The sequence below is a fragment of the Lacerta agilis genome, chromosome 8 (genome assembly GCF_009819535.1).
Source record: "Lacerta agilis isolate rLacAgi1 chromosome 8, rLacAgi1.pri, whole genome shotgun sequence".
Classification (NCBI taxonomy): domain Eukaryota; kingdom Metazoa; phylum Chordata; class Lepidosauria; order Squamata; family Lacertidae; genus Lacerta; species Lacerta agilis.
The window spans coordinates 76,724,467-76,794,202 of NC_046319.1; the positions used below are offsets into that span (position 1 = coordinate 76,724,467).

General features: G+C 49.7%; 3 protein-coding genes across 3 annotated transcripts in view; 2 read left to right on the plus strand and 1 right to left on the minus strand.

Annotated features, from left to right (window-relative positions):
* The first annotated feature begins 534 nt into the window (after positions 1-534).
* Positions 535-33,580, plus strand: SLC1A5 (solute carrier family 1 member 5). The gene is made up of 8 exons (XM_033158774.1): positions 535-1,070; positions 17,486-17,528; positions 20,643-20,753; positions 22,181-22,347; positions 23,645-23,878; positions 26,026-26,220; positions 31,146-31,280; positions 33,319-33,580. Exons 1-8 carry the CDS (start codon positions 535-537, stop codon positions 33,545-33,547), a joined length of 1,650 nt encoding a protein of 549 aa, XP_033014665.1. The 3' UTR covers positions 33,548-33,580.
* Positions 33,581-45,716: 12,136 nt separating this feature from the next.
* FKRP (fukutin related protein) lies at positions 45,717-47,967 on the minus strand. Its single transcript, XM_033158423.1, has one exon. The coding sequence runs from the start codon at positions 47,891-47,893 to the stop codon at positions 46,310-46,312; it is 1,584 nt and encodes a 527-aa protein (XP_033014314.1). The 5' UTR covers positions 47,894-47,967; the 3' UTR covers positions 45,717-46,309.
* Positions 47,968-51,888: 3,921 nt separating this feature from the next.
* The window catches only part of STRN4 (striatin 4), an 18,413-nt gene continuing 565 nt past the window's right edge, over positions 51,889-69,736 (plus strand). Inside the window, exons 1-17 of the mRNA XM_033158421.1 lie at positions 51,889-52,207; positions 56,835-56,938; positions 57,215-57,288; positions 58,418-58,496; positions 58,633-58,833; positions 60,301-60,460; positions 61,644-61,794; positions 62,089-62,202; positions 62,685-62,800; positions 63,046-63,221; positions 64,494-64,541; positions 64,726-64,847; positions 65,871-66,041; positions 66,499-66,639; positions 68,003-68,101; positions 68,314-68,400; positions 69,538-69,727. Of these exons, the coding sequence (XP_033014312.1) occupies positions 51,962-52,207; positions 56,835-56,938; positions 57,215-57,288; positions 58,418-58,496; positions 58,633-58,833; positions 60,301-60,460; positions 61,644-61,794; positions 62,089-62,202; positions 62,685-62,800; positions 63,046-63,221; positions 64,494-64,541; positions 64,726-64,847; positions 65,871-66,041; positions 66,499-66,639; positions 68,003-68,101; positions 68,314-68,400; positions 69,538-69,707 (2,259 nt within the window). The 5' untranslated portion in view covers positions 51,889-51,961 and the 3' untranslated portion in view covers positions 69,708-69,727. The remainder of the gene's footprint in view (positions 52,208-56,834; positions 56,939-57,214; positions 57,289-58,417; positions 58,497-58,632; positions 58,834-60,300; positions 60,461-61,643; positions 61,795-62,088; positions 62,203-62,684; positions 62,801-63,045; positions 63,222-64,493; positions 64,542-64,725; positions 64,848-65,870; positions 66,042-66,498; positions 66,640-68,002; positions 68,102-68,313; positions 68,401-69,537; positions 69,728-69,736) is intronic.

A 69,736-nucleotide genomic window follows, 5' to 3' on the forward strand; every position in this document is an offset into this window, starting at 1 on the left:
CAGCCAATCCGATGCCGAAGTCCAGGAGTAACCGCCCACGTCCCCGCCCAGGTATCATGCAGAAGGGGCGTGTCCTCCCCGAAAAGAGAAAAGCCGCATGGGCACTCCCCCCCGGCACTTCCCGCGTGGCGGAGAGCGGAGCCGGGTCTGTTCAGCGTGGGGATCAGGACGGCCACGTGGAAATCGGAGCCGGCAGTGCTTTAAAGGAACTTCCCTGGGGAGGAGACTGAAGCACCAGCAGCAGCACAAGGAATCCACCGGATCACGCTTGGCCACCTGATCTGGCCAAGGGAAACCCTCCCCCCCCCCACCTCGTTCCGCGTGGCGCTTATTCCATTGTGCACCAAATCGCATCCTGATTTTGGGAGGACTTTTTCGTTTACGCGTGGGAACTTCCCCGCTTTCATCCGAGGGCTGCAGCTTCTTTCTTAAGCAATTCCTTATTTGGTGCATTTTACCAGATCTGTCTCCAATCCACCCATTTCCTCCCCGTCCCCACTTCTTTTTTGTGTGTGTGCTTTTAATTGCTCCGCGATGGCGGCGGAGAAATTCCCCGGAGCCTCCAACGGGAGTATCGGGGCTCCGGCGCACGTCGGGGTGGAGGTCCCCGAGGGCGGCAAGAGCAAGAGCAGCATAGGCGCGTCCCGCTTGCGGGGCTGCCTGCGGGCCAACCTGCTGGTGCTGCTGACCGTGGCCGGGGTGGTGGCGGGCGTGGTGCTGGGGCTCGGGGTGCGGCAGCTGCCCGGCGGCGGGCTGAGCCGCGTGGACATCCTGCTCTTCTCCTTCCCCGGGGAGCTTCTGCTGCGCTTGCTGAAGATGATCATCTTGCCCCTGGTGGTCTGCAGCCTGGTGGCGGGCGCGGCCAGCCTGGACCCGGCTGCCTTGGGGCGCTTGGGCGGCTGGGCGATGCTCTTCTTCCTGCTCACCACCCTGCTGGCGTCGTCCATCGGCGTCGCCCTGGCCTTCATCATCAAGCCCGGAGAGGGGGCGTCGGCCCCCAAGCTCTTCGGCGACGAGGCGGCGGTGCCCGAGGCCAAGCAGGTGGTCGACTCCTTCCTCGACCTCATCAGGTGAGCGGGGAAGCTCCCATCACGGGCGGGGATTCGGGTTTCTGCAGGCGTCGCATGCTCAGAGGCACTCTTGGAGTCGTAGAGGTGGAAGGGACCCCTGCAAAACAGGAACCCTGCGCACAACCGCCCCTGGGTGGGTTCGATCCGTCAACCTTCTGGATAACTGCCAGATGTACCACAGGATGGCTTGTTGCTATTTGTTTGTTTGTTAAAGGTATAGCTTGCACTGCATTTTAATACTTTGTACAATTGCACATTTCCGAAAACCAAAACAGTAATGTAACTCTGGAAAGGAGCAATTAATTTTAAAGGGAATATTACCTATACATATATTGCCAGAAGGCAGCGATGTATAAGGATTTAAAACCCAGTGCGAGGAACGGGATAGCACTTCACCATAGGCACTCCTGTTTGTCCAGTGTTGGTGCTGTTGCTCACCCTCCAGGAGGAACGCCATCAAGGCTGAACCCTGGGGTAAAGCCACACGTGGCAGGAGCAGTTAAGTGCGTCTTAATGTGATGTGGGCGGATCCTCCTGAGAAAGCCATGCCCGATGGGTAGTGTATTCTGAAAGCGGATAGTTGTGGTTGCTTTGCAGGCTGACTGGTGTGCGAATATCAAAGGTTTTTTTTTTTTTAAAGGCCCTTTGCATGTTAATCACTAGCCATGAAATCTTGACCATATTCCTCTGTGGAGCAGCTCGTACACTTAAGCAAGACCCACCAAGCCTTACCGTGGGTAGCTGGTTATACAGTACAATTTGTAATTTGGATACGTTCAGAGCACTGTCTCTTTATTGCTTAAAATGCACCACCGCTTGCTCAGATTAAGACGGGGGGGGGGGAGAGAAAAGCGACCCCCTTGAGACTCATGTATGAGGTGTGCTGGGGGGGGGGGAGCTTCTGTGACCCTTAGATCCCTTCCTAAAGCAATAGCTGCTTCCTTTGCAGAGCAGGCGGTTAAAAAAAGGGAACTGTATTTCAACTATTCCCGTTGGCCAAAATATGCATTACATTAGTGGAAAGAGAAGGAGCATGTGTTCATGCATCTCCTCAATCTTGTTTGTGGGACATGGCCTTGGAATGCTTTAAAAAAAAACAACAACTCTTGGGTGGTGTGTCATGCGAGGACAAACGTTGCTTCTCCCTTCTCGCATTTTCTTGGATCTGTTTATTCCGCCCTCCCTGTCACGCATGCCTTTATGAGCTGGAATATAATCCGGTGTAAGAGGATCGCATTTCTCCCAACCAACGGGGAAGCCTACCCTGCCCCCTCCAGAGAACCAGAGAAAAGGGCCGAAATGTCTCAATCCGGGCTAAAATACGCCCTTCCAGAAAGGCCATTGGTCACAGGGTGTACAGTCCTCCCCCCTCCTCCACTGATGGGGGTACAGAATGTTCTAAGATGGTCATCCTGCTCTGTCGTGGCTCTTTTCCCGCTCCCTTCCTGGCAGTTTTTGAAATAATGTCATCCTTCCTGACGAAAATGGAAATTTCGGACGGGTGCTGCATTGGGAGGCCTGGAATGTGCTGGGATTAGGGTGGCGTCTGCATCTTCTTGCTGGATCCAGGGTGGTTGTGGTGGGCCGGCCAGCCTTCTCTGGGCGCTGTGAAAAACACTTGAGAGGGCCGTGGCAAAAAGTTTCCGTTGCGGAGGGGTGCGGAGACCTTGCGCCAGCTTTCTCATGCCCTCCAGATGTTTTCATCTACAACTCCCTTTGAGGCCCCAACCAGCAATGGGAGTTGTAGTCCAAAACATCTGGAGTAACATCAGCTTAACAGACGGCTGGTACACGGTTTTATTTGGTGGCAGAAAACATCTCATTATACACAATTGTCTGGCAGCCTCACTTAGAAAAAGAACTTGAAAGTACCGAATTGCCATTTCTGATTATGGCCACTTTGGTCAAAACTGGATGGTGGTCTTAGATTCGTAGTCTTCAACAGATGCAGGACTTGTATTTGTGGACCCCATTATGAATCTTTTAGCATACTGTGCTCCTGTTAGAAAGAAACTCAGATATATAAGCTACGGTAGGTGCCTTAGACCAAGGTTACAGTCACCAAAATGGAATGTCTAGCTGCCATTTTTGGGCGCCTCTCGAGTCTTGTTTTTCAAAGGAAGGCCAGGCTGCGGTTGATTCTCAAGTTAAACATCTGGCTATTTCAGTCACTTGATCCCGAGATAGTCTACGTATATATTGGCCTATTCCCGACCTCTTTTTCTTAATAGTGACTGCTCCTGCTCCTGGCACCCAGGCAACATCACTTGGTCGCAAGTAGCTGAAAGTAGGTTGCAAAATGCACCTGGTTGAAAAGTTGAAAAAATGCACCTGGTTGAAAAGTCCTACGTCTCCATCACTGCTGCTCATCTGCAGGTCAAGAGGGCTGGTGGACTGAAGAGGCCATGGCCCAGAGCATGCCAGCTTTGTACCGAGTACCTTGTGGGGTTATTCCAAAGATCCATTGACCGGTTAAATGCCTCCTAGGAGTCATAGCATGGGATGTGTGTGGCGCTGTGGGTTAAACCACAGAGCCTAGGGCTTGCTGATCAGAAGGTCGGTGGTTCGAATCCCCACGACAGGGTGAGCTCCCGTTGCTTGGTCCCAGCTCCTGCCCACCTAGCAGTTCGAAAGCACGTCAAAGTGCAAGTAGATAAATAGGTACCACTCCGGCGGGAAGGTAAACGGCTTTTCCGTGCGCTGCTCTGGTTTGCCAGAAGCAGCTTTGTCATGCTGGCCACATGACCCAGAAACTGTACGCCGGCTCCCTCGGCCAGTAACGCGAGATGAGCGCCGCAACCCCAGAGTCGGACACGACTGGTCCTAATGGTCAGGGGTCCCCTTTACCTTTACCTTTAGGAGTCATAGCAATCACCCAAAAGCCTTTCCCACTTGGGCTCACCCTGCTGAAGCAGTGCTATCTTTCAATGTGTCTCCCCTGGGGAGGCGATTCTGATCCACGTTCCCGTGGCTGCAAGTCACCTTTTATTGAAAATGCTTCTCTCCCCCCCCCCCCGTGCTGTCCAATGCTAGTTATGCTGCTGGTTGCTGTGGCAACCATGCAACGCTCATTTCCGCAGGTTTAATGATAGCTGTGCAAAGATAATACGGGACTGCAATCTAATCTATGCGTCCTCTAGACAGATTTCCTCTTGTGGGAACCTAACAGGCAGAGGGGTGAGCATCTCCTGGTATGCTTTCCTGCATTAACACTCACCTGGCAGGTAGCTGTGGCATGTCAAGGGCCGCTGCCAACTGGGCTGGCTTTCTGTTGCAGAGGGATTTAACGACAACCAAAAACTCATAGATAAGGAAATGTGCAATTGCTTGCCTGCATTCTGAAGTGCTGCAGTCTGTTGCACCACCTCGTTCTGTTCATACGTGGGCCAGGTTAGAATTGTTTCGAGGAAGCACAGATCCTCAGTGGTATAGAGCAGTCTCTTTCACAAAAGGTCCCAGGTCCAGTCTTTGTATCTGTGGTTAAAAAATAGAATCGAGCATCAGGTGATGAAGCTGTTTTCTGCCCAAGATCCTGAAGAGCTGCTGCCTGTCAGAACAGGCAATATTGGTGTGTTTGTGTCGCCATCCCAGATAGAAAATTACGAGAACCACCTTCTTTTTCTTCATCTCACCTGGATCTTGGAAGCACTGGAACACCCTGTCCATGCATAAAACAGATTTATTTATTTTTATCTTATATTCTTTATTGAAAGATAAAAGAATACATAATTACATGCGGACAGGGTAAGGTGAGACACAAAAAAGAAGAAAGGAAGAAAAGAAATACTAGAAAACAAAACAGAACAGCAACAAATGTATAAATTACAAGAAAAGGTTATTGTAGTTAGCCAGACCATAACCTAATACAGTAGTTATATAACAGATTTCTTTGGCTACTTTGAGAACTTATGTGTCAGCTGGAACTGACACCCCATGTGATGCATGCACAATAGATGGCCCAATGTTTTTTGATCATGTGGGTTCTCTTCCAGTTTTCCTCGCACTGTTGCAACCTCTGGGCACCTGCCATGGCAAAGCACTTGCCCGGGCGCTGTGCCCCTGAGACACAAAGTTCCAAGGAGCTGGGGAAAGCTGAGAAATTGCAAGAACCAGTTCCCCCACTTCCTCTGCCCAGACACATGCTTCCAGTCCTGGATCTGTTGCAATACCTTTTTTCTGCATAGCTTGGAGTTGTGGGTGCCACATAGGGATAATTTCTACCCTCTCCTAGATGGGAATCTTTAATTTCAGGACTGGCTGGGTTTTAACACCCCCCCCCCAGGCTATACAGTAGAAGCCTTTTTATACACCTGCCCATTGACAAGTTTGGTATTCTGGTAACCCTTGCCCCCTACTTTCTTCCACCTCCCCCCCCCCCAAAAAAACCCCTCTGTGCGTGTAACAACCACAAACTAGACTGTTGCAGGAGAACGTGGATTGGTTGAATTGCCTTCCAGGATAATGGGATTTCAGCTCATTTCCCACAACCGTTGGCCCTTTGGGCAGGGGCAAATGGGAGCTGGAGTCCAAGACATCTGGAATCCACAAAAGCGTTAGCAGGATGATCATTCTACAGCATTGAGCTATTGCCTCCGCAAGCAGTGTCTTAATGCCGAAGAGAGAACATTTGGAAACCCCTAATAAAATTGTACCTTGGCTACCTAGTTAACCTTGGTTGCACCTCTTCAGGGTCTCAAACACAGAAGCATTTCGCAGCTCCCACATACAATCGGTGTTAGAAATTAGGCAGACGTGTTTTGCGACTGGCGCAGGTCGCATTGCGACCACGTGGAGGTCTCTGTATGCCAGGCTGGCAACTGGGGAAAGCCAAACGTCTCTTAGAGAAGTATCTGAAACTTTACCCTTGAAGCTTGAATTTGTTTCGTTCTGGATTGTTTGACTTGACATTTCAATGCGCTGCAAGTCTCTTCGAGATCTGCTCTTTACAATATAAAGCAGCATAGAAATGGAGTTAAGAATAAGAATAAATTCCATTGTTTTTTTTTTAAAAAAAGGAGGACGCCCAGACGTTTCGTTGTGGTGACTGTAACCTAGGTTTAAGGTGCCGTTTGGCGATTGGCTTATATATATCTGAGTTTATAACACTGTGTACGATACATGTTAACTCTGCCTTTGCCAACTTGGTGCCCTCTGGGTATTACAAGTCCCATCAATTGGAACAGCACCATTTGGAGGGCACCAGGTTGAGGATGGCTGGGTGGGAGCTCAACTGCATTCTTTACTGTGTGTGCTTCTCCCCCCTCCCCAGCTAAAAAAAATTGCTCTATGTAATCCATTTCTGATGCTCTAGCAAACACAAGCCTTGTTGGGGGGGGGAGTTCCCCTGTTTTTTATCAAGCTACCTGGCATTGCACACAAGTGGGATAGCGTCCTCTCCCTGCCTAGGTGGAGTCTCTCTACCTTTGCTCACCTTTGCCGAGTCAAAGATGTGACCCATGCCCAGCTTTTCCCATTTGGACCATTTCCAGTTGAAGGAGAGACGATCTCATAAAGATGGTTGGCCTGCCTGCCTGCAAATAAGGCTATAGACTTCGCTTTGCCTTAAGACCAGAGAGGTCATGCAGTTTCAATTGTTATATTGGCCACAATATGATTGGTGTGTCCACCCTCCGAAACAGCTGATTGCATCACCCTGGTGATAAGCCCAGAAAAAGTTGTGTTCAGAATTTTGCGAAAATTCTGTATGGGGGAGCCCTGCTCCCTGTTTCTTTTTGTAATACTTTAAAAAAAAATTAATTCCCCCCCCCCAACATTTTCACAGCAAATAGTTTCGTAAATTGACTTCCCACCCCCACTTCAGCAGTGTTCTTACTCAAACCTTTTCTACGGCACTTTATCTTTATTACACAAAGTTTCTGTGTTACAGTTCTTTTGTCATTTTGCTTCCGTTGCTGCTATCTCCTACCCTGACCGCGATTTCGTTTGACTATAGTATTTTTTTTTAATAGCCCAAGAAAGGCCTCTATTTTTCTGCGAAATGTTCATCATTTTGATCTCTTAATTTCACTGTCGGCTTGGCCATTTCTGCGTAGTCCCTGCTGTTTCTGAGCTCGAACGCTGCAGCTCTTTCAAAATAATTTGCCGCCGTCAAATTTGGAAACTTGTCCTGTAAGAGCTTCAAGAAGAGGAGCCCCGATAAGTCATACCTTGGTTTTTGAACAGCTTAGTTCTCGAACGTTTTGGCTTCCAAACGCCACAAACCCAGAAGTGACTGTTCTGGTTTGCGACCTATTTTTGGAAGCTGAACGTCTGACGGGGCTTCCGAATGGCTGCAGAAGCTTCCTGCAGCGAATCAGAAGCTGCACTTTGGTTTCCAAACGTTTTGGAAGTTGAACGGACTTCCGGAACGGATTCTGTTCGACTTCCAAGGTACGACTGTAGTCTGTTGCATCAGAAGCGGCGGAGGGTTTTGTGGTGCATCAAAGCAAATTTATTATGGTACAGTCATACCTTGGGTTGCGATCGCTGCGGGTTGAGCGTTTTCAGGTTTTGGACACGCCAAACCCGTATGTACCGGAACGGGTTACTTCCAAGTTTCGGTGCATGTGCAGAAGCACTAAATTGCTCTTTGCGCATGCGCAGAGCTGCCGAATTGCATCACACGCATGCGCAGATGCGGCGGTGCAGGTTGCGAACGTGCCTCCTGCACGGATCACGTTCGCAACCCGTGCGTCCACTGTACAAGATTACCACTTAATCAGAGATGCGTGGAGTTAAATTTCTACAAATAAAGTTACTTTGGCCTTGGGTTCACTTTTGGTCTAAGCTGGTGATAAAGTAGAATAATATAATTGTCACTTGTGATTTTGATAAGCCTGAGCTCCAGGAGAGCTAAACCCCTCGCTATACGAGGCAGAGATGGGAGGGAGAGCTTTATTAATGCTGACATTGAGCTTGAGCCGGGTTAGTCCTCTGCCTCTGCCACTCTGGGGGAACAAAGAGGGTGTCTTTCAGGTTGACCTCAATCTGGGGCTCCCCATTTGTGGGTGGAGGCGTGTCGACTGATTACTGCTGCGGGTAGAAATCCAGTTTTCCGCTGTGACCTACCAGAACCTGGGGTAATGCTGAGCGACTCTGAATCGAGCCATTGTGGACGGATGGAGCAAGCTGGCAGCGGTGACGTAAAGACTCTGGCTGCAGAGAAACAGGAGCTTTCTGGGGGCAGAGAAGACTGCTCAGCGAAAGGGGTGGGTTTCGCCAGGTATTCCTGGGAGCAGGAATGCTTTGGGGAGCTGTAGGGACACGGGTGGTGCCGTGGTCTAAACCACAGAGCCTAGGGCTTGCCAATCAGAAGGTCGGCGGTTCAAATCCCCACGACGGGGTGAGCTCCCGTTGCTCGGTCCCTGCTCCTGCCAACCTAGCAGTTCGAAAGCACATCCAAGTGCAAGTAGATAAATAGGTACCGCTCCGGCGGGAAGGTAAACGGCGTTTCCGTGCGCTGCTGTGGTTCGCCAGAAGCGGCTTAGTCATGCTGGCCGCATGACCCGGAAGCTGTCTGCGGACAAACGCCGCCTCCCTCAGCCAGTAATGCGAGATGAGCGCCACAACCCCAGAGTCATCCGCGACTGGACCCAACGGTCAGGGGTACCTTTACATTTAACACAGCCTAGTGCCCTCTGGCGCAGTTGGCTGAGAACGATGGGAGTTGTACCCCAAAACATCCGCAGAGCAATAGGTTGGTAAAGACTGTACTAGAACTTTCTTTCTCCCCATGTCTCTGGAAGGGTCATGGTTGGGGTTTATTTGTTTTGGGGGGGTTTTGCATACAATAAAGATATCAGAAAATGGAATACCCACACAATGGTTTAAGAGTTGCTGAGTCACCACACAAAAGTTGCTGGGTCATGCTTAAAGGAAGCCCCTTTAAAAAGATAATTTTTTGGTTGCTGCCTAAAGGCAAGAATGCTTGGGATGAGAACTGTAGCTGCAATTTTCCTGGAAAACTATTACGTTACACCCAAATTTGGCGGACAACGCTGTGCTTTGCCCTCCAAGTCAGAACCAGGGCATTGGTTCATCTTGCTTATGCTGACTGGCAGCTTTCCCCCTCTCCATCCTTACATGGAAATAGCACAGACTGACCTTGGGACCTTTTTGCATTTAATTTCTGTGCTCTCCCGCTGAGCTCTGGGACTTCTCTTAAGAGGCATGTCCCACCGCTTCTCTTGCACAACAGCCTTGAACTTGCAACCTTCAGTGGCTCTGAGCAGCCAGCCGGCCTCCAACTGGCGAACTGTGCCTCCCGTTTTCCATTTGGGAGGCAAGCAGCAAACTCTCTTCCCGATCCAGGAAATTGGATTGAACTGGGGTGTATTTGGGGATGAAGGGAGCAGCAGGCAAGTCTGAGGCTGGGTGCTGGTGCTCAAGCCATGGTTTATCCGTTGCATTTGAATTTCACCAGACTTTTGAAAACCCCGACTTTGCTGGGTTGTGTCAGCCTCCATTGGCCAAGTCATTTTCTTTCTGAGCTTACGCACCCCTGATTCCTCTCATTCAGTAGAGCACGAGGCTGTCAGTCTCAGGGTTGTGGGTTCGAGCCCCACATTGGGCAAAAGATTCCTGCATTGCAGGGGGCTGGTCTAGATGATCGCTGTGGTCCCTTCCAACTCTGCAATTCTATGTTTATCTTGCCCATAACAGCCATAGTGGCCCATTCAGAGAAGCAGTCAGGAGATGGCCATGTGGTCATCAGAGGACAGGCTGTTCTATTTCTTAGAATTGTGAGATTCGTCTGGCCTTCTGTGAACACGGTAATAAATCTGGCGTCCTTTGCCTACGGTGTTTTGGTTTTTTTAGACAAACAGCAAATGGTTCTTGAGAATACCATGAGAATTCAAGAAAGGCAGAGTGGTCCATTTCCCTCTCTTTGTTCACAATGTGTTATCACCCCTCCTTTCTCCCCTCCTTTCTCCTCCCCCTCCCCCCAAAAATAGTTTCCCAGCCCATCGGGCTCTTTTTAAAACAGACTGGCAGAGAACGCGTTGCTGAATTTCACCAACCCTGGGAATAAACCTCTCTCTCTGTTTCTTTCCAAGCGGACAGTTCACTACCACGAGATCCTTGCGGTCTGCGATGGTTTTTACACACCCATCGGGGCGCAGAGTCAGAAGCGCCTGTAGTTCATGAGTCGCATGGAATCTTGAGTCATGAGAGCTGACATTTAAACGTCTGCCATTAGAGGGAAGGTGCTTTGAAAAGAGGTGGGGGAGAGGAACTAAGAGCTTTATGCGGGGGGGGGGGTTATTTTGCGCAGGGGCTTCCAGCAATTTGACTGCTCATAATGGAACTCGGGCACTTTCGCGGTAGGAAGGAGAGACAGTTTGCAACGATGCTTTTTGGAGTAGGTGCAGTTATTTCTGTACACCGTCTGTTTCTTTGACTCAGTTCGTTCTGAAAAGGGGTGGGACAAGGATGGTTTTGTCCTCCTAAATCTGATGCAACATGCATCGGGTGTTGAGTTTCCTTGCTGATGTCATGAGGTTGGGGGTTTTTTGTGTGTGTGTTTTTCCTTAAAAAAGGCTAAATAACAGTTCATTTAGGGTAAAAAGATGATTTATTTCTGGGCTGAGAGCAAAAGGAAAATTCCTGGGAATTTGGGGTGGGTGGAAATCCTCAAGAGCCCCAGGTGGCATTCAGCCAAGTTTTACTATGTATTGAAATAAATGGGCCTAATTTAGTCATGCTCATGAATTTAATTGCATCTATTATGAGTAAAACTTAGTTGAACACGCACCCTATTTTTTAGATCAGGGGTCCAAAATCCTGGGAGCCCCTGACTGACATACAAGTCTAAGAAGCTTACATGTGCACCACAGAATGCATTCGTACCTTGGAAATCAAACAACACCTTGCCAGTCGAATGTTTTGGCTCCCGAACGTTGCAAACCCAGAAGTGATTGTTCTGGTTTGTGAATGTTCTTTGGAACTCGAACGTCCGTCGCGGCTCCTGAAAGTTGCAAACCCAGAAGTGATTGTTCCGGTTTGTGATTGTTCCGGTTTGTGAATGTTCTTTGGAACCCGAACGTCCGTCGCGGCTTCCGATTGGCTGCAGGAAGCTGCGCCTTGGTTCCCAAACGTTTTGGAAGTCGAACGGACTTCCAGAATGGATTCCGTTCAACTTCCGAGGTATCACTGTACCCTTTGTACAGAAGAAAACCTGGTGAGGCTTAGACACTGCCCCCCCCCCCCGGAAAAATAAAAAAGGCAAAACCCTTACACTGCCCCTCCTGGTGCAAAAGGAGATAGGAACCCTCAAACATTTAGGATAAAAACCACCTCCGTTATAAGAAAATTAACGGGGGCGGGGGCGGGGAACAGAGGCCTTGACAGACATTGGGGGGATGCTATCTTGTGGGCTGCATGGACCCCAGTTTTACAGTATGGCTATGACATTTATTTGTGCATTGAAAGGGGTTGGACTAGATGATCCTTGGGACCCCTTCCAACTATGATTCTATGGAAAGCGTAATGCTGGTGGTCAACGAAAGAGGTTTAAAGACTGTCTCAAGGCAAATCTTAAAAAATGTAGTATAAACATCGACAACTGGGAAACACTGGCCTGTGAGCGCTCCAGTTGGAGAACACCCTTTACCAAAGGTGTCATGGACTTTGAAGACACTTGAACTCGGAACGCAAGTGAGAAACGTGCTAAGAGGAAGGCATGCTTGGCAAATCCACACTGTGATCAACTCCCGCCCGGGAACCAATGTCCCCACTGTGGAAGGACGTGTGGGTCCAGAGTTGGCCTCCACAGTCACTTACGGACTCATTGTTAGAATCGTGTTTATGGAAGACAATCTTACTCGGCTATGAGTGATCGCCAAAGAAGATGATTCTATGCTCTAAACCAGCGTTTCTTAAATGAGTCATGTAGTGAGGACTGCTGCTCTCTTGCTTGGTGTCTTTGGGTTCCCGAGTAAGTCATTATACGGGAGGGTGCTTGGAAGGTTTTGGAATTTAAACCTTTCTGCTGTGTTGGTCCTTTGTAGCCACAATTTAACAAAGATGTACTTGTTCTGGGCTGGGGCGGGAGGTGATTTTGGAGAGCATGTGCCAGGAGTTTCTAAGGAGACGTTGCTGGCTTTATGCAGGCATAACCACGGTCAAATGCAAACCGCTCTAAATTGTGGTTCCCCATGTCGGTTGATCACCAGCCTTCGGCCACGGTTCAGGCATACGGCTTAACCATGGTTAAAGCAAGGGGAACCATGTCTGTTTTGCTAGCGATTGAGACCTTCCAAGCCTGGATGGGCCAGCTGTAGTGCCTGAGATCCCAGAATGTGGAATGGGTGAGATTCAAGAGGATATAAATAGTACAGAAAGGGGGCAGAGTAGGTGGCGTTATTTTAAATCTGCTTTCTCCAACCTAAAACATCTGGGAGGCATGTGGAAAAGTTAATGGAGGCAATAATTTGGAAGACTTAGGCAGGAGCAAGTGCAGTCGGGGAGTCTCTGTAGGTAGAAATCCCAAGCCGCAAGAAGCTACACTACATGCTAGTTTTGTCCTCTTCCCTAAAGCTATAAGGGTGATAACTGAGAAGGAGAAAGAAGCTCAGGAGATGGCTGGATGAGGAAATGGGAGACTTCATTCCAGCACCCCACGGACAGGGTAAATAGCTGCTCAGTTATAATAACAGACAACGCTTCAGATACGATTGTGCCTTTCGGAAAGAGATAAGAGGAGAGACTCAACCCTTCATTCAATAATGAGCACTGTGTAGGGCAGGGCCGTAACCTGCCTTTCTCAAACCTGACATACCTGCAAGTAGAAAATAGCCTGGTTGGTGCAGAGCAGTCGCCTTGAGTTTCCGAAGAAAGAATTTCTCATAAATGGAGGCATGAGATAAAAGGGAGCGATGAGTCGGGAAGGTCAAATTCCTTTAGGCGGTGGCTCAGATTCACTGTAAGAGAGGTTCAGATGAAATCTCCATGTGGGTTGTATCCAGCTATGTTAGACGTACATACATATACAGTCATACCTTGTGTTACGTTCGCTTCGCGTTGCGTTTTTTTCGGGTTGCGAACGCTGGAAACCCGGAAGTGTTTACTTCTGGATTTCCCCCGGCGAGCATGTGCGAGAAGCGTTTGCGCATGCGGAGCAGCGCCGCTCGGGTTGCGGACTTTTCGGGGTGCAAACGGCACCCCGGAATGGATCAGGTCCGTAACCCAAGGTACCACTGTATGTGTTCAACATTAGCCGGGCGCCAGTCACATTTTGCCTGGTTGCAGTCAGCTGGTGTGCTGGGCACTGAGGCAGCAAAAGATACCACATTGGTTTTCTTTCTGATCTGGTATCCAGTTTCTCCCCTTTTGTGTTTCTCAGTAATATCTCCCCCACCCCACCCCCCACTAAAATAAAATTTTAAAAAGCCATCTTATCACAGGATGCCTCTGTCAAGTGCTTTGCTGGAACTGCGATATCTCACCCTGGCATCTTTCCAGCATTCAGTCAATGTAATGTTCAACGGCACAGTTCTCTACGAAATTTTTTAAGTTTAGCGTCTAGTGCTGCACCCATGGGTGCCCACCCATGTCTTCCAAGCATGAAGCAGAATGGCGCGTGTTCCGCAGAACAGTACGCAGAGTTCTGAGAAGTTCGATCGTGGTCTGATAAACCGTTTGCCTGTGGTTGAAATGCCGCAGTTCTGCTTTCATGGCAGCCATGAAGAATTGAGAAATTGTGTTTCGGACGTGAGGCCTTGGCCCACTAATGCTCTTCTCATGTGCAGTGGGGTCCGCCAGTGTGGCGCACCCAACAGAACGCCTTGGTAAATTCTCCTCCCAAAATCCACAGCAGGTGAGAGTCCATCCCGCTTTCAGTTCCCGAGGTTCAGCCTCTCCTTCTCGGGAACATCTCTCCCTGAAACATGCCCACATTTCTCTGGAGGCCAGGATTTGACATGCCCACCCGCCCATCTGTTCCAAGCTGAGGAGAGATTGCAGAGCGCTCCCCTCACTGTTTAATACGGGCGTGGGGCACACCCACATCCTTTTGCGGCCCTCTGTTCTGCATTTTCAGATGGGGCGGCCATTTTGTGACATGCAGCGGCCCCCTCCCCGAAATTGGCGGCCATTTTGCGAGTTTCTCAAAATTCCAAATGCTGCCACCGGCCCCCCAAAAATGGTTGGTGGCCCCTGGGAACGGCTGCTCCTCCCTTGTGGCAAATTTGGAAGGGTGCGGGAGTGAAAAAGTCCACTAAAAGCGGGATTGTTGGCGCTGGGAAAGAGCAGTGTGAGGGAAAGCGAAGAGATCTGGCAAAAAAGGAAATTGAGGGGGGGGGGAGAGAAAAGGAGACGCTTGAAAGAAACTGCCACAGCCATCTGACATGGCTTAACCTACGTAGTTGACTTGGGTATCCAATAAATTTGTCTGCCACAGCAGTCAGTCACTGTTTCCTAGCCTGGCCTACCTCGCACGGTTGTTGTGGGTCAGCTGATTATTTAATTTATGCTAGAATTGTTCAATTATGGGTCGTTCCTTAAATTTATGAAGTAATGGTGCACTTTTATGCTCCTCAAATCTGCCCAGCTCTCCTCACGCCCCGTAGCAAAAAGCTCTGAACCACCATTGTATCTGGCGTCCCAAAAGACAGCTAAATAGCCTTCGGGCGCCAGGTTTAACAACCCAGCTCTTTATAGAGGCTTAGGGGGCTATTTAAACTTGTTATTTCTGTCTCCTCTCCTGATCTGGATTGTTTCCTGCTTCCCTTTGCTTTCTACCGCTCCTGATTTGATTATAGGGTGCTGGTTTGATTGCTCTTCCTCTGCCGATGGGTTGGTGCTTTGGCTCCTTGTAGTGAGCCGCACCTGTTGAATTCCAGCCTGTCAGGTGGCTGTTGAAAAACGAAGGAGAAATAACAATGCATATGTGGCGCCTTGATTTTGTTTTCCTTGTGCCGGGGTGAGTGGGGTGGTGCTTGTTTTGAAATAGAATATGGGGTAAAAGGAGATGGAAGAAAATTCTCCATCATGCTGCATGTGCATAAACGCATCTGGGGTAACTTGTTATAAATAGCAGGGCGAGTTGGGAAAGCGAGGGGCTGATCTGCACGGTCGTAGCTCCCTGTGGGCTGGGGGGGGCTTCTCCTTGATCTCCCCCTTTCTGTGCTGCAAGAGGAGAAAGTAGGGCTGCCCCCCTAAGTGCTGATGGGGTCTCCCCTCTCTAAAGTGGGTCAGTATGCTGCTCTATGGAGCCAGCCACTCACTTCTGGAACTGGAGTCTTAATCTTATTTGTGCAGTTAATCTTCTGGCAGTTCCAAGCCCTGAATTGATAGCGTGGGGAGAAAATGGGCAGCCAGAGGGGCTTAGGGTGCGGGGAAATTCAGGAGCCTAGTGAGCAAAGGTGAAGACTGTGATATCCGATCTCTCCAGGAGTTACGGCAACGGAGCAGGTTATTCTCGGCCGAGGCTCAGATGACCCAGAGAGGCAGGGGGGCGGGAATGGAGGTACGCAGGCTCTGAAACGAACAGTAGCTTGTGAGCGACTCAACAATGGGGAGCCTGGAAGTCCCCTTGGGGCATGAGCTTTCTGGGTAGCCCTAGGTAGACACTGGGTACAAAATGTGGGGATAATAAGAACACTGGCACATAACAACACAGAGGGGAAAACTCTGATCCCAAACCTCTGCTGCCTTATGGGAAATCTTTGGGAAAAGTTACAGGTAGGTAGCCGTGTTGGTCTGCCATAGTAAAAAAAAACAACAAAAAACCTTCCAGTAGCACCTTAGAGACCAACTAAGTTTGTTCTTGGTATGAGCTTTCGTGTGCATGCTGTGTTTCGTGTGTATCTGAAGAAGTGTGCATGCACACGAAAGCTCATACCAAGAACAAACTTAGTTGGTCTCTAAGGTGCTACTGGAAGGAATTTTTTATTTTATTTTATTTTGTTTTGACTTTGGGAGAAGGAAAGGCTTAGGAGCAAACCCAGCACAAATCCGGAGGGGAGTCGCTAAGGCCGTTGGATGGTGGATTTGGATTTGATATCTCGCTTTATCACTACCCGAAGGAGTCTCAAAGCGGCTAATATTCTCCTTTTCCTTCCTCCCCCACAACAAACACTCTGTGAGGTGAGTGGGGCTGAGAGACTTCAAAGAAGTGTGACTAGCCCAAGGTCACCCAGCAGCTGCATGTGAAGGAGCGGGGACGCGAACCCGGTTCACCAGATTACAAGTCTACCGCTCTTAACCACTACACCACACTGGCCTTGCATTCCTCCTTCAGGCAACTCCTGCAGCCAGGCTGGGGCCAAACATCTTGTTCTACTTTGCTTTGGCCACATCAGTGGGGCCGAGAGGGGAGTCTTGTTGTCTGGGAAGCCCAAGACCTCCAGATACTCTGCTCAGGCTTGCATTCCAGGGAGGTCACTTGTATGGTGCTAACGCAGTAGTTAGACTTCACCCTCAGGGGCGTACTCCATTGTGTCTCAAGACAGATGGTTGCTACCTGGAAGGATCTGGTTAACCAGCAATGAAACAGGATACTGGAATAAAAGGAGCCGCTCTGGTTGGACCCAGTGGAGCCCGGACATTCCTATGAGAGGCAGCGTGGTGTAGTGGTTATTGTTGGGCTAGGACCTGGGAGACCAGGGTTCAAATCCCCACTCAGGCATGAAGCTCACTGGGTGACCTTGGGCCAGTCAGTGTCCCTCAGCCTCACCTACCTCACAGGGTTGTTGTATGGATTAATTGAGGAGAAGGGAGAACCATGTGCATCGTCTTGAACTCCAAAATTAATGCATTTTGGGAAGCGTTATGGAGGTAACGTCCCGGAGGGCTCTGTAGAAGGCTAGCGTTATTGTCACCCTTCATCGAGCTCGCAAGCTGCCAGAGAGGAGTTGGAATTTGCTTGCAGGCAAATCAGCCTTGCAAACGAGTCTCCAAAAACTGCAAGCCCAAACACATGCGTGAGCACACACACACAACGTTTACAAGCTTTGCCATCGATACGCAAGAGCGCGCAGCTAGTCAACACTTCCGTGTGTATGTGTGGATTTGCAGATTTGTGTGCTTTGGTCTCGATACAGATTTCGGGAGCATCCTGTTGCCCTTTTAAGTTGGGAGAAGTTATTTTTGGAAGTCTGCAACTAGTACGGGGGGGGGACGACCAACTTGTGGGACCCTCCAGATGCTTCCATCAGCCACAGTCAACATGGCCAGTTGTTAGGGAGAATGATGAGTCCAGCAACATCTGGAGTACCACAGAAGGGCCACCCTCGAACCCCTAGCTGCCAGTGTATGCAGGACACTGAAAATAGAAATTGCTGAGGGTGAAGTTTGGACTTGGGCTACAAGGGTTTGGGGAATGTGGAGAAGGTGGATTGAGTGTACCCTGTTGATTGAGAGGCTATTTCCCTCTGGAACCCTGTTTTTAATGTTTATTCTCTTTTTCCACGCAGGAACATCTTCCCCTCCAACTTGGTGTCAGCTGCATTCCGATCGGTGAGTTGCTTAACTCCTCCCAACCTTCCCCGTCCCCGCAATTCTCCCCCTCCCATTGAACCCGAGGCAGGCAGTGCTGGATTTTGCGCCAGACACTACATTCCACAAAGCAAAGCCCACTTCATTTGGCTACTTGTGATCCCAGAAGGGGCTTTCACAATTGGTTGATTGGCTTTTTTCTAACAAAGCTTGACAATTTGCATTGTGAGCACTTAAGAGGGGCCAGCTGGATGGGGGCCAGTGGCCCATCTAGGCCCGCATCCTTTTCTCACAGTAGCCAACCAGTTGCCTGGAAACAGGATTCAGGCACCAGAGCACTCTTCTGTCTGGTGGTTTCCTGAGACTGGCGTTCAGAAGCTGTGGAAGCAGAGCCTAGCCATGGCTAGTAGTAGCCCTCCATAAATTTGCCAAATACTCTTGTAAAGACATCCAGCTTGGTGGCCCTCACTCACTCCTGTAAGCAGTGAGGACCACCAACCTAGATAGCTTGATTTGTCTAATCCTCTTCTAAAGCCATATAACTTTCAGGAGTTGTGATTCTCCAGAAAAGGGAGTTGGGAGGCTAAGAAAACCGGGGAGCAGGTGCTTCTTTCCAGAGTGGAGGAAGCTAGAACAGGCAACTGCTTCGGTTACAAAACAGCCCATGCTGCTCAGTTGCCAGGATACGCAATCACTTTGGGACACAGTTGTTGGGTGAAGCGTACCTTTGCTTTGGAAACCTGAAATAATTTCCACGGAGAGAAGGGCAATGTTCTGGTCAGATCTCGAAGGAAGCCTTCCCTGCGTTCAGCATAATATGGCATTGCTACAGAGCTATAAAACTCCACAACCAAACCTTCCCCAACCTGCGGACAGACCTAGCCAGTGCGGCTGGTTGATGAAGGCGGCCCAATACTGCTTTCTGTTGCAAGCAGTCGTCCAGGAAATGGGTCAATATTTGGAAGAGGCACCTGGCTGGCTGTGGGGAACAGTATCCTTGACTAGATGGACCTTCTTATCTCATCCTGCTGGACTCTTCTTGCATTCTTACGATTTCCCTGTAAACAGCTTGCCCTGACTGCTGCTGCTGCTGCTGCTACAACTACTACTACTACTACTACTAAATAACAATAGCAATAATTTTATTATTTATACCCCACCCATCTGACTGGGTTGCCCTAGCTGCCCTGGGTGGCTTCCAACAGATATAAAAACATAGTAAAACATCAAGCATTAAAAACTTCCCTGTGCAGGGCTGCCTTCAGAAATCTTCTAAAAGTTGTGTAGTTCTTTATCTCCTTGATGTGCACAGGGAGGGTGCCCCTACCGAGAAGGCCCTCTGCCTGGTTCCCTGTAACCTCATTTCTCGCAGGGAGGGAACCGCCAGAAGGCCCTCAGAGGTGGACCTCAGTGTCTGGGGCTGGGCAGAACGATGGGGGTGGAGACACTCCTTCAGGTATACTGGGCCGAGGCCGTTTGGGGCTTTAAAGGTCAGCACCAACACTTTGAATTGTGTTCGGAAACTTATTGGGAGCCAATGTAGATCCTTTAGGACTTGCATTGAATGGTTCCAGCAGCTGCTCCCGGTCACTAGTCTGGCAGCCGCGTTCCAGATTAGTTGTAGTTTCTGGGTCACCTTCAAAGGTAGCCCCACGTAGAGTGCAAGGCAGTAGTCTTAAGCAGGAGCTAACCAGCGCATGGACCACTCTGGCGTGACAGTCTGCAGGCAGGAGGGCATTGATTTTCAAATTTGGGTTCGCAATGAGTGCCTAACTCCCGAGACTGCAAATGCGTTTTGAGCAGGGAACATGAACGGAGAGAGAGAACGTCAGGCGTGAGTCTGGAAAGACTCCGGTTCAGATCGCCTCCAGCCACAAATCTCACTGGGTGACCTTGGGCTAGTCGCCACCTCCTGGCTTAGTCTTCCTCCCAGTGATGCTTTCAACAACACCAGTAGAGCCCCACAGCTGCATCAGTCTAAAATCCCATCTCTGGTCCAACCCCCTGTTCTCACAGTGGCCAAGGAGATGCCTCTGGGAAGCCTGCAAGCAGGTTATGTATTTCCAGCTGCATTGGAGAATTGGTATGTCTGGCAGGAGGTCTCTGGGGTCTCTCCCAGACTTGTAAATCAAGATGCTTCTGGCTCCTGCTTTGAAGACAGTGACCGAGAAGTTACAAATTTCCCTATCTGCAGCAAGCAGTTGCTTGCTACAGACTCTCTCATGCTACTGTCTTAGCAGTGTGCTAATTAAACATCTTCCTTTCCACCAGAGGCTTAAAAAAAAGAGAGAGGCCTTTTGTGTGTGGTTACAAAACTATACCCTACATTAATGTTCCCCTGATTTTTATTGACTGTTCTTTGTGATGCATTAATCCTCTTTAGGACGCAGGCAGGGTATGGGCAACGAAGCCAGCTTGGCTTAATTTTTAATAGCCTTGTTAAAGGAACAAAGGTGAATTCCCAGGTCGGATTTCAGGGGACAGATCCAGGCAGCACATGGGGAAGGACGGCTTCTGCCTGCATCTCCCACCCATTCAGCTTGGAACTGTTGGCACATCCCTGTAAGGTCTGCTTACCCACGGCTGAATGTCTAGTGGATGAATAATCTGAATTCTTAACAGATAAATCGATCGGTTAATCTTCCCACTTGTCAAAAAAAACCAACAACTCCATACTGGTGTCTTTTTGAGATAATTGACCAGTTGTTCATCTCCTTTATCCAAGTGGCGTTGGTAGGGTTCAATGAGATGCCCCCTTTAAGAAATCATTTTCAAACTTCCTAGTAGAGTAACACCCCAGAACCGATGTCTCCAAAGGGTGCCCTTAATATCTCGGCTCCACTGAGCAATTAATCAACACCCACGGTTGATTGATTTACAGAGCAAAGCTTGCCACCGAACCGCCATCTTGTCATTTGGGTTGGATTGCAGTGGGATATATTGATAATCTGTTCTTCCCCAGCCGCAGGGGAGCGACCAGGGTTTGCACCTTCTGAAAGGGGAGGTGGATGAACTAACAGCCTGCAGTTTTCCTGTCTGTGTTGGAAGCATCCACAGAACGCCATGCCAAGTACGAAGTGAATTTCTTTTCAGCCACAGCTGACGTTGTCTTCCCCTCTTTGTGTTTCTCCCCAGTATGCAACCAGTTATAAACTGGTGATAGAGAAGAAGAACGGGACAGGAGTCGGCGAGAACATCACGTTGGGTGAAAACGTAACAGTTGGTGAAACCATCGTGGAGATGAAGGTAAGAAGAATGGGATGCACTTGGAGCATAGATATTTGGATGTGTTGCCTCGGAAGAGAAACCTGAAGCATGTTGGGCTCATTTTCAAGCACAATCCTTGGCAAACAACAACTCCCAGAATCCTTTGGGGGGGGAACCATGACAGTTTAAAGTGGTATCATAGCACATTAAAAGTATGGCATGAATGGGGCCCCACTTGTTCCTATTTACCCATCGCTCACGAAAGTTAGCGATGAACGCTGGCTTGCTTTCATTTTCACCGTGCCTTTAGCAGGTGACACCCCTGCCTGTCTGAACTGCGCAGGAATTTCCCACACAGGCCGTTTTATGGGTCTCCTGTTTGCTATTGGCCATGGGAGAAGCCACAAAGGCCTGTCCCCTCATTGCCACTGCGTCTCTCTGCTGCCACTGTGCCTCTTCCGGCTTGGTGACCATGTGCTGCCGGGTTCTCCGAGGAGTTTGAAGCTGGGAGAAGTATTTCCTTTCTGAAAAGCACTTGCTGGGCCTTGTTTTCCTGTGGCCCAGGGAGTTGTCGTGGAAGGATACAGAAGAGGCACTCCCTGTGGGTGAGGTGGCAGCTGGTGCTGTTATGCCTCAATCGGTGGTGCCACAGATGGAGAAAAGGGTGCCAGGAGCAGCTGGGGGGGGGGTAACGGTTGCTGCTCACCCCCAGTTTTTGCTGACTTGGTGTCAGAGACTGGACTGAGGAGGAAGAGAAGAGGGAGACAGTATAGATTTAGAACAGTGGTTTGCAGAAGGTCACAGTTCAGAGGCTGCAGAGGGGAGAAGCTGAGAAATATTGGCAGAGGAGCAAGAGGAAGAAGAAGCACCAGGGGAGAGACAGCTGACAGACTCAGTGTCTTTGGAAAGCATTCCTGACCGCCCCCCCCCCGCCGGTCCCGGCGGGCATTGAGAGTAGGAGAACAGAAAGCACAGATTAGCCGACGTAGGAATGACGTGTACTAGGAGAGACAGAGGGGGTGGGACTTTACTCAGAGCAATGCCATTGTCCATGAGGCAACATCTCTACGTCTCTCTCTGTGAATATTGAATAAAATGCTTTGGTAAGAATGTCTTGTTTTCCCATTTCTGGCAGCCGGCCATGAGGGAGGGGGATCGGATTCCTTGAAAACTGACACTTGGTGGTGGTGGTGGTAAAAGGTGGAATAAGCAGATGAGGCAAGGAGGGGCAGGAGCTCCATGCTGCCCTGGTCTTCTTGGAAGTACGGTGATGTGCTGCTGCAAACCTTCCCCCCAACTGCTGCATCCTGGGGACAAAGGGCAAATTATTCGCTTGCTGTCATCTCAAGGATATGGCTTTTGTGTGTAGACGTCTGCCTAGAGGGCAGGGAAACCCTCCAACCGCTTTTCAAATCCCTGGCTGTTTTTGTGATGGAAGCCTTTCCTCCCTCTTGCCGTCCCCTTAGATCCCCACAGGCACAGAGGTGGAAGGGATGAACATCCTGGGCCTGGTGGTCTTCGCCATCGTCTTTGGGATTGCTCTGCGGAAGCTCGGGCCCGAAGGCGAGAACCTGATCCAGTTCTTCAACTCCTTCAATGAAGCCACAATGGTGCTCGTCTCCTGGATCATGTGGTAAGGAGGCTGGCTGGTCCACATCTCCCCAGGAGTCTCATAGGGGAATGGCGCAGGTGGAGATAAAATGTTGACACAGAAGAGTTGGCTGCAAGGCCTCTGGGCTGGGTTTTGTGCATCCTTGTGAATTTCTCTGCCAAACTGACATAGCAAAAGCTGATTACTGATATACGACTGGTGCAATCGCATCTTACGCGGAAGTTTGTTTCTAAGGGTTCCACGTATACATGAAAATCACATATACCGAAAGCCTTGGAGCAGGGGTCCCCAAACTAAGGCCCGGGGGCTGGATGCGGCCCAGTCGCCTTCTAAATCCGGCCCGCGGACAATCCGGGAATCAGTGTGTTTTACATGAGTAGAATGTGTGCTTTTATTTAAGATGCATCTCTGGGTTATTTGTGGGGCATAGGAATTCTTCATAATTTTTTTCAAAATATAGTCCAGCTCCCCACAAGGTCTGAGGGACAATGGACCGGCCCCCTGCTGAAAAAGTTTGCTGACCCCTGCCTTGGAGCCACCCCATAGCTAGCGGGCGGGGGGAAAGAAACCCCAGTATCCCCAGAGTTTGCACGTCAAGCAGGGTTTGCCCTCCAGTGTTAAAGTGTTAAAAAACTCTTTTTACACTTGGAAACCCCAAGCAGACCCGGCACAAAAAGAACTTTCAAGCTCTTTGCTTTGCTTGAATTTAACTTGGAAATTTCGAACAACTTGCCTTCAATTGCATATGGTTGAAATCTCGTGTGTTAAATGCTTGTGAGATGCAATCGTACTGTACAGCCGTATCTTGGAAGTCGAACAGAATCTGTTCCGGAAGTCCATTCAACTTCCAAAACTTTTAAAAACCAAAGTGCCGCTTCCGATTGGCTGCAGGAAGCTCCTGCAGCCAATCAGAAGCTGCCAAAGCCCCGTCAGACGTTCAGCTTCCAAAAATAGTTCGCAAACTGGAACAGTCACTTCCAGGTTTGCGACATTCGGGAGCCAAAACGTTTGGGAACTAAGCAGTTCGAAAGGCAAGGTACAACTGTATTTATGCTATCGCAGACTAAGGAAATTGGAAAGAGACATCAATTATTCTGAATATGCTAGTGGCAGTGGAGGGGTAGGTGTTGAAGCCCTACCTCATGACCCCTAGAACTTCTCCAGCTTCTGAAATCTTACCAGGTGTTGCTCGTGGCCATAAATGCCACTTGGCAAGTGTTGTGGCTGAGTGGAGATTTTCTCTCCCGCCTGCTGTTCTTCGTCAGAGGTCTTGGCGGTGCTTTTTGCTGATCCCCCTCCCCTCTCACTCTCCTTCCAGGTATGCCCCCCTGGGTATCATGTTCCTGGTAGCTGGCAAGATTGTGGAAATGGAGGACGTGGTTGTCCTGTTCACCAGCCTGGGCAAGTACATCTGCTGCTGCCTGGTGGGCCATGCCATCCACGGTCTCATCGTCCTGCCGGTCATCTACTTCATCTTCACCCGCAAGAATCCTTACCGGTTCCTTTGGGGCATCTTCACTGCCCTGGCCACCGCCTTCGGCACTTCCTCCAGGTATTTATGAGCTTCTTGCGGCCCCAGAAAGCCAGGAGAATGGGGTGGGGGTTTAAAAGGACACCTGTTGCATAGCTGGGGGGGGGGAGAGATTTGCTTGGAGTGAATGGTACTCTAATGCCAGGCAGGGAGATCTGCAAATCTATGCTTCATTCCCACCTTAATCGGCATTGCTGCCTTCATGTATTTTAATCTCTGTTGGAAGCCGCCCAGAGTGGCTGGGGAAACCCAGCCAGATGGGCGGGGTACAAATAATAAATTATTATCATTATCACAGATCCCCTCTCCTGTTCCCTCTTTTATTAGCCTTGCCTTTGCAAAAGCTATTCCAGAAGGATGTGGCAATTTTGAGTACTCATCCCACCGCATCTTTGATCCTGCTTGCTCCCATGTTTTCCCTGCCTCTTACACCTACAGTAAGGTTACCAGATGTCCACGTTTCCCAGGGGCAGTCCCTGGATTTACAAATCAGTCCCCTAACAAAATCCATCCCCTTCAGCTGAAGTTGAAAAGTGTCCCCGGATTCATTGAAAAAAAAATCTGGTAACCTTAACCTACAGTACATAGTCCTATTGGTCCAGAGACCTGTGTAAAGCATCCCTGTAACCTCTCTTGACCCTCCAAACTCCATGCCATCTCCTACTTTGGTGTTTAATGTTTTACTGTGTTTTGATATACTGCTGCAAGTGACTGGGGCAACCCAGTCAGATGGGTGGGGTACAAATATTATTACTGCCACCAATCTTTTTGGTTCCTGTTTTACAGTCCGTTTAAATGCCCTTAACATTGCCTATGAGTCCATTCCTCACTTTGCTTCCCTGCCTTTGTGCTTCCCACATTCTACTTCTGCCACACATGCCCTTCATATCCCTAGTGCAGGCATTCCCAAACTTGGCCCTCCAGTTGTTTTGGGACTACAACTCCCATCATTCCTAGCTAAGAGGACCAGTGGTCAGGGATGATGGGAATTGTAGTTCCAAAACAGCTGGAGGGCCGAGTTTGGAGATGCCTGCCCTAATCCCTCTGTACGATTGTTCTCCAAGCCAAATCTGACCTTTCACTTCCTCCCTGAAGCTGCACTGCGTACTGACGTTCTGTTTCTGATGGTCTCCCTTGGCCGTGTGTGAACACTCCATGGGGCTCACAACAGCAGCAGCAGCCAATGAGCGGAGGGGAGTGTGCGCGAGAAAGTGAATGAATGAAAGAGAACATTGTACTTTTCTTCCACAGACCAGCATTTACTTTAGAAAAAGGGATTTAAAGTATTTGGCAGATGATTTTGTCACATACCGCCCCCCACCCATGTAGTGGGTAGTGACGCCCGCCCTGTGGAACGCCCTCCCGTCTGATGTCAGTGAAATACACAACTATCTGACTTTTTAGAAGACACCTGAAGGCAGCTCTGTTTAGGGAAGTTTTTACTGTTTGATGTTTTATCGCCTCTTATTATTATTATTATTATTATTACAGTCATACCTCATGTTGTGAACGCTGTGGGTTACGTTTTTTCAGGTTGCACTCGCGCCGAACCCGGAAGTACCGGAACGGGTTACTTTGGGGTTTCGCCGCTCACACATGTGCAGAAGCGGCACTGTGGGTTGCAAATGTGCCTCCCGCACGAATCATGTTCGCAACCCGAGCATCCACTGTATTATTATTACTATTAATTCTGTAGGGAGCCACCCAGAGTGGCTGAGGAAACCCAGCCAGATGGGCGGGAAACAAACAAACAAACAAACAAACAAACATGTTTACTTACTAAATTACCTACTTACTTTTCCGTTCCCTTGCAAAATGGATCCTCGAGGGGCTACCAGCCCCCCAAAAATGACAATTACTAAAACAATGTCAGGAAACTGTTTCAGCAATTAAAAAGAAAAAAAAAGCAAAGGCATATAAAGTCTATGTGAACCCTCCCCGGAAAGCTCATGGGCACAGAATTAATGTGGGTGGGCGAGGAGGCAGCCAGGCAGCTTGGGTGCCACCACTGAGAAGGTTCACTTTTGCATGTAGACGGAGGCAGCCCTTAAGGGGTCCTGCACCGTGATTTATTCCATGTTGGAACCGGTGGGAGTTGTGCTGCGCCTGTGGGCTCTTTCGGGAGTACTCTCTGCCCACGTTCTCAACCCGCCTCTTCCTCCTCGCAGCTCTGCCACCCTGCCCCTGATGATGAAGTGTGTCGAGGAGAAGAACGGCGTCTCGAAGCACATCAGCCGCTTCATCCTGCCCATCGGGGCCACGGTCAACATGGACGGGGCTGCCCTCTTCCAGTGCGTGGCTGCCGTCTTCATCGCCCAGCTCAACAACATGCCTCTCAACTTCATCCAAGTCATCACCATCCTGTGAGTATTCCAACCGGTCTCCCTTCGGACTCAGAAAGGGTGGTTCTTAGAAGCCCACCCATCTTGCACAAGCTGTGCCCTCCCCTTTCCCCAAACAGACAAAGCCCACCACCCATAGACTGTGGCTCACCTTGCCCAAGCTGCTGGCAGGCTCCCTTCGCTGTGTGTGCTTTGCGTTCTTCCAAGACTTTTCTGCAAAACCAGCCCACCTGATCTGCACCAGATGGGCCTTCCATTCCTTTGGGCATTGGGTGGGGAAGAGAGACTAGACAAGCCACAAGCAAACAGCAAGCACATTTCCAAGCATGACAAGGAGTGGATGGAAGCAGCAGCAGCAGCAGCAGCAGCAGCAATAAGTCCTTGAGCGTGAGCATCAGGGCAAATATCCCTCTACATATTCAGCACGGTTTAATATTGTGGACTTTTGAAAGGTGGAGGGCGGGTGGTAGTCCCTGCCACATCCTGGGAATTAAGGGGAAGCAAGAGGGCAGGTTGAAGAAAACAAAGAGGAGATTCCCTTTCCAAAATCGTGGTTCCTGCACAAATTTCTTGCAGTGATTTCCTGTCCTGGAACTGCAGGAAGTGAGCTTTGGGAGCGAGGAAAGGGGGGTTGTCCAGCCCGTTCAGATAACCAGCTCCCAAAATTTCAACTTCCTGCTGGTGAAGCAGATGGTGACAATCCACAGAGGATCTAAGGCCCCTCTGCCCTTTCCTTCCCGGTAGAACGAGAGTGTGAGTCTGCCAGAGGGCACATGCTCTTGATGCTATAGTGCAGGGGTCGGCAACCTAAGGCCCATGGGCCACAAGTGGCCCACAGGGGTCGTTTAACTGGCCCACAAGCCGCGCCTGAACCAAGCCGCCTGCTCGGCGAGTCCCCACGTGCTGCGCTAAACCGGCACAGCGTGGTGCGGGGACTCGCTTCCGCGGCGCCGGAAATCGCGTCGACGGAAATGCCAGAAACCGTGGGCGCACACGTGATCCAGCCCACGGAGGGATCTCTGCTGGAGTGAACCGGCCCAGGCGAGCTAAACCTTGCTGACCCCTGCTTTAGTGGGATATAAACTCTGCTGTGGTAAAAGGGATCGTGAGGCCGCTGCAGAAACAAAGGGGGGATTTATGCTGGAAGGTTGCCTTGGGCCACATAGAATGGATGGACCCATGGGTTGGGGGAGATGAAACCTTTAAAAAGATTGTGGCAGGAACAACCAGAGTTTGGTGTGCACCGAAGTGGCCGGCTGGGCAGACCAGTGTAGCTGAGCATTTGACAAGCACTTGACTTGACAAGCTGCCTCTGTAAAGCTCCCTGGGTTGATCTTAAGGACTAGGAACCGGGACGAAAGCTGAGGCCATTCTGCATAGTGGGTGATCCTGTTCAGGACTTGATGTAGCAAACACAGAAACTCTTTCTAGTCTCTAGGGCAGGGGTAGGCAACCTAAGGCCCAATCGCCTTCTCAATCCAGCCCATGGACAGTCTGGGAATCAGCGTGTTTTTACATGAGTAGAATGTGTGCTTTTATTTAAAATGCATCTCTGGGTTATTTGTGGGGCATAGGAATTCGTTCATCCCCCCCCCCCCCCAAATATAGTCTGGCCCACCACATGGTCTGAGGGACGGTGGACCGGCCCACGGCTGGAAAAGGTTGCTGGCCCCTGCTCTAGGGTTTTATTTGCCATGCCGAACACAGACACCTACCGCTGCCCCAAGCACTTCTAATCTTTAAGCCTTCTGCTCTGTTTCTTTCTTACAAATTCCTACCATGTCAATACCCAACTGGACTAAATTGTCGAGCACCAGCACAAATGCTCCTCTACATCAATACGGTTTAATAATGCAGAATTTTGAGAGGTGAATAGCTGGTGGTTTGTGGAGCTGTACATCTCTAGCTCCACCCCCAAATATCTCTCACACACTCTATGCACTGCTTGATAATAATAATAATTAATAATAATAAAATAAAAATAATAAAACCACTCTCAACTCAGTTTACAAAAGATTAAACAGCAAAACCTAGAAAAAATGTACAACCCTACTTTAAAACTTAGAAATATATCTCCATATTCATTCAGGTAGCATCTGGAGGAAGGGCCCAGCAGCTAGCGTAGAGTCCTGATCCATTGCCACTTTCGTCAGTGACGAAGTTGTCCGTGACAAAGTTCTAGTCCTCATGACTAGAAGAGATGCACTCAGCAAGGCTGCTTGAGCTTGGATTTGCCACTCAAGCCCTTCTCCTGCTGTGCTTCCCACCATCTCCCTCCCCCCCCCATCAAAATGCCAACTCTTCTTTAAAAACTCCTCTATCTAGGTTGGAATAAAACAGGGGGTCAGCAGTTAGATTGACCAAGGAATGGCTAGAGACTTTTCTTGGCACAAGATTTTGCTTTTTTTAACAGAAGTGTCGAGGGCAGAAAACGTTTGCAGATTGTTTTTTGGGGTCCATTTTTTTTAAAAAAGCAACTGCAAGTAAAATATTGTTTTCTCCAGTTCAGGAGATGGACCTGTCCCTCCTGGCCTCGAGGTGCTTAATCATCAACTGTTTCTGAGGCCCCTTGTTGCGGCACAGCGCAGTAACAAAACTGCAGGCTTAGGCAGAACTTGTGACCAGAAGGGGTCCGGGGGGAGGCTCTTCTCAAGCGACCTCTGCTCTGCTGGAGGCAGGATCTCAGCTGGGGCTGTTTTTGCTCCTGGCTGGTCATCCGTCCATGTTTGTTCCTCTGTCTTGGGTTAAAAGTGCAGGCCCCCTGCCCCCCCCCCCAGATCCAGGTCTGCATTCTGCAAACCAAGTTCCAGTCCAGTTTGTGCGTCTCGGTCAACAGCATCACGTGCCGCGGATGTGGCAAGCTGCTTTTGGACCCTGAGGGGATTCTCAAGAACACTTCTGTCACTGAGTGCCAGCCACGAGGAACACAAGCAATTCCTTGGGGATGCCATGTGTTGTTGTTGTTGTTTTTTAGGGGGTGCTGAGGAAGCAGAGGGAGAGCTGTGCCCCCCCCCATCACCCTCCGTTGCATTGCAAAGGATCCCACGGCAAATGAACCTCTCAGTATCTCTCCCCTTTGTCACGCCGCATGGGAGACGACTTAAGAAGACTGCTGTCTGAAAGGGGTGGGGTGGGGGAACACACAAAACCTAACAGATTAAAAAAAAAAATAGTGTGTTGTTTACCCTAAAGTAGTTCTTTGGAGTCTAGACCAGTGTTTCCCCAAAACTGTCCCAAGTTTGGGAAACACTGGCCTCGATGGTTTGATTTTCTTTTTCATTCATTCTTTATACATCGCCATAAATGCAAGGCGGGGGGGGGGGGCAAGACTTTAAATTTGTCATTTGATGCGGGGAGATAACTGCAGTGGAATTCCCTCCCTTAAGAGGCCAGACTAGCCCCATCATCAATGGTCTTAAGGCAGGCAGTGAAAACTGAAATTTCATCTGTGTTGCAGACGACTTTAGGGGTCTTTGTTAGGATGGAAAAGTGATCTCAGAAACAGATGACAAATTGGTGATGAGGAGGCCTCTGGGTCTCCTTTATTCTGCTCTGTGGACTTAGGTTTGGCTATTGCAGAGCAGCCTTCACCAACCTGGTGCCCTCCAGATGTTTGGGACTACAGCTCCCATCAGCCCCAGCCAGCAAGGCCATGCTCCCATCCACCTCTGCGTCATACAGCTGTGCTGGAGGGGGCTAATGGCAGTCGTAGTCCAGAACATCTGGAGAGCCCTGAATTGGTGAAGGTGGCTGTTGAGCATGGGGTGAGAGCGCACCACTGCTACCCAGCTGGCTTGGGTAGGAAGACCTGTAAGAGGCGCCACAGAGGAGATCACCTTGATGCAGCATCAGGGAGGAGCTGAACTCAGCCTTGGCCAGGCTTGTGGCTTTATGGGGAGACAGTGACACTGGTGTTCTCATGCTTAGGGTGAAAAGACAGACTCTTTAATCCAGGGTGTGGTGCCTGATTCATTCTTGACCCTGCCTAGTGGTGTGTGTTTGTATTCCCCAATTGCCAGTTAATCTGGTTAATACCTGAAGGAGCGTCTCCATCCCCATTGTCAAGCCCTGACACTGAGGTCCAGCTCCAAGAGCCTTCTGGTGGTTCCCTCACTGCGAGAAGTAAGGTTACAGGGAACCAGGCCGAGGGCCTTCTCGGTGGTGACACCCACCCTGTGGAACACCCTCCTTTCAGATGTCAAGGAAATAAGCTGCCTTTTAGAAGACACCTGAAATAAAATATCTGACTTTTAGAAGACACCTGAAGGCAGCCCTGTTTAGGGAAGTTTTTAATGTTTGATGCTTTATTCTGTTTTTAGTGTTCCGTTGGGAGCTGCCCAGATGGGCGGGATATAAATTATTATTATTTTATATTATTATTAGGCATGATTCTCCAGAATGCCAAGAAACGATAAATTGTGAGTGTTAGGGTGGCAGAGAGAGGAACTAGGGTGCACAAACAGGTCATAGTTTGAATAAGGAACCTAGAAGGAGGGAGATGAGGAAATCTTTGGCCAAGGGTTCAAAAACCCAGGTACCCAGCTGCTACTGGTCACTAAAATTGGGAGTAATGATTGAGTTTCCAGAAGGTGGCTGATCTCTCCCTACCCATCACTGACTGGATTTATGCTGGTCTGTCTAGGATCTGGTTGCTGCCCTGTCCTGTTCTCAACCAGTAGCCACTTCATGGAGGAAGGCCTTCCCAATTAGACCTCTCTTGGCTAAGCTCTGCGTGGAAGGAAGGAGAGTGATCTTGGGGCTCTGCTCTCCTTCCAAACTGGCTGCCACAAAATCTGGCTGGCACCTTTGGCTTTGCAAAATCGAAAGTTACACTCCCCTTTCCCTGCTGCTTTGGGTTCCCCCTGCACTCTCCAGATAAAGACCAAATCCTGCACTTGAGCATCAAGAAGGACATGCCTCTTAACCCGCCCACTTCCACCCCACAGAATTACTGCGACGGCGTCCAGTGTCGGAGCTGCTGGGATTCCTGCGGGCGGCGTCCTCACCCTCGCCATCATCTTGGAAGCTGTTGGGCTGCCTACCAACGACATCTCCCTCATTCTGGCAGTGGACTGGCTTGTGTAAGTACCGCAGGGGTAAAGTTTGAGGGGAGAGGCTAGCGATCCGCAGCGACCAGCGATTTCCCTGACCGATGTTCATAGCGTCGCAGGGTTGGCAGGCTGGCTAGTCCCAACTTCCCCGTCAAAAGGCAGGATAGTTTTCCCTCCCGCCTTGCTAGTTCCCCTTCAGATTCTCTTCCTCCTCTGTTGGCCCCATTCCGCAAGCAGAGAGGAGGGACTTTTGCAGAAAGTGGCTCAAGGAAGAGGCCCCAGGTTCACATAGGAAAGTAGGAGCCATTGCAGAGAGTCGCTGCCTTGAAAGGGGGTGGTAGGTAACCAGTTGAATCTTCTGCAAATAATCCCCCAAGGACAATTTTTTGGGGTGGGGCATTTGACTGGACAAAGCTGCCATGGACCAAGGCCACATTTGCACCATGCACTGTTAAAAGATACCATATAATTACCATTCTGCATTTATAAGAATTCAATCTTTTAGCGTGGCAACACCTAAACTTGAACTCGCTGCCTGTTGACACCAGGCGTGCTCCCACCCTGTTCTCTTTTTGTCACCTTCTGAATTTTGTTTTATTGATCAGAGAAGGCTACCCAGATGCATAGAATGTTGGTGTGTGTTTTGATCTGTTTTTAGTTTCTTGCTGATTTTAATTTTTAAATAGTTTTTTTTAGCTGATTTTGCCATTAATTTTACTGTTTCCTTCTTCTTGTAAACCACTTTGAAGTTTAATTTTTTTTTTTACAAACAAGCTGTGTATAGGTTTCATGAAATAATAAAAATCAATACATTTAAAGAGTTATGATTCCGCTTTAAACAACGGCTTTGCCTAGAAAATCCTGGCAGCCGTAGTTTATTCAGGGTGCAGAGAGTTGTTAGGAGACACCCCTATTCCCCTTCACAGCTACAATTCCCAGAGTTGCCTGTAAAGAAGGATTGATCATTAAACTACTCTGGGAATTGTAGTTCTGGGAGGGGAACTGAGTCTCCTGACAACGCTCTACACTCTGTACCAGGGGTTGGCAAGGTTTACCTCGCCTGGGCTGGTTCACTCCAGCGGAGATCCGTCCGTGGGTCGGATCATGTGTGCACCCGCCCACAATTTTCTGCGTCTGGGCATGTGCAAATGTGATTTCCAGTGCCACAGAAGCGAGTCCCCGCGCTGTGCCGGTTTAGCGCAGCACGCTGGGACTTGCCGAGCGGGCGGCTTGGTTCAGGGGTGGCTCGTGGACCGGTTAAACAACCCCCGTGGGCCGCTTGTGGTCCATGAGCCTTAGGTTGCCGACCCCTGCTCTGTACAGACCAAAGCTCCCAGAATTCTTCAGGGGAAGCCATGCCTGTTTAAAGTGGTATCAGTGTGCTTTCAATGGCTGGTGCAGATGTGCTCTGTCCAGCCCTATAGTCGGAGTGGAAGTAGCAGCTCTCCAAAGATTCAAGTAGGGGTCTTCTCCAGCTTCGCTGCCTGATGAGGTCCTTTCAAGCACAGATGCAGTGTTGAATGTGGAACTTTCTGACTCTGAGCCATTTTTCTTGCATGTTTTTTTTTTTAACCCAGTCATGCTGAGGAGGAATCAAAGAGGCCTCTCCTTCAGTATGTCCGCGGGATGCCCGATTCTTTTTTCTGAGCGGTGTGTTTTGTTCGTGGCGGCCAGGGGGTGTATTTGTCCAACTGACTTGTCCAGTATGGCTGGCTGGGCCAGGTCTGCTGAGGTTCCCTGGGGGGCATCGGAGGAAAGGTTAAAAGCAGCTGAGAATTTAGTTTTTCCTCCTGTCGCTTGTGGGAATTTGCACACGGCGCAAGAATACAGGAAGGGCCCGGCTGGATCTGGCCCAAAGGTCTTGCCTGGTTCAGCAGCCACATGCCTCTGCGTGTTCTTAAGCGGGGCACAAAGGTCTCAGCCTTTCCTTGCTGTTTGTCTGGTTCTCAGAGATAGACTGCTCCTGAACATGGAGGCTCTGTGTCCAGTGAACGTTGCTAACAACCCTTATTGTTTAACCCCGAGCACCTCAGGCAGGCTCAGTCATTGCCTCTTCCTTTTGCACCAGGGATCGCACCTGCACTGTCCTCAACGTGGAAGGCGACGCTTTTGGCGCTGGGCTCCTGCAGGTGTACACCGAAAGGACGGAAGGCAAGGCAGAGGCGGAGGAGCTGATGGAGATCAAGACGGACGCCGGCAAGGGGTTGGGGGCGGAAGAAGGCTCCCCACTGATCAAGAGGGACGGGCCTGCCCCCTTGGAGGGCATCAGCTCCTGCGAAAAAGAATCCGTGATGTAAAGCAACCTACAAAGAGGCTAGACTTCATTTTTTTTTTTTTTAAGTTAGGGTTCCATTTTCAAGGACAGCTCCTGAATCTGCTCCCCCTTTGAAAGACTTCTGTTTCCCATGAGAAGCAGGGGCACGCGGTTTGGTGATGGGGAACTCCTTCGATTTTCACCGAGCACACTCCTTTCCACCTTTTTTAAATGACTGATTTTTTTCACACAGTGCTTTTAAAATTTCAAACAGGACTTTCCCACCCCCCTGCAAAATGTCAACTGCTGGGGGCTTGATGCTGCCTGGAAATAGCTCTGCTTGGCTGCAAACCTCTCCCTCTTAAGGAGATGAGGGTTGGGGTGCCGTTGCTCAGGACAAAGGGCACTCTGGATATACTCAGAGGCACAATACTTTGCACGTTCCAGGCTGAACCCTTAAGTTTTTAAATCTGCCACGTGGAAACTGGTAGCGGTGACTTTGGAGGTCTCTTAATATCACTCTTTTCCTTCTTCCAGATCTCTAGCTACCTTTGCTGCTTTTTATTTTATTTTGTGTTTTGGACCAAGCAAGGGGGGGTGGGTGTTGTCCTTCTCGTGTCTAGTATCTTTGACTCCCTCCCATTGCCGTCACCCCCCTTTTTTTAGTTACAGTTCATTGCAGGAAGAGGAAGCAGACTGCTTTATTTCCGGACAGATTTATTCTCCCCTGGCCACCCCACAATTCAATAACTTGAGCAGTGCACTGCTTGAACCTATAAATACCTATCGTCAAACAGGAATGGGGAGAGAGAGAATTTCTTCCTGCCTTTTGCAATTTCTTTGCTGCCTTTCCGCCTTGCAACTTCTCTTGGAATCCTCATGCCAAGGCTGTGCGATGTGCAATTGAACGTTGAGAGTCCCGTTGGGTCGCTGGGATTTCTGTCATTCCCTGCAAAGCCAGCTTTCCTTGAACCGCTTAAAACCTCGGTATTTTCCTCCCTTCTCCCTTACTGGGTCATCATGTGCAAGAACTAGACAGTGCTCTCTTGGAAGTGGCAGCTCCTGGTTCCAGCAGCTGCGGTGTAATTTAATTTATTTCTGGAACTTAAAAGGATCCGAATGGTTTTCTCTCTCTCTCCACACTGGAATTAAAGGGGCAGGGTGGCGTTAGCAGGTCAAAGAGAGTGAGGGAGACTGGAGTAGCTTCAGTTAACCTCTGAGGCTCAGTTTCCCATCACTTTTATTCTAATCTTGTGCTGAGCAGCCGCTGATGAGCAAGTGGGTAGGCTTTGCAGAAGGAGCTGGTGAGTGGTGGCCCCCCCGGACCAAATTTTCAGCACTGCCTGGCTTGTCCAAAGCCCAGCAGACGCTGAAGCAGACATAAGCAGTGAGGAAGAAAGGGAGGAAGTACCACCAACGATGGGACAGAGTAGGAAAAGTGGTGGGGGAATCTCTTTGGATAGGTGTGCATGCGGGTGGTGAACCTCCAAGGCCTTTCTGCCTTCCTTGCAGTGGCTGACAAAGGCCATGGAGAACTGCAGGGCCTTAACTTAAAGCAAATATTTGCTTATGCACACACAGGGTCACTTGGAAACCGTGGCTGGGCCTGCAGCCTTGTCCTTTGTCCTTGTCCTTGATTCCTTGACCAATGGAATCTTTTGTACCTTTTCAAGTGTCTCTGCAATCTTGAGGACTGGGAACTTGGCTGAGAATCGTCTGCTTCTCCCATAGGCATTGGATTCTACCCAGGCATATCTACTTCCATACCTTGTAGCTTCCGGAGCCTGTAGATCGGAATCCAGATGCCGGTGCTCTGTCCTGCCACAATCCCCTGTGCAGATCCAGAATGCATACTATAATAGTAATCATTTATTATTTATTCCCCAACCACTCTGGATGGCTCCCAACCAGAATATTAAAAACCACGATAAAAGATTAAAAACTTCCCTAAACAGGGCTGCTTTCAGATGTCTTCTAAAAGCCAGATAGTTGTTTATTTCCTTGACATCTGATGGGAGGGCGTTCCACAGGGCGGGTGCCACTACCTTTTGCTGATGCAATTGTGTGTTTGGCCGCAGGCGCTCATGACCTGGTGAATAGCTGCCTGAAGCATATCAGTGGAGATGTTTTGCAGTCTTAAAAAAAAATGATTTAAAAAATCAGTAGAATGTCAGAGGTTTTAAATCCGACTTCAAGGTTTTGAGCTGTAGATCTTCTTGATTAGTCGGATTCAATCTCTCCATGCAGGACTCCTTAGTAGGCTTTGTGTGTCAGAATTCAGAGGTTGGCTTCAAGTGGGGTCTAGGCCCAGGGGTAGGCAACCTAAGGCCCGTGGGCTGGATCCAGCCCAATCGCCTTCTCAATCCAGCCCATGGACATTCCCGGTATCAGCGTGTTTTTACATGAATAGAATGTGTCCTTTTATTTAAAATGCATCTCTGGGAGAGCCACCTGTTGGCAGAATTGATCAATCTGTTGTGATCTTTGGATGAAGAGCAGTATAGAAATTTAAATAATAATAATCTCCGACGGGTTAATGCTCCTCCATCTAGCAACTTTCTCCTTTAGCTGTTCTTGTGGTTGTGCAAAGGAGACTTAAGGAAGTGGTCAGCAGGGCTGTGTGCACCCTGCAGAGAAACGCAATTCTGCACAGCGGAAAAGCTGGATTGGTAGACAATGTGTGAATTAAATACATTTAATTCACACATTGTCTACCAATGTGTTTTGTGAACATCATAATATTGCAAGGGCGACACGAGTAGGTATTTTCACCTCTGACTGCTGAAAGTTGTAGAAATACCTATATAAGCAATAAGAGTTAGGAACTTCCTTTCCCCCCCAAAATCAAAGCTGTTCTTTTGTGACTGGTTCACCACCTGCATGCAATAGCACATAATGTCCAAATTTGTGCAAAGTTCTCCTGGTGAGAATTCTGGAGTTCTCCCTTCGTTCCAACAGAGCTCCCCACCTGTTTGGGCAGGAATGGTGTTTTAAGTGTTCTCTGAGTGGGCGGAGATCGCTGGCATTTAAACAGGACCTCTCTAGATGCACCTCCGCACTTTGGAATGGGTTTGTGCCAAGGCTTCCCCTGCCAAAGCAACTTTTTATGATAATGCCTGTTGAGATCAGACCTCCAGATGATGTTCGGAAACATCTGCCGCCGTCTCTTTTGGGGGCACTGGCTGTGCTACATCAAAGCCCGGAGCCTGCAAGTTTCAGGGTTTGATCTTTTGGTTCTAGCAAGTCCAGGTGTGACTTAACGGAGAGAGAGAGAAAAGCGTGGGACTCTGGGATGGGGGAAAGAAGCAGAGGCTTCTGGCAGGGCTGCGTGTTGTGCAGTTTGCGACACAGTGCATAGAGCTTTCAAGGTTCTATCCCTCATTGCTGCAACAATACAATTCAAAGTGGAGAAGTGGTTACGGTTCGCAGTGGGGACCCGGGGTCTTCCTCCTTTCCGTGGCTAGCAAAGCCAAAATGAAATTGTGCACAGACTGCGGAATAAATTGTACAAAACATGAAACGACGCCAGTTTTATCCATGTGCCTGATTTATATACAGGATGTGGTCTTCCTTGGTACATAATTTTTTGCTTTTAGCGCAGAACACATGCATTCCCTGGCGTTGGGTGATCATAGGAGGCGGGCTCCTGTACCCCAGACACCCCTCATTCCACATTGGGTAAACCTTCAAACGCCAGTGACTGGTATCCAGCTGGCACTTCAAAATAAACATGGGTTTTGTTTTAGTGCCAAATATGCCACCCTCTGTATTCTGACAGGAGGTGGCAGTTCCTAATACAAGCTGTGTTGAGAGCCAGTGCAGCTGGATTGTTCCAAGTGGGAAGCTGCAGGTGCAAACTGATACTCTTTTCATGCCGGTTTAGTTAAGTCACTGCCTCTTGTTCCTTAAAAGTACCCTCCGTTGCTGAACACCATTCAGAATTGCCCTCAACCCACAAACAGGGAAATTGTGGACCACCATTGGGGCTCTCTAAGCTCCCACCATTTGCAAAGGGGTTTGGGTGCATGTGACAGCTGACACTTTGGTGATCCTGAGCCACAAAATTTGGGAAGGCAACCTACGGGGTTATCTGGTCTTGCTGCTTGCCCAGAGAGAGGATCTTCTACTTGCTGCTAAGTCTTCTCAGCTGCTCAATGAAAACAGGAGATGGGCATGGCCTCCCCCCGTCTTTCCTTCTGCTTATGCTGCTATTGCAGTTCTCCCGCCCTCAGTTCCGATCCTGTACGGAAGAGAGCCTAGCCTGGAGGCTGCCTATACCAAGTGTTATTGGGTGGTACACTTGCTTTAGCTTCTGTTTCACAGTCAACAGGGATGCAGAATGGCACAATCTCTCTATGTCGGGGGGTATTTGATGCCTGGGTTAAGAGCTGGCTTTCCTAGGAAGCCAGCTATGATAACTTTCTTCCCAATATCGGAACAGGTGAGCAGGGTGGGCTGTTGTGCCAATTGGCATTTTTCTCCTATTTTGAACCTGCTGGGCTTTGGCGGGGGCAGAGGGGTGGCGATGGGCTTGCGTTTTTTTCAAACCAGGCCCTGCTCTTCTGTCCTTAGCGGCAGCCTGATCTGCTGGGATGCTTTTAAAGCTGCGCCTGCAGATCAAGCTGCTCTTAAAAAAGATGCAGGCAGGGCCTGTCGTGTTTCTGGTGAGCTAGCGACCCCCCCAAAGTGGTGGCGAGACTTGATTTTTTTGGGGGGGGGTGGGGAAAATAAATCAGGTTGGTTGTTATTTGCACACAATCTCCTTCCTACATTGGGGTGGGGGGTTTGGAAATGTGCAGTTGCCACATCGCACAAGATAATAAAAACAGATTTGGAAGTGATGCGTGTCAGTTTGTTTTCTTCATTCATGATAAAATCGGTTTTGTGGCACTTCCCCTGCAGAAGGTGATTGCGTCATCACTTTTTACGCTTGAGGCTCCCAATGTAATGCGTGGAGCAGCAGTTGCCAACAGGTTGCCCGCAGCTTCCCAGGTCTCCACAGGCTCCCATCTCTGCTGATGAAATTAAGGTTTCAAAGCAGCATTGTCTGTAGTCAGTAGAATCTTCTGCAGTGTGTAAGAATGGTGTCCACATTTTTTCTGTCCATTAATCCAAAAGCATTGGCAACCCCTGCCAGTGATACTAACCACTGCAAGCAACGGCTTAAAACGTAAAGGGACCCCTGACCGTTATGTCCAGTCATGGACGACTCTGGGGTTGCGGTGCTCATCTCACTTTACTGGCCAAGGGAGCCGGCGTACAGCTTCCGGGTCATGTGGCCAGCATGACAAAGCCGCTTCTGGAGAACCAGAGCAGCGCACGGAAATGCCGTTTACCTTCCTGCCGGAGCGGTACCTATTTATCTACTTGCACTTTGATGTGCTTTCGAACCACTAGGTGGGCAGGAGCATGGACCAAGCAATGGGAGCTCACCCCGTTGCAGAGATTCGAACCACTGACCTTCTGATTGGCAAGCCCTAGGCTCTGTGGTTTAGACCACAGCGCCACCCGCGGCTTATAAATTACTAAAAAAAAATATGTTTTATTATTACAGGAACTTCCATGGTAAATAACAGACACTGGGAAATTTATAAGCTATTGGCTGCACGGGTTCTCTTCCTTATTTTATTTTATTTTATTTTATTTTATTTATGCAAACTCATATGTGCAGTTCCAGACTTCAGTGGGAGTGATGCTGAGCAGCTTTCCTGCCTTACCCACGCTTTGGGGGAGGGGAGAAGGAAACACGGGAACCTGCCTTACACCCGGTCTGTTTGTTCATCTAACTCAGTATAGTACTTTAATGGGCAGTGGGATGCGGGTGGCGCTGTGGTCTAAACCACTGAGCCTCTTGGGCTTGCCGATCAGAAGGTCGGCAGTTCAAATCCCCGCGACAGGATGAGCTCTGTTACTCTGTCCCAGCTCCTGCCAACCTAGCAGTTCGAAAGCACGTCAAAGTGCAAGTAGATAAATAGGTACCACTCCGGCGGGAAGGTAAACGGCGTTTCCATGCGCTCTGGTTTCCGTCGGTGTGTTCCATTGTGCCAGAAGCGGTTTAGTCCTGCGATCGGGTCCTACTTGTGGGTTTCCCACAGACAAGTGGTTGGCCGTGGTGAGCCCAGGATGCTGGAATAGGTGGGCCATTTGCCTAATTTGGCAGGGTCTCATCGTGTGCTTCCCTTCCCTTGTTGCGTCAGAACCCAGACTTGGGCACCTGTCTCTCCTGTATCCTCATTCCAAATACTGAAGAGGAACATCATGCAAGCCACATCATGTACTCTTGACTGTAGCTACATTTCCAGCCCGTGGCAGGTTGTTCTCTTTGTGGAAGCTGGAACCGCAGTCGACTGCTCGAAAACCAAGGGGGGTGCCTGCTCTCTCTGCGGGCTGCGTTAGGCTCAAGGCAAGCTTGGGTATACTGCAAATCCTGGCTTGCCCCGGCAATTCTTGAGAAGCTGCTCGTGCCCGGGCTGAATAGCTGCGTGGGTGCAGCTCCTGGGTGCTCGCCAGCCTCCGAACAAAGAAACGCAGGGCTTGAGGTGCAAGGAAAAACAGACCTTAAGGGAACGCGGTCTTCTGTCCTTTGTTGACTTGCTGTAGCTTGCTTCCCACTCTGCCCTTTTGGTACCTGGCAAGGGAGAAGCACCTGGCACATACATGACACACCCAAACGGCTCGGTGTGTAACAAGGGGAAGCTGTGTGTGCAAAGGGAGAGAGAGGCTTGGCTGGGGAGGCACAGGCCGGACACTGCTTGGCTGGGGGGCCGGGCCCTGCAGTTTTTATTTCCCAAGGGCCTAATTAAAGCCTTTCTGATAAGAGGGCCTCTGTGCCAGACCTTGGGAATGCTAGGAAGCTGCCTTATATTGTCAGACCGTTGGGTCTATTTAGCTTAGCATTGTCTTCACTGACTGGCAGCAGCTCTCCAGGCAGCCATCTCCCAACCTTATCTGGGCATACAGGGTTGAACCTGCATGCAAAACAGTTGCTCTTCCCTTGTCCACAGCCAGACATCAAGAGTGCTGGGCTAGGAGGCATAATGGTTTGACACGATACACTCCCATTTTCGAGACTGGCTGTAGTCAGGGATGGTGAGAGCTGGAGTCCAATGGCATTGGGCGGGCCATGCTATAAGCTACCCTGAGCATCGTACAAAACAAAACAAACATTCTGGCAATGCATTTATTGTGCCTTTGGCAATTGCGTGACAGTCGCACAGAAACGGGGCTTAGCTGTTGATATACTCGGAACAAAAGCTCACGTGGATAGTTTTACATAAACATAAAACTGATGCAAAATCTGCCGCCAGAGAACAATCACATAGGGTTTTGCCTCATTTAAGTGTGGCCCAATCTTTATGCATGTTTGCTCAGAATTACCGGTATATCCCGCCCCCTGACAGCAAGAGGACTTATTCACAAGCTAAATTAATCCCCAAAACGGCGCTGTGTGGCTTTCCAAACAACATTCAGGAATTTAGTGCCTTTCCTAGCCGTGACTCACTGCATTTCTGCCTCGTGTACAGCTGTGATGGGCATAAGGAATTCTACTGATCGAGCTGAAACTCGACCCCTCTCATTTTAGAAATCTGGAGTCATGCTGGATGAGGCCAGTGGCCTATGTAGGCCAGTATCCTTGTTCTCACAGTAGCCAACCAGATGTCTGTGGGAAGCCTGCAAGCAGGACTTTGATACAACAGCACTTCCCCCTCCTGCAGTTTCCAGCTAATGCAGAGCATAACCATTGTGACTAGTAGCCACTGATAACAAAATATCCTCCATGAATTTCTCTAATCCTCCTCTAAAGCCATCCAGTTTGGCAGCCATCACTACCTCTTAACTAGGCATGGACAGACTTTCTTTTGTCTGTCCTTAATCTTAGGCCCATCCAGTGACACTGGATCAGCTGCCAAGCTGGAAGAGAGTGGAGGTTTGTAGCTTCCATGTTTTTTTGGGACACTGTCTTATAAGGAAGTTTGAGGACAGTTTGAAGGAGGCTGCTGCTGCCCTCTTCTGGCAAAAAACTTCATACAACCTAGCAAAGAGCTTAGCAACAGGCGAGGTAGAGACGTTCTAGAACAGGCTTCCTCAACCTTGGCCCTCCAGATGTTTTGAGACTACAATTCCCATCATCCCTGACCACTGGTCCTGCTAGCTAGGGATCATGGGAGGTGTAGGCCAAAAACATCTGGAGGGCCGAGGTTGAGGAAGCCTGTTCTAGATCTACCCCCTAATGTTAACTCTGACCTGTGACGTTTAGCTAAGGATTAGATCCCAGATCGCATTTGTAGAAATCTCTTGCATGCACCAAGTCCTTGGCTGGAAAGGAACAGCAGCCCTCTCTGCCCATTTTCACTTCCAGCTCAGGGAAAGCCCACTTCCTTTCCAGGCCCATCTGTTTCCTGCAATGGCAATGATGCTTCCTTTCTCGCCAGCTTGTTTCTTTCCTTACTGCTGCCTTCCATCTTCTCTGTACACAATTATTGTGATAAATACAAGCCACAGGGATGATACATTTGCTGAAAGGTAACCTGCGTCTGTATTAAAAGCCAGACAGGAGCCAGGATTTTTTTTAAAAAACAAACCTCTAGGTTGATTGGGAGAGGGTAAACTTCAGAGGGTCCATGGGGTCACAAAGAGTCGGACGCTACTGAGCGACTGAACAACAACAAACTTCAGAGGTTGCAGTAATTGGGAGGGCAGATTATCAGCTGAAATCTCAGGTCCTGGAAAACAGACACCCGCTTTTGTATTTCCTGCGTCTGTGATGTGAAGGGGGTGGGGGAATCCCCTATGTTGTCTATAGGGGGCATTTAATTTCAAAATATCTCTTCCGCTTTCTAAAGAACACTAGGCGAGCATCATTAACATGAATAAAGCAAAGGTCCACAAGGCTTTAGAGCCTCTTGACGCCAGAATTACTGACACCAAAATGTGTGCAAAAAAGGACATTTGAAAGTGCAGGATTGTCAATACCATAAACTGGGTCTATAATACTAGTTACAGGTAGGTAGCCGTGTTGGTCTGCTGTAGTTGAAACAAACAAACAAACAACCAAGATTCCTTCCAGTAGCACCTTAGAGACCAACTAAGTTTGTTATTGGTATGAGCTTTCGTGTGCATGGTATCTTAAGACGTGTGCGTGCACACGAAAGCTCATACCAAGAATAAACTTAGTTGGTGCTACTGGAAGGAATTTTTTTTATTTTGTTGGGTCTATAATAATTTCACTGTCATGGCCCTTCATCCAAGATATCCTGGGAAATCTAGTTTGGGGCAGGTAATAATTCTACATTAAGAGTTCTCTGTTCCCCTTCTGAATTCAAGTTACATGAAAGGAGATTTCAACTAAGCATCTGGAAGAACTTTCTGACAGAGCTGTTCGACAGTGCAACAGACTCCCACACGAAGTGATGGACTCTCCTTCCTTGGAGGTTTTTAAGCAGAGATTGGTTGGGCGGATAGATGCCTGTCACTGTGATTCCTGCAATGCAGGGGGTTGGCCTAGATGATTCTTGGGGTCCCTTCCCGCTCTACAATTCTGTGGTTCTACCCTTTCAACCCCAATCCTCAGTGTTGTTTAGGGAAAAGGTGGAAGAAAAACAGGACATAAAGAGGGGCAGAGGCATTAAAAAATTTAAATCTGGGTGCTGTGGGTTCGGGTTGAAAGTGAGTTTGAAAATCTGAAGACTGGCTCTTTCATCTTCTGGGCAGTCAGGACATAGGCTCTGCTTTCATGCTGAAGGTCTGCAATTAGCTACAAAGCCTCTCCTCAAGTGACCCTGGAGCTTGAAGGCTGCCAAGCTGTGCATGTGAACTTGTAATTGTGCTTGTGACGATGCATTCACGGCTATAAGGAAACTGCTTGCAGGGAGGTGAAACAAGGCGACCACGTCTGCGCGACAGCTTTCGGTAGCTACACTAGCACACAGCCGGAGAGGGACAAAGAAACGGGCACCTTTGCACCCGTACTGAGACACCTGCCACAGAAGCGCCCACGATTGCTATGACATAGTTGTGGAAGAGTGGGCTGGGGTCACGTGGGCAAGTGGGGCAGAGAGTCCAGAATGCATACCTGACCACCTTCAAAACCGCTAGCCACCCTCCCCAGGCAGTTCAAGTGGGCTGGAACAAAAGCAAAAACACAATGGGACTCTTTATGTTATTCCTCCTTCCTTTAGAGTTTTCCTACATTTCTGGTACCGTATTTTCTTTGGCTTAATCCAACAACCCCTGAGGAGGGTTAATTTATTTTACTTTTTACAACGCTGTTCAATATAAGAAGCAAACCAACAGAAGCATTGCCAAGTTAAATGCTTGTGGCACAAGGTTTGTTTTCTTTTTCTTTCTTTTTAAAAATTTAATAACACGGCAATCATAAAATGCATCCCCGAGGTGAAATTTATACAACACCCTGCTCCCCCCGCCCCGTCAACAACTTTCAGCAAGGGGAAGTGAGGTGTCTGCACAAACGACTGCAGAATGAGTCTTCTTCCAATGGGAGTGGGTGGGTTGTAACTGCCACCACCCACCCTGTCAGGCAAGAGTATACAGGCAACCTCCCCCCCCCCCCATTTATGCATGCTCAATATGTGTGTGATCACATATATGCGCTGAACGCAGAGTTGACCTGAAAGCACCACAAAAAACATTGTGGAAAGGGGCAAGAAGAAAGGGGTACTCTCAGGCTTTTTCCATGTGTTTCAAATATACGTGATTTCACTTATTGAATGCTCGATGCCTCGGAACGTAACCCCCACGTAAATGGAGAGTTGCCTTTATGTCTTTGCAACGGCCCCTTGTCTCCAGAATATCTGGCCACCATTGGAGGCCTGGCAAACCCCATCACCAGAGGCCCTTTAGAAAGCTCTGAAGATGTACCTAGGAACATAACGAAGGTGCCTTATCCGACGATTGGTCCATGTAGCTCAGCCTTGTCTACACTGACTGGCAGCAGCAAGTCTTCTGGGTTTCAGGCAGGGGTCTGAATCCCCTTGGGGATTGAACCTGGGACCTTCTGAACACAAAGCAAGTGCTCTCCCACTAGGCCATGGCCCATCCCCATTTCCTTAGCCTTCTCGAGGGGTGCTTGGTGGACTGAAGCCTTTAGCCATATCTTGTCATCAGATTTTAACACTTGGAGGCTGATATTGTATAGTTCATTGCTGGTTTTATTTATTAAGTATGTTTTCCTATGTTCTGTTTTATAAGCTGCTCTGAGGTGGCTTATAAAGGTTGTTTAAACGTATGTTAGATAAAATCCAATTAATCCATCCAATAAATATGTTTGCAGCAGCAGAACCAAACAGTGATAAAAGAGGGATAGCCCCGCACCCTCAGTTCTGAATTCTACAAGGCAAGATCCTCGCATCTATGCTGCATTTGCACCAATGACATCTCTGCAGGAAGGCTGCCAGAGCATGGCTGCAACCCTCAGCTTACCTCCTTTGGAGTATGTCCTGCCGACTTCACTTGAGCATTCAAAACAGTGTGATCTAGTCCCCCACATCCTGCCTGAAATAATAGTCTACTGGTCCCCCTCAAAACCTGACCCACTCGTGCTACAGCCAGCCTAGCTTCAGTTAGGAGCAGCAGCTGCAGTGAGACAGGCGCTTCCTGCATTCCAATCTACCAGTAAATGGGCGGAATATGAGGACTTAGAATTTGCAATTCATGACCCTATGAATGCTTTCTGTCTGATTTCAAAGGGTGTATCACACCAGCAGTGCTAATTCTTTCCCCTTTCTGAAGCCCTGGCCATTTATTTTCTGCCTGCTTTCTGCCTGCTTCCCAGAGGGATCTTGATGGCCTTGTCCACTGTGCTACAAATAGGATGCAGGGCTCTTCATATACTCATAGGAGCTGCCTGTCTGATTCTCAGCATCTGACTTTCTCCTGTAGAACTGGCCTCTAATGCTTTCCTTATTTGGCTGTCAGTATGATCTCCTTATCAAATTCTCCCAGGGCAGTTTTGAGGAAGCGGGGCGCTGAATCCTAAGCAGTCTCATTTTTAAGTCACAAAATAACTGACCACACAAGACTCGCTGATTTTTTTTGAAGAAGAAGAAGTGTGCATGCACACGAAAGCTCATACCAGGAACAAACTCAGTTGGTCTCTAAGGTGCTACTGGAAAGAATTTTCGATTTTGTTTTGATTTTTTTTGCAACAACAGTCTAACACAGCTATCTCTCTGGAAAAGGACTGCTTTGTGAAATCCACAGCAGCTGCTTGCTCTGTTGTGTGACTCTTGCTGAAACAACCAGCTGCCGACAGCGGGGGGAGGGGGGATTTTTCCTCCTGGGGTGACGTAACGGACCCTTGTATTTTGAAAGGCAACGCTGCAACTCACTGCAACCATGGTCCTCCCTGGCCTTTCCGTTTTCAGAGGTTTCTGTTTGCTATGGATCAGCAAAATGAAACCTTCAAGCACCAAGGCAGTCTACTTCTGAGTAGTACCTGCTGCTGGGAACCAACAACAGCAAAGAGCCATTACCTTCATGCCCTGACTGTGACCTTCCCAGATGCACCTGTCTCACTGCCATCGGAAACAGAATGCTGGACTAGATGGGCCTTTGATCTGATCCAGAAAGGCAGAATGTACATTCAGTGTTGCTACTTTGAAACAATTCACTGTTGCAAACATCTCCTCCAGTATGGACAAGACACCAAGGTACCTGTAACGGGCAGGTAAATCACCTGACTGCATAATCAATTGCATGACATTAAGTGTTCAAGGAAGGAAAGCTCTTGGCTCCGAGATACTCAAGAACCTCTCCTTTTAAGGCTTGGGCCTTCACGAGGGCTCCTTCAGTTTCCCTTCTCCATGCTCCTCACAGCTGGGTTTGGATATTCTGGATTTTCAATCACCCCTTCTCCAAACTTCAGCTCCAGGAAGCTCCAGTAATCATTGGGCGCCATAGCCAGGAAGCCGGCAAACGGGATGGGGACCAAAGGCTTCAGGAAGTGCTCTGGGAACTCGATGTCCTGCCGGTGGTCCATCCATGTGTCCTTGGTCATCACGCCGTTCTTGGGATAGAAGGGCCACAGGTCGACGTGCAAGTGGTTGCGCTCACTATACTGCACTCGGTAGAAGTCCCCCTCGATAGCTTTCTCCCAGACAAAGCCCTTCTCGTCCACGATGGAGCCGGAATCTGCACTCCGGAGCAGCTCGCAGTTGGGGATGTCTTCCAGGTAGATGCCGAGATCCACGTCGTAATCCCACGGGATGATGTCTTGGTGGCGGGCGGCTCCGAGGAGCGTCCCCCCTTCCAGCCAGTAGCGCACTCCAGACGCCTCCAGGATGCTGATGACGTACTTGGCTGTCTCCCTCAGGGCTCGGAGGCAGCAAGGCGGCGTCCACCGGTTCTGGTAGAGGTATTCCGGCGTGTCATCGTGGATGGTGCCGAAGCACCGGGGCGTCTCCTTGCCGCAGCCAAACCACTGCTCCTTGCCGTCCTCCAGGACGACCCGCTTGATGCCAAAGTCGCGGAAGAGCTGCAGGCGGTTGGCTTTGGCGAGGTTGTCGGCCTTCCACTGGTTGTGGGAGGAGGTGAGCAGAGGCTGGTGGAGCGCCGAGAAGGAAACGTCAAGGAGGCGGACGGCCCATCCCCACAGGGATGCCTGGATGAAGAGGGAAGTCAGCATGGGCTTGGCCAGGGGCATGGAGAGGTTGAAGAGGTCCCTGGTGCGCAGGAGGATGACGGCCTCGCCTTTCAAGGCCGCACACACCTTGGAGGAAGGCGGAGCTGCCGTGTAGTCAGCCGTCCATTCTTTAAGGTTCACCTTGAGGTTCAGGCACTGGAGGGGAGCTAGCGACTGCACTGGAGCCGCCACCATCTCCACCTGAGCTTGGCTGGCCTTGAACTCCTCCAGCATTTGCTCCAGCTGGGATGCGGAATCCACCCTCACCCCATCCGGCACCAGCGCCACGTATTCCGTCTTCACGTAGGTCTCGGGCCTGGAGACGTGGGCAGGCTGGTCAGGGGACGGCTTGAGAACGACGACCTGGATGTTGGGAGTGCCAGGGAGAACCATAGGAGGATAAGGCAATCGGTCTGCCGCCACCACAATGGGCAGCTCAGGTTTGTGCTTCACGAAGAGACGCACCACGTCGGGGACGTAGTTTTCAAAGTCTTCAAACTCCCTGATGAGGACGGTCACGCCTGACCTCAGCAGGCCACGGGGCTGGTGGGCACTGGGATGCGGGTGGTCCCTGTGCCGGTGCAAGACGCGCTGCTGCAGCCTCGAGATGTAGAAAAGGATCAGTAAGTTTATGGTGATGGCAACAGCAAGCACGCCCTGGCAGAAAGTGATGCGCATCTTGCGAGCCCAGGGCGAGTTTGAAGAGCTCTTGTCTCTGGCCCACGGAGAGTCTCGCAGTTCCAGATTCATCCATCCAAATTTAGTTCACCTGGAAACCAGAGAGAAGAAATAGTCAAAAGATCGTACGTTTAGGAAATACTATTTTACCATCTGCTATAGATCACTCCAAACTTCTGAGACCAAAAGCATCCTTTTTACCTAAAATTATTTCCTTTTAGAGCGTCTTGCTGTCTTCCCACAGAGAAACCCACCTCTTTGTTTCTGCAAGAGTCGTGGCACTGGGGCGTACGTCAAGATGGAGATACATTTAGGGCAAGCTGTTCTGAGAGCAGGTCATTCTGCTGTTCCTCCTTACAAGGCATGTCCAATGATCCAATTGCACCTGGTGCATAGTTGAAACGGAACTATTCTGCACCGTAGAACAACGAATGTTTGGTAGGAGGCAAGCTCAGAACAAAAATTCATGCAGAGAAGCAACGGGCAGGCAACTCTGTGGGTACACAGCTGCCTTTCATCACTGAATTAGTTTAGCACTTGTGACACACACACACACACACACTGTTGTGCCCCAGAACGCAGCACCCTAGGCAATCCAGACTGTAGCGTGCCAGCAGCACAAAGAGCAAGTGTTCTTGAATGAAGGCTGGGGAACCTGCGGAGCCATTACATCCAGAAAAACATAAGAACAACAAAGGAGCCTGCTGAATCAGGCCATCATAGTTCAACATCCTGTTCTCACACAGGCCAGCCAGATGCCTGCAGGAAGCACATAAGCAGGACCCAAAAATAAAAGCACTCTCCCCTCCTGCTCTTTCCAGAAGCATACTGCCTCCAACAGCAGAACATAGCCATTCATAGGAGACAACTTCTAGCCCCGCAATAAAGTGGGTGGGTGCCATGTCTTGTGATCAATTATACGGAGTGGGGCCATGAACTGCTATTAAAAATATGGAGGGACCATCACTCATGCTCTGGAAGTCCCAGATTCAAACCCTAGCAAGTCCAGTGGAGCTGGAAAATGACTTTGCCTGAGACTTTGGATTGTTTCTGCTGGCCAGAGCATGCAGTGCTTATCTAGACTCTGGCTTCATATATGGATTCAAGTGAGCTGGCATGAGATGGAACACATTCAGATCTCACGATGAGGGCAGGTGAATTCCACAGCCAGTCTTTGCAAATGAATTGCAAGCAGCCCTTCCAATAGAACTGAAAAATGCCAGGAGGAGTAGAATTCACAAGCCGGGTAAATGGCAAGGTGTGTTGGGAACAGCGCCGCCTGGAGAACGGTAGCGCCGCAAGAAAATGCCAACATGCTTTCAGGCGTGTGCAAGCATCAAGGCTCGTGCTGGGCATTAACCACCAGCAGCAGGGAAGCCAACAAAAGAGTAGCGCTAATGAGTGCAACCCCTCAACATATGTCTTTTTTATTTATTTTTAAACCCACTAATCTTCCTGGCGTGGCAGATGGGCCAGGAGAACAGGAGGGGGCTGCCTTATTTAATCTTATTTAGATCAAGCTTGCTCATTTCCCTGGAGGGATCAAGGCTTCTGTTTGTAAAGGGACAATCATTGCTCTGTAACCCTCCTTCCTCTGTAGACAACTGAAGGGGGGGGGGCTGGAAAAAGAAAGCTTCGTTTGGGGGAAGGCCACTTACTCAGGAGGAAAAACACAAACAAAAAAGATCAGGTCTCTTTTCTGTAATAACAGAGTTAACACTCATCACCATCTTGCTATGCTGTGCAGACGGAAGGTTGATTCTCAATGAATGGGGTGCAGGGAACAAATTTGGTCACTGGTCCAATACTAACCCCAAGCATATACCCCTTCACTTTCTCCCGCATTTGTAAATAATTGCCATTTTATTTTATGTCCTCCAAGGAAATCAAGGGGCAGCAAACATGGTTCTTCCCATCCCCATTTTATCAAGCTCAGGTAGCGCAACGGGTCAGTGCACCTGGCTGTTAAACAGAAGGTTGGTGGTTCAATACCACACAGGGATGGCTGCGGACAGGACTCCTGCATTGCAGGGGATTGGACTCGATGACCCTCGAGGTACCTTCCTGCTCTATAATTCTATGATTCTACATTTTAATCCAACACGCTAACCACTACATGAAAAGTATTTTCATGTAGGGATACTATTCATGTGTACTGGAAGAGCGTAGTAATGATTTTTAAAGACACACACCTATGAAATTCAGATCAGGCTGCACCCTTAGCAAATTGTGGGGTCTCCAGAATAATAGGACACCCCCCCCCCCCGCAGGAGTGGTTCCTTGAGCTTCGTTTGAGCTAAGCCTTGAGCCCAGCTCCTGTTTTCTATGCAAAGACAGGCAGAGGAAGCAGGAAGATAATGTCTCTGAGTATGTGCAGAGTGTCATCACACCCTACTCCCCCAGGCATCGGGGAGTCGTTCAGGCACACTTGAGCCTTCACATCTATCATTTTGAAAGCAAACATGGAAAGCATGGAGGGCTATTGGCATTTTAAAGATCATTTGGCGGTAGCCTTTTTGACAAACCATTCTTTAAGAAGGAAACGGGGCTTGCAGCAATCATTAATTCATGTAGAATTGTAGAGTTGCAAGGGAACCCAAGGGTCATCTAGCCCAACCCCCTGCAAGGCAGGAATCTCAACGAAAGCACCACTTCTGAAGGACGGCTGTTGTTAACATTATGGTGGTGTTGGTGGCGAGTCTAATCGTTGTCACAACGCAATGGAGACCAGAGAGGAAGGGGCAGGAATATGCAATGAATTCAGCCTGAGGCAGCAGGAGACCCTTGGGGCATGTCCCTGCCCTCTTCTAGTCTGTAAAGCGCTGTGCACATGGATGTTGCTTTAAAAGATAATAACAAATGGCAATGATGATAACATTTAATACAGTGGCAACAGCAGAAATAACCACAGGCCCTTCTGAGAGGACACCTTGGCTGAACTTGCACGCCTTCCTCACTCCCCTAACTCCCTTGGCAACCCCCTGCTTATTTATTATATTACTTATTTATTGCAACTGCACCCCAGCTTTCCTCCAAGGTGCTCAAGGTGCCACTCAGAGTCCTCCTCCTCCCCGTTTCATCCTCACAAGAACCCTGCGAGGTAGGCTGAGAGGGGCACCCACTGAATCGCCAGTCCTCTCCCAGTGAACCCTGGTCTCCCAAGCGACAGTCCGGGTCCTCTAACCACTACACCACACCGTCCCTCTTCTACTTTCCCCTTCACACACACACCCCAAATAGACTTCTGCATGCCTCCAACGCAATCTCACTCATAACTGTCACGTCCTTTTAAATTTAATTTCACTTAATGGGGCGGTGGGGGGAGTGTATGTTGCCACCCTGTCTATCCTCCCGAGGAGGAGGAGGCGGAGGGATGACGGCAGCAGCCGGTTGCCAAGGTGCTGGCGGTGGGCGCCCTGCTCTGGGGCGGCTTTTCCCGAAGGCCCCGAGGTAGCAGGCCGCGTTGCCATGGTGACTTCGCCCGCTCTCTTTCGAACGGGCAGGCGGTTAGATTCGGGGCCCTGCGCGCGGACGTTGCATGACGGTGGGGAGCAGCCTGCGCGCGCAGGGAAGGATAGAGCGGCGCGCGCTCCCACCCTACTCCGGTTACCACGGCAACCATCCCCTCCCAAAATTCTGCGAGAGGAGCAGGAACAGGAGGCGGCGGAGATCAGAGAGAGAGAGTATGCGGCCCACCCCTGCAGTCACCATGGAAACGCCTCCCCTCCCCTCTCTTTCTCCCTCCGGCTTCACACTCTTTTGCGGCGCAGTAGTAGCGAGCGCCTCCAGAGCTGACCTAGGCCGCATTTCCTGGCCGGCTCCCTATTTGGCAGGAAGTGGCCCCCGCTCCTCCCTCCCGCACGTCCTCTCTGTCCCCCGCTCTCGCTGTCCTCCTCCGCCTCCTCCCCTCGCAGACCGGGACCCGCTTCCCGCCGCCCGCCCTCCCCCCTCCCTCCCCCCGCGCGCGGCGGGCTCACTATGTGGCAGCAGCAGCAACAGCCGCCGCCGCCACCACCTCCGCCGCCGCCGCTCCTATCGCCGCCGCCCTCCTCCTCCTCGTCGTCGTTGTCGTCGTCGTGCTCCTCCTCCTCCTCCTCCCCGTCGCCGCCGCCTCCTCAGCCGCAGCCGGCCGGATCCCCGATGGAGGCCGAGCGGGTGGCGGCGCGGGCCCAGCAGCTGCACCAGCAGGCGCTGGCCGCGGCGGGAGACCAGCCACCTCAGCCGCCCCCTCCTCCGCCGCCTCAGCAAGGCACGGCGGCGGCCTCTCAGGGTGGCCCCGGCCGCGGCGAGCTGAGCCTGCCGGGCATCCTGCACTTCATCCAGCACGAGTGGGCGCGCTTCGAGGCCGAGAAGAGCCGCTGGGAGGCCGAGAGGGCCGAGCTGCAGGTGAGAGGGGCGAGCGGTTACCGGGAGAGCCGCGGGGTCGCCTCTTCTTCTTTCCTCCTCCTCCTCCTCCCGCTGCTGCTGCTCCTGCCACTGCCGTCGCCATCTTGGTGGGAAATGGTGGCCGATGGGACTGGTGAGGGTGGGGGGGGGCAGGGTCGGCGCCCCCCCCCAACCTCCGGGGGCCACGGCTGCGGCCACGAAACGGGGGACTCCCTGCCAGAGGAAGGCACTCTTAACCCCCCATTGCATATCCCTGCGAGGGGGCCTGGCACCACCGCCCCCAGCCACCCCCATGCCCTGCAACATTTCTCCCGTTGAAAATAGGGACGTCCTATCCCATCAACATCATATTTATATATGATAAAAATATAAATATGCGACCCGCTTGCCCCAACATATATAAAAACATTGAACATTTTAAAACTTCCCTGTGCAGAGCTGCCTTCAGATGTCTTCTAAAGGTTGCCTAGTTACTTATCTCCTTGGCTCTGGGGTCACATAACTCCATACCCTCCAACATTTCTCCCATGGAAAGAGATGAAAAAAATGGGACATTAAGGGATCAAATTCCAGGCTTGTCCCTGGAAATAGGGACACTTGGAAGGTCTGCACCCCTCGGGAAGGCTGTGGGGATTATTCCCGGAGAAAGTGGGTCTGGGGATAAACCCCAAAGAGTGTTTTGGGCTCCTTTCATGTAGCAGCTAATATTATGGTTTGGCGGGGAGGGGGAGAGATACTTCCCCTCCTTCCAGAAGGTGTTCGTTGTGAGCCTTTCCATCTAATCTCACTCTGGACACCTGCTCAAGTACTACTCGGTGGGGAAGGCGGCTGCTTCCACTTCAAGGCCCAGGATGCCAAGACGGAAGATGTGCTTAAATCAATGGGAAAGAGAGACTGTAATTCCAGAAGGATTCTTGTCGTCTGTTGCCCAGACAATACTGAGCTAGATGGTCTGTGTCTGCTTCCTGTGTTCCCTGTGCTCCTGAGGCCTTCCTTTCCATTCGTCAGTCCAACAGGAATATCCCTATGCAAATAGGATGCTTCTCCTACCGTACTCTGTTAACAAGGGAAATTTGAGGACGCTGGATTCCGCATCTCTCCCCCAATTTTGCCACCCTTCTAGAGATGCCGTATGTTGCGATGGTGGGCTGATTCCCACAGAAGAGGGCTTAGGAGCTGCTAGTTGTGGATTTTTTTGCATGTAGGAAGTGGACTTATACCAGGCCAGACCATTGGTCCACCCAGCTCAGGCAGTGGTTCTGCAGGGTTTCCAGCAGGGGTCTCTTCCTGCCCTACCTGGGGACACCAGGCATTGAACTTTCCATATGCAAAGCAGGTTCTCCCCTTCTGAACTGTGGACTTAAACACACATCCTACTAGGTGAGGGCAGCAATGCTGTCTCAACCACCATCAGTGATGCATAGTCAGTGGGGAAGATACTCATAGAGAGGGTGAACCTCTGGGGATGGAGTCAGCGAACCCTCAAACCCAAAGCAATTTATGATTATGGTCTAGAATTCTGTTTGTCTCAAGAGCAGTAGCATCCCCCACTGATTTCAGTGAAATTTGCTTCATTGTTTAGGGTTTAGAGAGCACTAATCACTTCAGGTCAGTATTATCTGGCTGCCAGAGATTTAGCACAGGAAATGGGGAAAGGGAGATGGATGGCAAATCTCAGTCCAAATAACCCCTTTAGTGAAATGGGTGAAATCGATGAGATCAGGGATGCGCATTATGCTAAAGTTGTATTGGGTGTTGAGTAGGTTTGAGGCTGGATGTAGTAAAGGGGGTGGATAGTTGGTCCCTTCCCCTTGTAGGGATGTGGAAAGAAATGAGTGACCTGGGCAGTATTTCTGCATTACCTCAGAAAGGCAAGAGGTTGAAAGTTTTAAGTACCGGTAACTGATGCATTGCCAACTGTGAGTGGAAGCCTGAGAAAGGATTTCATCTCTACCTTCCGTGGTGACAGAGTGGGGGGTGAGTGGGTGGATATTGCTGCCACCTGTTCCATAGCAAATGGGGGAGAGGGGGTGTATGGGAAGAGGAAGGAGGAAGCTGACACCTATGGCTCCCAGGTGGTTGGGATGCAGCTGTCCCTACTGCCATAGTAACTGGCACAAAGGGAGATGGAACAAGATATTTGTATGTTAGCATGGATGCAAAGGCGGTAGAGAGAGCAGGGGGCTGAACAGAGGTTGTGTTGAGAGATGGACAGTGTGCCCTTATTTATTTATTTATTTATTGCATTTACATCCTGCCTTCTTGCCCAACGAGCTCAGGGTGCTGTATATGGTTCTCTTTCCCTCATTTAATCCACACAACTGTCCTGCAGGATAGGTTAGGTTGAGAGGTAGTGACTGGCTCCAAGGCCAACCAGTGAGCCAAGTGGGGATTTGAACCTTGGTCTCCTAGGTCCTAGTCTGACCCTCTTAACAACTGCACCACACTGGCTTTCTTTTGAAAGGGCTGTAGCCAGAAGTTACTGCTCATAGTATAAGTGCCCATCCTTCTTTTCCCCCTCTGGTGAACCATTGTTTGTTTTGTGCTGAAAACCTGTTTGGCCAGAGGTAGCATGCAGCACCAGAAATCACAGTGCACGTCCCATGGGAAGCTCTGCCTCTCACAAATCATGCCCGGTTTCCTTAAAAACCGAATGGTTATCTGCCAGCAGAATGATAAGGGAGTGTAAATCGGAAGCAGTTGTTCACTCTTAAAAACTGGCACTTGGGGTCATCTAATAGAACCAATCGGCAGTATGTTGAAACTCTGCAAAATGAAATTACATTCAGCTGACTGGCTAGGAGCCAGGATCCAAGTGCACATACCCCCTTGGCTATGATGCTCAGCCTAACCTACTTCACAGGATTGGTGTGAGGATAAAACTAGGAGGGAAGAACCACACATGCTACCTTGAGCTCCTTGGAGGAAAGGCAGAATAGAGATGTAGTCTTAATAGGCAGCTTTAAAGATAGATTAGGCATGTTCACAGAGAGATTTAGATGGCTGGCCTTAATTAGCTTAAAATGGTATTCAGAGACAGTAAACAGCTGATTTGTAAATGCTGGAAACAAAGGCAAGAGCCACCCACTGTTGCTCGTTTGTGAGCTAGGGTGCACGCAGTTGATCCTGTCAAGGACAAATTTCAGATAATCTGTTCAACAAGAACTGATTCCGTGTGGTTGGGAATTGTGTTAAGGGAAGCTGTTTAAAGTCAGTATGTGACTTTCCTACCAGTGGGGACATTTGACAGTCTTAATATCGCACCTGAGAAATGGAGACTGAGGATGAGAAACAGACCTTAAGTGAATCGAAGTGGTTTTGCTTCCCATGATGAACATGGTCTCCTCCTGTCTTGCTGCTACTTCTCATCAAACAGGTTTTGCAAGTTTTTGGAACAATACGAAAACTTGCAAAATCTGTTTACCTGCAGGGAAAGTGGGATGAGTTGTGTGCACTGTGGGCAGCAACCAAACCCACTTGGAAGTCCTAGTGCTGGGAAAGCAGCAGAGAAATGGAAATAACTAAAGAGAATCTCCCTTTCAAACCATCTTCAATTCTGGAAAAGAGCATATTGCTTGTCTCCTGTTTGAGTTGTTCTTATTACCGTAGTGGAAACTAGTTGCCCAGTCCAAGGGATACGTACAGAAGCAAACTCCTGGGAAGTTCAGCTGCATATTTAATTACATACTTAGTGCAGTCCAGCTTTTTCAAAAGCGCTCTGTAAACATGAACTTGTTAAACCTGTGAGGTTGTGGCTGGATTTTCCTGTGGTGCTGTCAATCCATAACAGGGAACCAGAGCTACTGATGGAGGCAAGTCAATGAGCCTTTGACATGGCTTCGTATCAGTGAAATGGCCCAATTTGCAACCCCTTACAATTTCCCTGCCCTCTCATGACAGATGCCACTGCTGTTCAACTAAGACAGAATTTCGAACCTGCTTATCGTACTGGGAGTGTGTCCCCTGCAGTTTACAAACCATGTCGCTTTTGCAGCCACATGCAGCTTATCGCATCAACGTTGTTAAGTTGTTATAGCAGTTAAACAGGGCAGCAAGGGCAGGAATTCTGCATATTATTTTGAATTCATGGCCTGCTGAGAGAAAACACGGAATAGGACAGAGTCACCTAGTTCCCAATCTTTTCCACTTGGTCACTATGGGGATGAAGGGAGGATTGGGATTTGGTTCAATAAGGGAGCTGTCATATAAAATCCTGCCCTCCTTCGCACTATCAACACACAGCCCTTGTCCCTAGAGGGTTTTCCTCCCCTTTCTTTTGCCTTCTTATCTGTTTTGTTTCTCAAACCTCCCTGCAGCATGCAGTCCCTCCTGTTCCTGGGCCCTATGTAACCAGATGCCTTTTCCTGCTCCCTTCAAGCTGCTGCAATGACATTTATTAATCCTGTGACCTCAGAGCAGTTAAACCAATGAGACAAGGGAACTCAGCATCAGGGGAAGACTTATTTACATACATCAAGTTGTGTGCGCGTGTACTTCTGTTAAAAACTTCTGTTTTTGAGATGGGTTTTAGCTTATACTGCCCTCATAATCCTCGGTTGGTTAGGAACAGGGTTGTTGTGTGTTGTCAGAATTCAGTGCCTCTGACTTCCGGTTCTTAACCCTCCAGGCGCAAGTGGCCTTTCTTCAGGGGGAAAGGAAGGGCCAAGAGAACCTCAAGACAGATCTTGTACGGAGGATAAAGATGCTGGAATACGCTTTGAAGCAGGAGAGGTGAGCCATGCCAAACACCAGCATGCCCCCCTTGTGGTGGCAGAGTGGACACCTCTGGGTTGCTGCCGCTGCTGGGCTGTCATTTTGGGAGAGGGTGGAGTTTTCCTCATGGTGCAGTGGGGAGACTCAGTCTGGATTCTTCTTTCCGTTCGAAGCGCCATCCTGGTATCCTTGTGTGACAGTCGTATTCTGCACCCATCACCCGCTGTAAGGAAAATGACACGTGCCCATTTGCTCCTGGTGTTTTGCTCCTAAGGTTTCTTCTGCTTCTTCCAGGTCAAAGTACCACAAGCTGAAATTTGGCACTGAACTGAACCAGGGGGAAAAGAAACCAGATATGTCAGAACCAGGTATTGTGCTCCCCGCCCCACCCTCGGGTGTCAGGGCTTCTGCTCACTTGCACCTGTGATGTTCCTTTATCCTTTGCTGAGCCACCTGCCAGGGCCTAAACAGGTGCTTCCACCGTTGTTCCCCTGGAATGGCAATGACATCCTCTCACAATGAGAGACATCCAGGAACCTGCTCCTACAGCCGTCTTCTGATGCGCCCACTGCTCTTTTAGGTTTAGGCGTCTGGTGAATGAGAGCAGGGCATTCCTACTTAAGTAGTATCTTGCACAGGCTCCCCTCACCTTCCAGACATTCCAGGCTATGTCCCAGTGAAATCTTATTCTTCCAAACCTTTCAAATGGATACTCTTCTGTGGCTGCTTCTCTTGTAACCTTTTTTAAAAATTTTTTTTGCAATTGGAGCTTTTGGAGTTTGGATTTCTTCCATTGTTTGTTTGCTGTCTGCAAGTTGGCACAGGTGCCAAAACAAATGGAAGGGCAGCCTACAAGTATTTAAATAAATGTTGATGCCGATGCTTCGTTAGCAATTGAAGGAGGAAAAGGGCAGGAGGGTAGATTCAGGGAAGAGGCTCTAGCGCTTGGCTTTGCATACTGAGGTTCACTCCCTGGCTTGTCCTCTCAGACTCTGTGCTTCGTGTGCACAGGTAAAGCTATCAATAAATAGTTTAATTAAAGCATTTTTAAACCCTCTCTCTAGCCAAAGATATCCCTACAGTGGCCTTCAGATCAGTTAAGAATACAAGACAGTCCCCTGCCTTCAGGCTTTCAGCTGAAAAGACACTGCACAAAATGGCAAAGGGATCGGGAGGAGGAAAATAGTTATTGCTTAAAAGGCATAGCAGGTCTGGGAGAGAAAAACCTTCCTGAGGCCCTGGAGCTGTCCTCCTGGCAGTCAGAGCAGACAGAGCTGGCCTGAATGGGCCAAAAGATCAGAGAACCTGGAAGAGGAGGGGAAATTTCCTCTCCTTGACCACTGGAAGACTTTCCTAGTCCCGCTCTAGGCCTTCCGTATGGTTTGAGTTTTGCTGGGTTTTTAAATACCAAATTCTGGCCTTGCCATTTGCAAGGTTGAGAACATGCTAGTTTCCTTGTCAGCTGCTGATGGAAACCTTCTCTCCTTTTGCCCCTAGTCTCCAACGGGCCAGCGGAACCTATCACGTTGGAGGGCAACCAGTTCATGTGGAAGGAAGGGCGCCAACTCCTCCGCCAGTGAGTAGGGAGACTCCTAGGGGGTGAGCGAAGAGGCCCTGCCCTGTTGGCGGCCTCCCTCTAAGGCAGGCTTGTCCCAGGGCCTGCCAAGTTGCTCAGCCCTATACTGAAGGCCCCTTTTGATCGGCCTCCCCAGGTACCTGGAGGAAGTGGGCTACACGGACACCATCCTAGACATGCGATCCAAGCGAGTCCGCTCCCTGCTCGGCCGCTGCTCTATGGAACTGAACGGTGCTGCCGAGCCCAGCGGCCTGGGGAGTGGGCCTGCGCCGGGACCTGCTGGGCTGAATGGGGGCGAGTCCCTTCTCGTCAAGCAGATAGAGGAGCAGATCAAAAGGTATGTTATCAGTCACTTTGGCCATGGGCCAGCAAGGAAGAGAAGCTTCTCCATGCGCCTTGCCCCCCCCCCCCGCACAGCAGAGGGCCACCTTGACGCACTGTCAACCCTCTGGGAGCCACACGCCTAGAGTACGCATGGCCTATTGTAACTTTTTTTACTTTTTAAATACAGTTTTTAGTCGGGGAGAGTTTTCACAAAAAAACCTTCTGGCACCGTAGACTCAGCAGAGGATCTGTGGTCAGTGATTAATTTTTTAAAGCGACACATTTTTCAGGACCACAGAAAACCTTTTGGCATCGCAGCAGAGGAAATATGAGAGCAGTAAAAAAAAGAGAGAGAGAGAGCCAATGTTTACATTTTTCAAAAGAAGCAGCATGTTGCGGGGGGGGGGGGGGACTTCAAAAACGTCAGGGGTGTGTGGATTCAGCATTTGAATGAGCCACCCCTGCTGCACTGGGTGTGATTGTTCCATCTGGTGCCCACTCTTACTCCTCTCCTTGGCAAATGTCCTGAAGGAACAAACTGTGGTCCAAGCTCTGGAAGGGCAGGTGTAGTCCTGCTGCAGGCCTTACTAGTGTCTTCTATATTGTATTGCCGATTGCCAGTGCAAGGTAGACAGAACATTCACAATAGAGTTGCAAGGAGGGGGAGGCGCCCATATCTACATTCATTGAGGGTCTTGGCCAGTGTTCTTTTTGTATTTTTTTAACCAGACGTTCAGACTGTGCGTTACTCTGATATTTTCCTACTTCCATGGTCTGTGGCTAGCAGTAGGGAATGAAACACCCATGGGATGTACAGAGGAGACCTTTCGAAGAGCAGGTGCCTTAAGGCCAGGGGATGAGACTGGGCTGGCAGTGGTCCCTGTACAGGACAAAGGGTGTAGTGCTGGTGCCTGTGGAAGGGACTTTTCAGTGGTGGCCCCACATATGTATACTTTTAAGGAAGCGGGTGTAGATCCACCCTTTTTGCCAGGCTTTTGGATGAGGGAAATTTGACAGACTGCATTTATTAACAGTTTGATGCGGCTGTTTCAATCCTGAGTTATGTTTTTGTTTTTGTTTATGTTGTTGTTGTTGTTGCAGCATGGTAGTTGCGTTGTTCAATAAGCCGTAAACCTCCCCGTGGCCTCTTGCAAAAGGTGGGAAATGAAAAAAATAAAATAAAAATCCTGGTCAGGGAAGGTTGTGCACAGTCTTGCACCGTGGAGGTCCATAAAGTCATAAGTGACTGTGCTGATGGCTGTCAGTTGATCCAGGAATGGATCTACACAAATCAGATTAGAGGAGGGAGTGTGGAATCCCTCAGTGAATATATTTCCAGCCTGTTTTGGAGCTGAGTTCATATTCCCCATGCAACAATTTCCTGCTTCTTTTCTCCTGATAATGAGCATGCTTCTATTTTCACGTGAGGCAACCCTAGATCCCAGTGTCTGTTGTTCTTCCTTACCCTTCTTACTTGCAGGAATGCTGGGAAGGAGGCAAAGGACAGGACCGGCGGCTCCGTGATGGAGAAGATTCCCTTCTTGCAGGGCTGCGAGGAAGAAGACGACAGTGATGAGGAGAAAGACTTGGAAAGCCTGCCCCTGGAGACGCAGCGGCAACACAAGAAGCAGCGAGTAAAGGTATCCTCCCCTCCATGAATCCAGCAAAGAGATGGAGGACTTAGTTTAGCATCATGTAGGCAAGGGGGCTGAGCTTAGGTTTCTTGAAGGGAATTGGTTTTTTTAGCAATATAGAACAGAGGTCAGGGAGTTAGAATCATAGAATTAATTGCAGAGTTGGAAGGGTCCCCGAGGATCATCTAGCCCAACCCCCTGCAATGCAGGAATATGCAGCTGTCCCAAACGGGGATCGAACCTGCAACTTTGGTGTTATCAGCACCATGCTCTAACCAACAGAGCTATCTGCAGCTGCAAATATTTTATTTATTTATTAAACTTCTTAGCTTAGTTCTCCAAGTGACTTTCAGCAATTTATATATCACACATGTATGTGGTGTGTGTGTGTGTGTGTGTGTGTGTGTGTGTGTACATACATATGCACCCACACACCCACAGAGTATAAGGAAAGGGGGTGTCATACAAGGCAGCATTCTATTGTTTAATATAACATTCATGGAAACAAACATTAACTATGCTCAAATAATAAACAAAGAATACTCACCCACTAATATCCCCCTTATAACCCACCCCACCCCACCCCACAAGTCTAGTAGCAGGCCAGCTGTTCCAAATCAGCATACTCCTCCAGGGATGGTCCGTCATCTTCTCTCCCTCTGTGGGAAGCAGGAGCAAGGCAAAACAGGCGTTTGGACTGTGGCTTCTATCCCCGGCTCTGCCAGGGCAGCGAAATCTCATCCATTAGTCCATTGGCTTTCCCCCTTTAGGCTTGTCGCTCCCATTCACAGTTGAGGCTGTTGCTTCGACATTTTGCCACATTTTAAATACTCTTTTTTATTGTATTCAAGTTGAAAAAGCAAAGCGTAAATCTTCTCCTGCCAGTCTTTGCCCAGTGACATGCTCACAAAGGACTTGTAAGTCCACAGTGGTCTCGGAAATCTCTTTGTTAGGAACGGTGGGCCTAGGGGTTGGGCCTTCTCATTCTGTGCTTTCCCCCTAGCTACTGTTCTGAGGACACAAAGGGGCACGGATACCTCCGAAACCCACCTGCAGTAGGCCATAAACTGGCCCAGTCATGCTCCTTAGTTTCAGGCGGGGAGGTTCTCTTGTCGGGCTGGTGCTTGCCCATGCAGATGTGGCCACAATGCACACCCAAGCTCTGACTTGCCCTTGTCCCTCTTGGCAGCTCACCAACAAGCCCCTGATGCCAGAAGTGGAGGATGAAGACGACGACGAGGACTCCGAGGATGCACTGAGCGAGTTCGACTTCCTCGGCTCAGGGGAGAACGGCGAGGGGTCCGGGGACATGCGGCGAGCTGGAGATGGCAATGAACTTGGTAGTTACAGAGCTGCATCTCGGTCTCCTCCGCATCTGAAATGCCCCCTCGGCTACATGGGGGTTTCCTGATTAGCTCCTCCTGATTGTGTCTCAGTCAGCTATCGGGGTGGAGATGTGGGGGAAACACCGGGGCACTTTTACCGCAATTGACCCAGGTTCAGCAGCTGGGTCATCTCGGCTGCTGTGCGTTGGAGTTCCCTTCCTTGGCACCACGAAGTGCTTGCCAGTTTGCAATGGCCAGAGGCTGGCTTGACCTTCCCCTCTCCAACTCTCCCCCCCCCCTCTTCTGCAGAAAGCCGCCGAGTGAAGCTGCAGGGCATGCTAGCCGACCTCCAAGATGTGGATGGGCTTCCCCCAAAGCCTTCCATGCCGGCAGCCATCTCCAGTCAACCCAGATCTCACGAAGGTGCAAAGGCTTGGTTTCTCCTTTATGCCCCGCCCCCTTTCCTTTTGGCTTTGTTTTTTGATTTTATTAGATTCGTCCAACATTATAACAACACCATGTAGGTCAAGAATGAAATGCCCCAACCCTAACCCTGAAGCTGGTCCTCGGTCAGTGCATGCAAGATAACAACCAAATAAGTTATTATCCCAGGCTGCTATTTGTATAGAAAGCAATGAACATTTTAAGTTATCCAGTTTTCTACTTTCAGTTTTAGCCTTGTGGGTAATGAAGCCATGCCATTCGGTCGCAAAGGCTTCTGTTTCAAGCCTTGAGCCAATTTTATTTTATTTTAATTTTCCTACAAGCGCTGTTTGCCTTACTTCCCTGTTTCCTTTTGTATGGTCACATCCAAAATAACCCACTGCCCCACCCCGTTTCCTTTGTCCTCCTGTAGCTGGCATGTTGCCACACTTGTAAGCTTTCCTCTCCCCTCCCCGGAACAGGTTCCCTGGGCTTCTCCTCGGATGTTTTTATAATGGACACCATTGGCGGAGGAGAGGTCAGCCTGGGAGACCTTGCAGACCTGACCGTCACCAACGACAATGAGCTAAGCTGCGATGTGAGTTGCGATGCGCGTTCCGACTCTCGTTGGTTTCCATTCCCGCCCCCTGCTGCCTCCTCAAGCCCTCTTCTGCTCCTCCAGCTGCTGCCATGGGGGCAGCCTGAGCTGGGAAGTAATCTTCCATGGGTGGGAGGCGGTGAGGAAGCAGCTCTGTAGCAGCAGGGGAGGTTTGGGATGGGGAGGGGCACCTGGCTAAGCAGCCACTCTATTCTTTCTCCTCCTCTCCTCCTCCCCTGCCTCAGCTCTCGGACAGCAAAGATGCCTTTAAGAAGACGTGGAACCCCAAGTTCACCCTACGGAGTCACTACGATGGCATCCGGGCCTTGGTCTTCCATCACGCCGAGTCCGCGCTGGTCACCGCCTCGGAGGATGGCACGCTGAAGCTGTGGAACCTCCAGAAGACGGTGGCCGCCAAAAAGTGAGTGCAGAGAGGATCTGCTGTCTTCCGAGATGGAGCTAGCATAAAAATGGCTCCCTCTCCGGAGAAGGGCAAGGTGGCTCAAGCATGCCTCCGATTGCCAGTTACCGAGGAGCAGTGACAGGGAAGGGTCCTTGCCCTTGCGGACTTCCTGTAGTCATCTGGTTGGTGACTGTGGGAAATGCGATGCTGGAGGAGGTCGCTCTGTGATCCGACCCAGCAGGAAGAAACTGCTTTAGGCATTTCTGCGTTTTTCGTCTCCGCCAGCCATGGTTCCCAGTCAAGGAATGGTGTAGGCCCCAGTTCCCAGAGTTTTTTTGGGGATGGGGGAGAGATGGGATCCCCCAAGCGGTTTAAACTTGTAGCATTCCTGTGGGAGAGGTGCCCCCAGGAGATGATTCGTGCATTGCAGGAGGTTGGACTGGGTCCCTTCCAACTCTCTCCGAATCTGTTACCATTATTATTAATAACATTTGTATACTGCCCTTTCTCCATAGATCTCAGGGCAGCTCACAACGTAAAAATACAAAACACATAATAAAAACAAGAACGAAAAGAAAGCAAAAAAACCCTAGTGATAGATTCTGTGAATCTGTATGAGGAAAGCATACAAAAATAACCAGCCACAGGAGATGAAAAGAGCTGCAACGCAATGAGAATTGGAGCCCCCAGCCTTCCCTTGGCTTCAGTTCAACCCCCGAAAGCCGAAGTCAGTAGCGCTTCCCCAAATCTTTGAAAAGAAACCCCCAGAGCTCTCCCTCTCCCATTCCCTTTGGTTCTGCATCCTTGTCTATGGGACTGTGTGCATTTGCTGTTTTTGCAAAATATGACGCTGCCTTGTAGCAAGTCGGAGCGCTGGTCCATCTCACTTCCTAGTGACTGGCAGCACTTCCCTGGGAAGAGAATCTTGCTCAGCTCTGCTACGCGAGGCCCTTTGATTGGAGCTGTCAGGGCCTCCTGCATCATACCTTGCAGGTATCTTCCCCTCCGCTCCCCAAAGCCAGAGGTTTTGAAATAGCTACACTAGGGTCCCCACCCCACGCACAGAGCTTAGGGTAGTGAACGTGACACTCTCCTGTTTTTCTCACTACAGTGGCATTAAGGTGTGTGTGTGTGGGGGGGAAACCACAGCCCTCCATAAGCTGGTAATCTGAAAGGAATGCTACTGAGAGTTGCACATAAGCGCAGCCTGCAAGTGAGAAAAGCAAAGACGACATGTAGATGTATAGGCCACCCATCTGACTCTTCTGTCATCCCTCTTTGCTGTTACAGGAATGCAGCGCTCGACGTGGAGCCAGTCTATGCATTCAGGGCACACAGGTGTGTATAGGAGTTGAGCAGGTGCAAGGGGGAAGGCATTGATCCCTAGCTAACCTGTGAGCTGCCCTAAAGCAGAAATGCCTGTTGGATTCCCCCCGATGGGTGTAAGGGGAGCATTAGTGGGTACAGCCCCACCCTCGTTCCTTCCACTCCTTCTCATGCACCTGTTGCTGTTCCCTGCTAGGGGCCCGGTGCTTTCTGTTGCCATGGGCTGCAACAGCGAATATTGCTACAGTGGAGGCGCAGACTCGAGGATCCGTTGCTGGAGGATCCCGGAACTCAGCATGGACCCCTACGATGGCTATGGTAGGGACAGGCAGGGGGATGCCCCAACTCTGCCGCATCTTGTCTCCTTGCTTGCATTCTTTGATCTGGGGATGACTGCTGTTTTCAGCACAGTATCATTATATGGACAGGATTTGGGGATGCCTCGCCCCACCCTGCAAGTTTAGAATTGGGGACCAGGTTGGTTGGGGTGGCAGTATTGTTGACAGCCGGTTTTCGCAAGGCTGGAGCCTCCACAAACTATTTGCTGCCAGGTTGCGATGGTAACTGCCCGCATGTTTTTTGCGTGTTGGAGGGCAGAGCGTTTGTGGGGTCTGGCCTTCTCGTGTGCATGGACCAGGAAGCAAAGCTCATGCTCTTCTCTATCCCTTGCCCTCCATTTGGCCAGAGGGCTAAAGCCAATGCGCCTATTGTGGTGACGCTTCCCCAGTTGTGGAGCTCCATCCCAGCGCAGGGATGCTCACCTGGTGCCTGCTCTGGCACGGGCCTTTACATTTTCCAGGCTCTCTCTCTTTTATTTATGTTACTTGGATGTTTGCTGCATGAGTGTCGGTTTCCATTTGCAGTTCTGCTAGCCTCCCCTAGAAATACACGTGTCGAAGAGGGAAATATTAAATGCATGAAATAAATAACTTCATTTGGGCCTCTGCTCCGAAGTATATGTGATGATCTAGGCCAGGGGTGGCTAACTCCCAAGAGACTGCGATCTACTCACAGAGTTAAAAACTGGCAGTGATCTACCCCCTTTTGTGGGGTTCAGGTCAAGGTTGTTGAGCTTTTCTTAGGGAGGAGGAAACCCCAGTTTTTTAAGGGTTCCAGTCAAAATTCTTGAGCTTTTTTTAGGGGAACCAAACTTGTTGAGCTTCTTTGGGGGGAGCCAGTGATCTACCTGTGATCTACCACAGACGTCCAGTAGTGATCTACTGGTAGATCACAATCTACCTGTAGGATGTGTCTGATCTAGGCCATCTGTCACTGCTGTGCGAAGCTTGAAAGGGAGGCAGGCAGCGCTAGGTTTTGCTTTTGTTCTTGTTCCTGGCCCAGACCCAAGTGTGCTCGGCAACGTCTTGGATGGCCACACAGACGCCGTTTGGGGCCTGGCCTTCAGCCCCTCGAAGAACCGTCTGGCTTCGTGTTCTGCAGACGGCACAGTGAGGATATGGGACCCCAGCTGCAGCAACTCCCCCTGCCTCAGCACCTACACTGCAGATAGTGGTGAGCCTCTGCCTCTTTTTCACTGTGCTGGGCCCTTGGATCCTGCCAATGGGCTTCTCATTCATTCATGGTGTGAACTTGCTCTGCCTTTCCCTCTCTAGCTCAGACCCCACATCTTGGGGCGCTCAATCTCTTGATAGCAGCTAGAAGTTAATAACATCTGGAGCATTGCTCTATCAGAACACTTCACATACCCTCAGCAAATAATCCAGGGCATCTCCAAGGGGGGGGGGGGGGCTTCTTAAGAGGGATAAAGGTGCAGTGGCTCAGAGAAGTGTCAAAACAAAGGTTAGAGATGTATAAATCTCAAGGTTAGGTGGAGTCTCGTCAGCTCTGTGTAGTATGGCTTGGGCAGAGCAACTTCCAGTTCTCTCCAAATCCTTCTGACTGCTGCGGTCACCCTTGGACCATAGCAAGAACCCAGTGCCCACATGCTTGTCTCCATCATCTTCCGCAGAGAACGGAATCCCTACCTCCATCACCTTCTCCGGTACCGACCCTGCACACGTTGTGGCAGCCTTCCAGACAGGATGCGCGGTTCTCTATGATGTGGAAGCCAACTGCTCTGTCCTGACCCTGGAATCCAGGCCAGCCAGCGGTGAGTTTGGGCTGAGAGTGGGGTGGGGCTAACGAAACATGTGTAAACATAACAAAAGCAAAGAATGAAATACGTTGAACCATAAAGCATCACAACATGAAAGGACAAAATTACAAGAACAACAGCAACCAACAACAAGAAGGCATTCATAGCTCCAAAGGGATAATAAAGCATTGGTTCATACAAAGATTCCCTTTATAAATAAAAAGGATATAGAAAAATAAAAGTCTTCTCCATCTGTGAGTTTTTGCCATTATTGAGAATAAAGGTTCCGTTTAGTCTTAAATGAGCCAGACACCTGCATATATCGGTGGCATTTCTGTTCTCTTGCACCAAGTGGGACATTTGCCCAAGCGGTAGTGTCATTTTAGCAAGTTAGATTAGGTTGCTTAGGACCTGGGGTTATGATGATAAACCAGCAACAGCGTTTACAGGTCCCTTGTTTAGAGACTCCCCAAGAGTGGGTTTGTTTCTTGCTGGGGTGTAGTTTTGTGTGTGACCATTGGAATACTGTGTACACAATTTCAAGGTAACATTACAGTTTATTTCCACTTTATCTCGAACCCACAACCCTGAGATTAAGAAGCTCACGCTCTACAGCTACGACAGCTCTTGCTGGGGTGTAGTTGTGGACAGGACAGAGCCGGGGTAGGCCTGGGGATCTCCTAAGGAATCTAGAAGAGGAGAGAGAGGGAAAACCAAAGTGCCTCGACAAAATTTAGAGAAGATAAAATTTTGGAATTGGAACTGTGCTATCAGGGGCTTGGGGTCCAAGAAAAGAAGGTGCTGGGAGTGAAATGCTGTGATTTTTATTTCCACTGACAAGTGAAATACATTAAGCGATTGTAGCATTAACTAAGTGAATGAGTTTAGGTTGGTTAAGTTTACAAATGAGCTGAAGCAAAAAAGTTTTTTAGGTGTAATTGTGTGCACAATCTTAGGAGCAGAAGGGGGAATGCCTCTGTTAACGTTGTACTTATATTTTTTTAAATTTAGAAATCTGTCCAGTTAATTCCGGGCGCATTTTTATGTCAAGCCAAAATAAACAAATCATTCATATAATGCAGCTTTGTGCTGGCTTAGGCTGATTGGAATTGTATTCCGAAAACCTCTGGAAGGCCCCAGGTGTGGGAAGGGCTGGTATAGTGTTCAGTCTGTTTAAAAACTTTGCAGAAACAAGTAACATAGGGCAGCTGGCCCTCACGTTCTCTTTCAGGGTCTCCCGAGTGCAAATTCAGCAGAAGTCTGAGGCTGCCTCCTTGGAGAAGTTCCTCCTTTTCCACATCTCTGCTCTTCTTATCCAAGCAAAGGTGTGCTTGTCCGAGGACTGTTCTTAACCTCTCCTCTCTTCCTCTCTGAACAGGATCCAGTCAGATCAACCAAGTTGTGAGCCACCCAACCCAGCCGATCACTATCACAGCCCATGACGACCGAGGGATCCGCTTCCTGGACAATCGCACAGGTAAGGCTGTTGTTTGGGGCCCAGAATGGATGGGTTGGCAGAAACCTGTAACCTCCGCCTCCTTTGCAAAGAATGGAAGAGCACTTGCTTCTCAAACACAGTTTTAAGTTGGCAGGTTCCCTCTGAACACGATTTTCCAAGTACCCCAGGAACGGGAGTTGCGTACATGTCTACATTTTGTAACTCAGAGGGAAAATGTTCTCTCTGTGCAGGGAAAGCTGTGCACTCCATGGTGGCACACCTGGACGCTGTTACCTGTCTTGCTGTGGATCCCAACGGAGTTTTCCTTATATCAGGAAGTAAGTGCCACCTCCTCCATCTCCATATACTGGGAGCTTTCTCTGACATTGAATGAATCTCATAACCTTACTTAGGCAAAGCTTTTATGTCCACAGTAGAGCCCCAGTCTGCAAGGTTGGTTCTCTCCCGCCCCCCCCCCCCCGCCCCCAGTGGCAGAGCAGAATGTCAGGCTCCTCCCATGAATGTACTCAGCTTTATTCTAGAAAGTCTTGACCTTGGCATCAGGAACTGGCAGCTGCTGGGTTTTAATCCATCCTTTGTGAAGGGCATGAGTTTGCCTTCCAATCTCACCCCTTAAAGGTGCAAATTCAGGTCTATAAATGTCACGGAGCCAGCCAGCCAGTAAATCACGCTGTTTTCAATGATGGGATTAACATTTTATCAGCAAAACATGACCTTCACAGATTGGACAGACTTTCAGGCCTCATGAGCACAGCAGTTCGTGCCTTGTGGGTCTTACTCCATGAAACCAGTTGCTAAGATTCCCCACTTCCCCGCAGCCTATTTCTCCTCCTCCTTAGGGCATCTTTCCAGCAACCAGAGACTGTGCCCGCATGCACAGACTGTTTTCTCCTCCTTTTTCATACCTCTTTCTGGGAGTCGGGGGGAGGGAAGCCTGCCACATCAGGAGGGGGAGACCGCTGTGACTCTTCACCATCCTAAACTCATCTCCCTCTTGGCCTCCACTTCTGCCTCTGATTCTAGACTGCTCTCTGCCACAGACTCTCCCAGCTCACTAAGCCCTGTCACCTCTCCAGCTTCCAACACTTCCTCCTCCCAGTCTTCTCCCTCTGATCACTCATCACCATCCCACCCTCATTCCCCAGGCTTATGAGCCTTCTTCCCTTGGGGTTTGCCCAGCCGCCGCCTCCCTCCACTCCTCCGTGACCCAGCTGTTCATGACAATAAATGAGAAAGCACCTGTGGCACTGGGACTTTGGCAACTGGCCCAGTTTGAGCGCTTGTGGGATGGACGGGCCTTTAGTCTGACACCCTACTTCCTCGTCAAAGTGGCTTCGCACCGCCCCTTCTTTCGACAGCTTAGAGGTCTGCAGGTAGCCCTTAACTAAACCTCGTGCGTGCCTGGGCACATGGGCTTCCTTGCTTAACCCCCATGTCCCTTCCGCCTCTCCTAGGCCACGACTGCTCCCTCCGGCTGTGGAACCTCGACAACAAGACCTGCACGCAGGAGATCACAGCTCACCGCAAGAAGCACGAAGAGGCCATCCACGATGTGGCCTTCCACCCCAGCAAGGCCCTGATTGCCAGCGCTGGGGCCGATGCCCTTGCCAAGGTCTTTGTATGAAAAGAGGGCGGGGCCTACAGGTAAGCCAT

Coding starts and splice junctions, on each gene's coding strand:
- SLC1A5 (XM_033158774.1), top strand. CDS start 535: ATGGCGGCGGAGAAATTCCCCGGAGCCTCCAACGGGAGTATCGGGGCT. Junction 20,754..22,180: donor AAACCATCGTGGAGATGAAG/GTAAGAAGAATG, acceptor CCGTCCCCTTAG/ATCCCCACAGGCACAGAGGT. Junction 31,281..33,318: donor CTGGCAGTGGACTGGCTTGT/GTAAGTACCGCA, acceptor CTTTTGCACCAG/GGATCGCACCTGCACTGTCC.
- FKRP (XM_033158423.1), bottom strand. CDS start 47,893: ATGAATCTGGAACTGCGAGACTCTCCGTGGGCCAGAGACAAGAGCTCT.